Source organism: Amblyomma mixtum, chromosome 2 (assembly GCF_055824585.1).
Source record: "Amblyomma mixtum isolate Tamu chromosome 2, ASM5582458v1, whole genome shotgun sequence".
NCBI classification, from domain to species: domain Eukaryota; kingdom Metazoa; phylum Arthropoda; class Arachnida; order Ixodida; family Ixodidae; genus Amblyomma; species Amblyomma mixtum.
In genome coordinates, this window is record NC_143013.1 from 228,376,769 (window position 1) to 228,448,347 (window position 71,579).

At 47.6% G+C, this 71,579-nt stretch overlaps 2 protein-coding genes across 2 annotated transcripts; both read right to left on the reverse strand.

The window, feature by feature from the left end:
• Positions 1-17,120: 17,120 nt before the first annotated feature.
• LOC149362836 (techylectin-5A-like) lies at positions 17,121-32,501 on the reverse strand. Its single transcript, XM_089568391.1, has 6 exons — positions 32,402-32,501; positions 31,868-32,079; positions 29,159-29,301; positions 25,949-26,054; positions 19,428-19,595; positions 17,121-17,422 (listed from the first exon to the last, which is right to left on the reverse strand). Exons 2-6 carry the CDS (start codon positions 31,995-31,997, stop codon positions 17,121-17,123), a joined length of 849 nt encoding a protein of 282 aa, XP_089424517.1. The 5' UTR covers positions 31,998-32,079; positions 32,402-32,501.
• A 30,265-nt stretch (positions 32,502-62,766) lies between these two features.
• Positions 62,767-68,889, reverse strand: LOC149362837 (techylectin-5A-like). Its single transcript, XM_089569827.1, has 6 exons — positions 68,802-68,889; positions 68,249-68,730; positions 66,779-66,921; positions 65,894-65,999; positions 64,204-64,371; positions 62,767-63,058 (listed from the first exon to the last, which is right to left on the reverse strand). Exons 2-6 carry the CDS (start codon positions 68,397-68,399, stop codon positions 62,775-62,777), a joined length of 852 nt encoding a protein of 283 aa, XP_089425953.1. The 5' UTR covers positions 68,400-68,730; positions 68,802-68,889; the 3' UTR covers positions 62,767-62,774.
• Positions 68,890-71,579: the final 2,690 nt, after the last annotated feature.

Here is a 71,579-nt window from a genome sequence, read left to right on the forward strand (position 1 = left end):
AAAGGCGTATGTAACAGAAAGTTCTCTAAGAGCTGTGACAAATGAATCCACGGATTCACCTCGTAGCTGAGCACGCTGGAGGAACCGTTGTCACTCTACGACGGTATCAGTCGTGGCAGCGAAATAATCTGCCAGCTTTGCCATGGCGATCACAAACTCATCCTGTTTGGTTGTTGTCTTATCGGCCGCTTCCTTGTTTTGCTGTTCTCCTGCTGAAGCTGATGACTTTTCTCAGCAATGCGTAGAAAATGCGCTGAACTTCCACGCCCAGACAGTGCAGCAATAGCACTTTCCAGCGTTTTTCCACGAGGCCAGCACATAATTTTCGAACATCATTCGCCACTGATTCCATGGAATGGCTGGCCTTCCCGGGCTGGCAGGAATTCCGGTGGCTGAAGCACGGTCATCTTCTAGCTTATTTGCGTCTACTCCTCTTGACCCTCGTCGCCATCTGTTGTGTCACTGGCTCGCACACGCAGACAGACAAGTAAGCACGATGCCAGTAGCCAAACGAAGAAGATCCTTTAATATATTAGTCGCGGCAATACATACACAGCCAAGGCCACCCGTGGCACCCTCCAGGATAGATTAATATAAAATATTTCCTGCTGCATATGAACCTCACTAATAATGCAGCCCTTCTGATTTGATCTTTATATTGAACCTCTTGCTAATATTCCGCTTGAAGTGCCTAATTAAGGGCCCCTAAAAATGATTATGCTTCTTTCTATTTTAGAAGTATCTACACTCAACGTACGGCACACGACACACAGAATTGAAGCGATATTGAAGAAGCCTTAGTCCTCCAGTGGTCGTAGCAGTTGGGCGGATGACTGTGACACACGATGTGTTTTATGCTTCAACTTAACCAAGAGTCACCAATTATTTCCATTTTAGTGCGCTAATAGCTTTTGAGTGGTTCTTGATTTACGCTGGTGTTATTGCGGTGCGCATGAAATAGTGCACTGGAATACATGCTAAAGGAAAGAAGGGTATGGACCGTATTGTTGCCTTTTGAGTCTTTCCTGCAGAGTGCATCGTCAGGTTATTGTAAGCCTACTAGTTGCAGTCACAACGAAGAAGAGCCTGTAACTCTGCGGCATGATTATATCTGCGAGGCTGTTTGATGGGGCCCCGCTGCAATGAAAAATGCAGCTTGGAAGCATTTTCCAGGAAGAGCGTGAAGAAAAATAAGTCCGGCTGCATAAGCTCCAACGTTTTGGATATATTTTGGCGTCACCAGCATGGATGCTGTACCCAACATGTCGCTATTTTATCATCCAACCCGCCTGCGGTCCCACAGCCAGTATGGCCGCTTCCCCAATATTCCACCGTCCCACTGGGCATCATCCCGTCTTCTCCAGCTCCCACTATTTTTTATACGGCAACAGTCCCCAAGATGGTTACCAACATTTCCATCGCTGCCTTTTGTTTTGCACAAGGGAATGACGAGTCAAGTACATCGTTTGACACATTTAGAGCGAGAGCTGGTCCTGGCACTGGAGCACCCTTTGCGTGTCCGATCCAGCCGGCGGTGGTCGCCCCATCAAGATGAGTCTACTTTGCACTGGAAGTCTGCCTTACCGCAGATGGTGCAGCCACAATATTTTTCTTTAACCTCATATTGCGCTGCATCACCTTAGCACACGAAGATCATCAATTACTGTAGCCTTGTTTGGGCAACGACGTCAAAGGCGAACATACACCGGCTATTTTTAATGCAAAAGAAAGCAATCCGTCACATTGCAGGCTTACCGTATGATGGCCATACAACAGAGTTTTTCACAACATATAATATAATCCCTGCAGTACATTTTAAACTTAAGTATGAAGCATAAAATCTGGTTGACAAAATCCAATACATGCTTTCTCTCGCTGTGCAATCTCAGACAATCCTTGGATGTTCCTTACAACATAAGACACAGAAACATTTGGCTAGTCCCCTTTTCGCGCACAAATAACGGTTTTAGTAGATTGGAACATCGCTTGCCAGTATCATTGAACACACTTCAAGACACAGATATGGACATAAGAACAGCGTCAGGACCCGCACTCGCTAAATATTTTACGAATCTAACAGTATGAAGCAATAGATTAAGGACTGGCATTTCCATATTGTAATTAAAGAAACATTTCTGTATAAATACATTTGTCTATGTCTCAGATTTCATTTTTGAAGTATGTACATGTTGTATCAATTTTTGTGTATAGAGTTTGTGTGTGTGTGTGTGTGTGTGTGCGTGCGCGTGCGTGCGTACGTGCGCGTGCGTGTGTGTGTGTGTGTGTGTGCGTGCGTGTGCGTGCGTGCATGCGTGCGTGCATGCGTGCGTGCATGCGTGCGTGCGTGCGTGCGTGCGTGCGCGTGCGCGCGTGAGCGTGCGCGTGTGCGTGTGCGTGTGCGTGCGTGTGTGTGTGTGTGTGTGTGTGCTGACTAGGTATAATGCGTTCTGGTGTATGCGCATAAAATATTATTTGATCGTATATTGTGCTGTAGTGCAAGAACTTCTGCAGAAACTAATCTAAACATTGTGTGTAATTTTTTGTGTAGTTTGAAACCGCTGTACGCTGCCATCAAAGGGGCAAGGGCCTTGGTCAAGCTGCTTAACTAGCAGCTTTTAGTCCTTACCCTCACATTTTTTCTTTACGAGGAATGTGGAATAAAGTGAATGTGAATCATGCAAACAATGCTTTGCCGCGAGGTTGCGCAACGATTAAAAAAGGTTTCGCGTTTGGTTAGCAGGCTGTGATCAGCATAGCTCAACTCGAGCGTCACGGAGTTAACTCTAAAACCTTCCCAGCAAGTATAAGCCTTGGTGAGCGTTTACTGGGTGAGCAGGGCCATGCAGTTACCCCCCAAAATCCTTGCTGTGTGCGCGTGTGTACAAACATGTGCTCAGTTTCTGGAAATTATCAGATGGTGGAACCGCCTATGAGCGAAGCATTGAGCTGTCTGCAGTGCTAGAACTGTTAAGAAATGTTTGGGGCAGTACGCCGGAATTCCGCAAGTAGCGTTACAGCCCGCGAACCTGCAAATGACACAGGACTCCGCATTGCGAGACACAGTATAGAGCTGTGGGGTGAGCACTACGTTCGGACAGGGTGGAGCTGCAGTGTGTAGATGTTAGTATGCAGTATAGGCATGGTATAGAGGCGTCGCACTGGAAGGCTTCAACTTAATTTAGACCATCTAGGGTTTGTTAACGTGCACTAGCATCGCACAACACAAGGGCGCACTACAATTTCGCCGGCTTTCAAATGCGGCCGCCGAGGCTGGCGAAATTTTGGATGTATGAAGCTTTGTACAGAAATGTGGAATGGGAAAAGAGAGTGGCCTCTCGACGCATGTGCATGAGGTGCGGTGAACAGTAGAATTTCCCATTGTTCTTAAACCGAGAGCTTTACTAGCCTATGCGCCGATTTCGCCTTGTCTGCACGAATGACCTTGAACAGGACTGACTCCCTGCAGCTACGTTACGTACGCTCCGCCGTGGCCGCGGCCGGTGCTCTCTGCCTATCAAGCGCCTCGCTTTGGACGATGCAGGTCAGCCAGAGCTGACGTCCTTGAGATTGGGTACTCACAGACGTCGGGACGAATCTGATCATCCAGTCAACATTCCGAACCGTGCGAAGGATTTAGCACTCGACTGGGAGCGCAAACGCGCTAAACGGCAGCCGGAACCGATGAAAAGCGGGTGCTTCGAAAGCAAAGGAAAGTCTCATAACAGGCCTTCTGGGACAGGGGACACCTCAGGCGCACGTTGTCACCCACACTTCGCGCACGTTTACGTGGTAAGTTCCCAGACACCCTTAGAGCGTGTGGGGGTAGCGGTCTCGGACTCGAAGGAGATGCCCTCGACTCAGCGTGGCAAGCTCAGCGGAGACCAGCCACCAAGTGACAAGTGGTTTTTGGGCGTTCGGCGCCCGGCTTTCGCTGGTCGCAAGCGCAAGCCAGAGAATGGGTCGGAGCCAAAGGTTCACAAAACAAAACAAAGTTTATACAGCAATGAGACGATACAGAGGATTACACAATCACTAGTACAATACATACAAAGTGATTAATGACACAATGCAACTCGTGTAAAGTTAAACTCGAGAGAGAATACAATACTCAAAGGAAATATTGCACCTAAAGTGCACTAACACACGAGAGAGAGGTAAACAAACAAAACACAATTTGTTCACCGGGCACTGCTGCAGTCCGACGACCAGAGTTCCACGACGATGCCGTCCCGCAGACTGGCGAACGTTGCCTCGTTGGTCCGATACTGGCCGAGTGGTGTTTTCCCGGGATTCGAACGGGCGCGCTTCGATGAAGCTTAAACGGCGGTCCGGACTGATTGATAGTTGTCAGCGTCCTTCTTTTATAGGCTCGCTCTCACGTCTGTTTGTTCTACGCGTCAAAGTAGGCGCGCACATACACGCAGTATCTCCCGTGTAGTTTCCCTTCCTTTCTCTCGCCGGCCGCGCGTCCTCATTGGTTAAAGTCAGGAGTCGTTCCGCGAAGGTTCCAGCGTGTTCTAGCGTGGCGCCGTCGTGGCGGCGTAGCCGACGTCCGAGTGCAGAGGAGGGGGACGTGACTTAGTGCACGCAAGGCTACGCCCTTTTCCTCCGGTCAGCAGAAGAACCGACTCGCATGTTCGAGAATAATCGGCGTGGATGACTCATTCCTTCGGCGCACGCCGTGGCGGTGGAGAGAGAGGCACGCTCGGCGGGGGCTTTCCCTCTCTCCCGTTGGGCTCGCGCCGGCGAGACGCCGTGCGCGCGGCGATTTTTCTTTGTTTGTTTTTAAAATGCGCCGAATTTTGTGACACTGCCCATTCCTTTAAGAATATTGTGTAACAATATTCACAAAACACAAAATTCGCGCGCCCATGCATGCGCTCACAAAGTCAATGGCGAATGCCAAAGTACACACATCAATACCTTGATGCTTTCACATACATTACCCAGTGCAATAGACAGGTTGCATCTCAAAACTTCACAATACTTCAAAACACGCCGCATTTCGGCGGTACAATTCGCGCGCACATGCATGCGCTCACAAATTCAATGGCGAAGGCCAAAATACATACATCAATACAATGATGTTTCCACATACGTAACTCAATGCCATGTTCACAATACACAAAAACCCGCCGCGATTGGGCAGTGCATTAACACAAGGCTACAAACATGGAGCACGCGAATACAAGGCACACTTTCGCCTATACTTCCAAGTTTGGCCTGCCCAGTGGGTTCGGAGCAGGACTGTTTCTCTGAAGCTTTCAGTCGCGCTTTTAGTTCTCTTACGCACGCGACTCTGACTTTTCTTTCTGTCGCAAGCTCTGCTCCTCTTTCACCTTGTGTTGAGGCTTCTCTTCCTAACGCGGTTTCGGCTCCGCTTCCTGCTCGTACTCCTGTCTGGTTTCGCGCCCAGACTTCGAGCCCTTCTTTTCCTGTGGTTAGCGTGTCGGTTGCGAACAAATTTAACGCCAGCGCGCTCATGACGGCTCCGCTCTTCGTGTTCTCCCCGGCGCGGGCTCTTCTGTTTTCTTTTGCGCCTCCAGACGGAGTCCTTACTGAACGCTGGGCTCGTTCCTCTGAACTTCTTTCTGACTTTGCTGCGATGTTCGTGGAGCTCGCTTGCATTCGGTGCAGCTGTCTTCATCTTGGTTCTGCCTCTGTTCATTTTCTTCCTGAATTTTCTCCAGGGCTCCTGCTTTTCGGCTTCACCTGCTTTGGTGGTGTCCGACTGATTTCTCTTTCTTTTGTCCTTCTTCCAAGCTCTTCTAGGGGTCAAGCCCGGTTCACTGTCAATGGCGTCATCCGAGTTGTTCTCTCTCGGAGAAGCCACTGGTTCAGCACTCTTTTGTTCTTCGAGGACTGCGCTTTCATCTCCTTGGAAGTCCTTTTCCCTTTTCTTGCTCTTTCGGTGCCTTTCTCGTGAGGGGCACTCTAAACATGGCTCGGGACTCCTTGAAGAATCGTTCTCCTCACTGTTCAGTGCTCCTTCCCCAATTCCTTCCGTAAGGTGCTTACTTCCAGTGCAGTCGTAAGCAAACCATTCCCCAGTCTGCTCCTCTCCTTCCACTACACATTCTCCTTCCTCAGAGGCAAGCATTTGCTCTCTTGCCTCAGATGCACAAATTTCCTCGCCTTCTTCGTCGGCGAAGCTCTCCTCGCTGCTCGAGGGTTCACTCGGAACGGTTTCCGGGTCTTCACTGAGTGCGCTCTCCTCAGTTATGACTATGTCGGAGCATTCATTCTCTTTGACATTTGACCGCACTTCCTCACGGTCCCTACTGCCACTCTCAGGTGTGCAGCACTGCAATTTCTCGCTGGAGCTCCAACTTTCTTCCTCACCTTCAGGCGAGAGCCCTAAGGTGCCCTCTGAGTGAAGCGTCAGGTTGGCCTTTTTCTCAGTGTCTACTACCTCGGTAGCAGCTACGCATTAAGTTTCCTGAGGAAGCGACACTCCGGTCTGTTCTTCACTCTCTGTGGTTGCAGCTGCAGGCACAGACTGTTCCACAACCTCACTCTCACTAGTTGAGCTAGTTACAACCTCCTCCGTGGTTGTCAACAAATTAGACTCGTTAGTCTTCCACCCGGCCTCTCCGGGGTTAAGCTCCACTGGATCCGTGACGTTCCTCAAACGCCGCATTTCAGCAAGCTTCCTCTGAAGGATTGCCATTTCTATTTCAAACGCTCTTTCGGCCGCTTCTTCGCGCCTTTTCCTTTCTCTCTCTTCTTCTTCACGTTTCCTTTGCCTCTCTTTCTCAGCGGCTTCTCTAGCGCGCTGTCTTTCTATGTCTCTTTCTTTCTCAGCTCTGTCTCTTTCTTGGTCCACCCATTCTCGCAGTTCGGCTCCGGTCATCCCCATCTGGAGACCGACCTCTATTAGCTCCTTTAGCTCCTTGAAGCTCATATCTGGAGACCGAACTCTACATTCAAGGCACTGGATACCTCTAAACGGTGAACATCACTAACCGCTTCGGCGCGGCACCTCACAATATCGCTCTGCTGCTAACCCTCGTTTAAGTCCTCTTCGTAAACTCCTTCCGACTCTTTCTCCGTTCTCTGCGCTTACAAACACCAAACGTCCTGCCGCGGACGCCAGAATATATTGTCACCCACACTTCGCGCACGTTTACGTGGTAAGTTCCCAGACACCCTTAGAGCGTGTGCGGGTAGCGGTCTCGGACTCGAAGGAGATGCCATCGACTCAGCGTGGCAAGCTCAGCGGAGACCAGCCACCAAGTGACAAGAGGTTTTTGGGCGTTCGGTGCCCGGCTTTCGCTGGTCGCAAGCCAGAGAATGGGTCGGAGCCAAAGGTTCACAAAACAAAACAAAGTTTATACAGCAATGAGACGATACAGAGGATTACACAATCACTAGTACAAATACATACAAAGTGATTAATAACACAATGCAACTCATGCAAAGCTAAACCGAGAGAGAATACAATACTCAAAGGAAATATTGCACCTAAAGTGCACTAACAAACGAGAGAGAGGTAAACAAACAAAACACAATTTGTTCACCGGGCACTGCGGCAGTCCGACGACCAGAGTTCCACGACGATGCCGTCCCGCAGACTGGCGAACGTTGCCTCGTTGGTCCGATGCTGGCCGAGTGGTGTTTTCCCGGGAGTCGAACGGGCGCGCTTCGATGAAGCTTAAACGGCGGTCCGGACTGACTGATAGCTGTCAGCGTCCTTCTTTTATAGGCTCGCTCTCACGTCTGTTTGTTCTACGCGCCAAAGTAGGCGCGCATATACACGCAGTATCTCCCGTGTAGTTTCCCTTCCTTTCTCTCGCCGGCCGCGCGTCCTCATTGGTTAAAGTCAGGAGTCGTTTCGCGAAGGTTCCAGCGTGTTCTAGCGTGGCGCCGTCGTGGCGGCGTAGCCGACGTCCGAGTGCAGAGGAGGGGGACGTGACTTAGTGCACGCAAGGCTACGCCCTTTTCCTCAGGTCAGCAGAAGAACCGACTCGCATGTTCGAGAGTAATCGGCGTGGATGACTCATTCCTTCGGCGCACGCCGTGGCGGTGGAGAGAGAGGCACGCTCTCGGCGAGGGCTTTCCCTCTCTCCCGTTGGGCTCGCGCCGGCGACACGCCGTGCGCGCGGCGGTTTTTCTTTGTTTGTTTTTAAAATGCGCCGAATTTTGTGACACACGTCAAGCTACGTGGCGGTAGTGACAGATGTGCGCTGCATGCGTAGGCATTGACAACGTTGTGCGAGAACCGCGGCACTGAAGCTCGTCTACCGAGCCGGAGTGCCAGGGTTTGAACCCGACCGAGGCGGCCGCACTTCGATGGAGGCGGAACGCAAAAGGCGCCCGTGTGCTCTGTGATATCAGTGCATGTCAAAGATCCCCAGGTGGTCGATATTATTACAACCTCCACTACGGCACCTCTTTCTCTCTTTCTTCTTTCACTCCCCCCTTCCTCTCTTCCCTTACTGCGCGGTTCAGGTGACCACCGAGATATGTGAGACAGATACTGTGCCATTTACTTTCCCCAATAAACCAAACCAGTTACCAAACTATAGGCCGCCAGAGTGCGTGGTGTCCATAGGCTTTGGTGTTGACGTTCTAGACTCCGATTATTTTGACGAAAGGAAGGGCGGTGGTGGTGAAAACATTTATTTCGAAGGGACAGGAGGTATATTTCGATCAGCCCGTAAGAGACCGTACATTAAAGCACTAGGTGGAGGTCCCTAGTTTAAGACTCCAGTGGCGGTGGCTGCCGCCCGGGCGCGCTCGACTAACGCTTGTTGGGCCTGTTGAGCAGGGCACATATGTGCGATAACTTGGCCGACGGTGGTGGTGGTGGAAAACATTTATTTACACATGCACTACTGGAGGTATTGCATGAGCTGACCCAGAGGGGGCCAGCCCTTACAAGTACTAGGTGGAGGTCCCTAGTTCGGGACCCCAGTGGCGTCGGCCGCCGCCCGGGCTTGCGCGACCAAGGCCCGTTGGGCCTGCAGGTCAGAGCAGCCGAGCAGGGTCGCCTCCCAGTCCTCCCGGGTTGGGTTGGGGTGAGGGGGGATAGCCGGGTTGGAGGGGCAGGCCCACACCATGTGGTAAATGTCCGAAGACTTCTCCGCACAGTGCGGACAACTGCCCGAGAAAGAAGGGTCGAAGTGTTTGAGAGCTGCTGGGCACAGCAAAGTATTGGCTAAAGGCGAAGCAAAAGCCGCTCCTCCGCCTTTGAGAGACCTTTACGCGGGCGGGGTTTATATAAAGACCGACGCGCCGCACCGATCGTCGCTTACGAACTGCCGCCCCACTGCAGGCAGGGACACACGGAGCGTTGAGCATCGCTGCGCCGCTCTACCCAAGCTCCGCCCATAACCGGTGTCGCACTTCGCCGCCGTGCAGCGTGCCTAAGCGCTGCTTGGGATGGTGTAAAAATATCACAAGAAAAGACAAGATCGCCTTGTTATCAGAAAGTCTGCTCGAGCAGCGACAAACCATGCCTGCTCATGTTGCGAGCTTTCGGTAACGGCAGCGCTCGCGGGCAGTCCGGGCGACGAGCTCTGCTGCTGCCTGGCTGCCGTGGTCGTCGCTAGGCCTATCGCCTCTATCGCATCGAAGCCGCAGCGGCCGGCTCATCGGAAATCGCCTGAGCTATGTTGAAAGGCCTGCTCTACACATCGCTGTGCTGTCATCCGCGTCATGTCACAATAAAGTAACGGTATGGTCAATTTCCGCGACGCCATCAGCAGCGACGCGAGCGGGCGCCAGCCGAGCCGGACCCTAACGTCGAGCCAGCGGCAGCTGCGAGGCGGTTGTGGCAAGAAGTTTGCTCGTATCACAGTCGTTACCTTTACCAGCAGCTCAGTATTGGTCAGCGATCCTCAAAAATGACACATTTTTCACATTTCTTATCCCAGGGTTTATTATTTAAGTCAAGAACACACTTTAGCTCGTTTTTATGACGCCGGCAGACGGGATCCACGCCGGCCGGCCGGCCGGCATGCTCGGCGTACTACGTTCGCACAAGAAAATACAGAACAGCCGTGATACCAGAGAGGATACTTCCTAGATTCGAGCAACGACAATATACCTGTGCAAAAGAGGATCTTTCGGCAACGACACCGCCGACGGCAACGCCGGGCGACGAACTGCGCGCTGGTCCCGGCTTCGCTAGTCGTCGCTAGGCCTAGCTGGTTTCGCACCGAAGCCACAGCTGACGGCGCTTCGGAAGTCGCCTTTGCTATAATGAAAAGGCTTAATATTTGCATCGCTTTACTGCGAACTCGTCCCATAATAAAAGATATGTTCGATAGAATGTTAACAAACAATACTCGCGCGTTTTTCCGTCGCCGGCATCAAAGCTGGCAGAACGGCCCGGCGGCGTGTTTTTTTTTTCAGCGCAAGCCCAGCCAGGCCACTGCTCATTGGCTCGCTCTACTGTTCACGTCACTTCCGCTTTAATTAGTACGAAGCACTAAAAGTAAATGGCTGTTCTAAAGAAGTATCTATACAAACATTTCATATGCATACAAAATATAATGAATCTTTGAGAAACTAAATTTCAAAGCTTAGTTTGGTCACGTGACTAGTGGTGGCGGGCGGCATGCAGACGACGCCCAAGAGTGTGATCACGTGACATGACGTCACTTTTGTCAACAGTCAAAATGGCCGCTTGAAAGGTCGTTGCGGCTGGTCGCGGCAGTCACGGTGTCTTCGGGCAGTTGTAAGCAAGTGATTCCAAGACCAATGCAAGGCGCCTAGTTGGATGCAGGATACTTGCCTCTGAATGGTTAAAGTGCGCCGATTCCAAGGTGCTATGTAAGCCGCGCGGTTGGATGCTAGATATGCGTATTGCATTGGTTTTCGAACCGACGTAGGACCTATGCGGTGGCGATGTCACGAAGCGTTTGCGGCCGTGTTGCAAGCGTTTCTAATTCCTGTGAGGATCACCACGGACAGCGACGATTAACAGCTGCTCACCTTAGAGAAAGGAGGCTGCTCATGGTGAATTTCCTGTGCGTGCATAAGCTACACAGCACAGTGACAGTGGACGAGAAGTGAAAGTGATTGCGGTAGGAGCTAGTGCTTCTCCGCCGAGGCAGAGAAATACGCACGTGCGAAGGCTCACTACGCACGCAGTGTTTTCCGAATGCTGAAATGAACTTGGCGTTGAGCAGCTAATCGTACTGGTTGCAGTGATTGCGACCGAAGCGAGCGTTGTTATACGACGTTGTTTCTGTTACGTATCTATCACCGATTTTGATCGCGCTTCCTGTGGATACTGTGCTTCGAAACTGCTGTGTGCGACGTGACGCGATCTTGGCTGCGCAGCCGTCGAACTGTTTTCTTCCGCGACAACCACAGCGTCGCCATTCTTCGGCGTGTTGCTGCTTCATACAGTACATTGTGTGACTCGGGTTACGATGTGCGAAAACATGGTGTGTAGTGCAGTGGTCTCTTGTGGAGCGTCGTTTTTTTTTATTTCCTGCCTGCTATGTGGACCTATGTCTGCAAAAATATTTGCGTTTAGAATTGGCGACATCACAAACTTCTCTGCATGATGGTGGGCTGAGCCAGAGTAGTAGTTCTCGGTTTAGGTTGTGACAACATGGTGCACTCCGTTTAAAAAGTGCTATAGCATTGTGGGCTGCGGAAAGGTTATAATGTAAGCTTGCGACTCTGTTCTTTATTGTTAAGCAGCTTAATTTATTTTGTGCATTGAGTAATCTGAGCCATGATGTGAGTCGCCGAGCACTGACAATGCTTTTGACACCAGAAAAAGAAGTGCTTTGGCATCCAGAAAGTGTGTGAGCAGGAGGAGTTGCTGGGCCTGGCAGTTCATGGGTTAACACAAAACTCTCTGCACACAGTGCGACAAGCAGTATGATGGCAATTACAGTGTGTAACAAAAGCATATGATTCAGGCTGTGCTTGACTTATCTACTCAAATTCAAGAAGTCTTAACAGTCTTTGCACTCTGCACAATTATGCGACAAAGGGCTGCATTCATTTTCACTCTGTCCACTGTGTTATGAGCGAGTTTCCATGTTATCGAGGTGTGAGTGCATTGAAAAAGTTTTACCCCCAGAAATACTGTCCATAATTTGAATCCATAATAATGGGGTCTGTATTAACGAGGCATGACCTTATAAATGAAATTATAGTTATTTTTAGTCCTGATGATGACACAAGTTATTCAGCTGTGTTATTTGCCTAGACGACTTATGAAGTAAATTTGCCATTGCAAATTATGAAAGCTGATTAAAAGAATGTTGTATGGCACAGCAGTTTGGTGGTTGTAGAATAACAGTTGGCTTTACCTGACACCACTTTGAAACAGCGGATAGGAGAACAAGGCCTGTGGAGCTAGTGAAACTGCAAGGAACAAAGACAACAGGAAAGAACACCACCACCGCCGCACCCAGTAGAAATTCTTGTTCTGTCATTCTCGCCCTTAGTAGCTCGTCGACATGCTGTCTTTCCAGCAGTTCACCCGACAGCACACTTAAGCCCTGTGAAACCTGGAGAATGCAACAGCAGGACAGGACACAGTGTGTACATATATCTTCTGCATGTCTCATCATAGCTTGGCCCCTGTATGTGTCTTGCCAGTCATCATTCAGCACCTATGACCCTATTTGTGCCGTTGGCATGTGCACCGAATTGTAAACATATTTTATACTCTTGTGGTGCTATAATGTTTTGGCCGATTAAGTTGTTTCATCCAAATTGGCAAGGCTTTAGAAAGCGTTCCTGCGATAGCCAACTTGCTCTCATTCTCCCTGAACGGCAACATCCCCCTTAACGCTTTTTTTCTGGGCTTTGAAAGAGCGTGTGATAAAATCCCTCATTTATATAAATAAGGTGTATTTTCTCATGCTATAACTTGGATCCAATTGCTCTAAACTGATTCCAAGCTTTAACAGCCAGCCGTCGACAGAATTCCCATACTAATTCTTACGCGTCCTGCTTTTTTCCTGCAATCTCGGGCGTCCCCAAGGCATTGCCCTTGGGCCCGAGGTTTTATTAAATACAATATGACCTTCCTTTCAGTGTTTCCTAACATGCCTTCATTGACAACAATGGAGTCTGCCCTCTGCAATCAATAACAGTATTTCAATTCTCAGAACAATATTTCGGATGATCTCGACTAGCCTGTTTGCTAATGTTATTAAGAATGCACCAACGTTTTTTACTTTCAGGATAAATACATCTTGCCTACTTATAAGGCCTTACTGAGAAAGACATATTCACTGCATACTGAAAAAAAAAAATTGGTTTTTGAGGAACGGAAATGACGTAGTAAATGTCACATATCTCAGTGGATACTCGAACTCGCTGACAATGTAACATGGTCTCACCTAACAATCCTTCCTTATACAACTACCCACAGCCCAGGATATTTACACCATAGCATGTCCTTAGTGTCACCGTCTTCCATGTTGCTTGCATTCAAATCTCCTGTGCAGCATCAGCAGAATATTGTTATGCCACATGGCACAAATCTAATTTTTCTCAGATCCTGGGATGAATTCAGAACTGAGCTGCTTGTTTTATTCTCTCAGACTATTGTAGAAGCTCCAGCGTCACAGCACTAAAGATGAATCTTCTAATTTCTTTGTCTCATGCAGAAACTGCGGGGTTATTTTTGCTCTTTACTGTCACATAACCAACTAATCTTTTCCTGCTCATGGTTCCTTCTGCACTAGCTGCACAAGCACTGTCCCTCCCTTAGCTTATGCCATTGCATTTCAAGATTCAATTTTGTTTTTGCCACGAAAGGCTAGAATGGTCTTCCATCTCGCAAGGCTACGCTTACTAACCTATTGTCCTTCGAACTGGTCACTGTAGAAATCCATGCAGTTAATGACAATGTAAGTTCAATATTTTTGAGGAATCCCCCAGTGTGGAGAACGTTTGCAATAAGGAAGTAATTGTTCGTTATCACCCACCCAACCGTAGCCATACGGCTACAAAAGAAAGCTACTCAGGTTCCACAGAAACTTTGTAGTTAGAGGAAAAGTTACCCTAGTCTAGGGTTCGAACCCGGGAATACTGCCTCACCGGGGCAGTTGCCCTACCAAGTGCGCGAACTGTATGGCTAGCATATGATGGGGTGAGCTCGAAATGGGAGCGGTGTTAGTCAAATATTTTAGGCGACTCCCTCAAAGTTGAAATGATTTCTAATAAGGTAGTCATTACTCATTGGCATCCACCCAAGCACGGCCATACGGCTACAAAAAGAGCTACAAAGCTTTTCTTTGCAGCTGCATGGCTGCGCTTGGATACTAATGAGTAATTATTCCCTTATTAGTACATTGCGAACTCATCAAGCTCCTACTTGCCTCACCATGTCAAAGTTCACCGCTCAGGTATTGCTACTTAGGACCGTTGAGGTATAATAAATATCAAAATAAATTGATCTAATAAAGTGCCTACTGACTCGTTCACTTGGGCAAACCAATAAAATGCTCTATTATGCATAATGTGGTCATCGAGAACTTTCCTCTATTTCAAGCAATATCACGGCGTATATATATGTCGTTTGCACAGCCGCTTTTAGAAATGCTATCCTTTACTATGATTCATGTAATGCCCCTCTGCTAAAGTTTTAGCCAGAGGCTGGCAGTGTTCCAAATAAATAAATATATGCGCACAGTAGTTGCATTCAGGCTAACTTGCACACTGTGCACACGAATCCTCTATCGGGCCGAACACACTGAGTGGAACAAGCCAGGCTGCAGTACAAGCTGCTAACAACCGTCATAATTACAAAATCACATTTTTCAAATAGCAAGGTTATATATTTTAAATTATTAGTGAGCGATTCAAAATAGCACACAGCAGTGGTTTTGCATTTTTGATAGAAAAAAAAATACTGGCGAAGGGAAGGCGCAAAAAGGACGATCAGGAGAGAAGAGACAGGATGGGACGAGCGTTTCCCTAGCAGTGCACAGTAGTTGTCACTGTAATATGTAAACAGGCTTCCTCCCTGCTGACAGTCATTGCAAAAGAGATGCGTATAACAACGCTCGCTTCGGTCGCGATCACTGTAACCAGTACGATTAGCTGCACAACGCCAAGTTCATTTCAGCATTCGGAAAACACTGCGTGCGTAGTGAGTCTTCGCACGTGCGTATTTCTCTGCCTCGGCGGAGAAGCACTAGCTCCGACCGCAACCACTTTCACTTCTCGGACACTGTCACTGTGCTGTGTAGCTTATGCACGCACAGGAAATTCACCATGAGCAGCCTCCTTTCTCTAAGGTGAGCAGCTGTTGATCGTCGCTGTCCGTGGTGATCCTCACAGGAATTAGAAACGCTTGCAACACGGCCGCAAACGCTTCGTGACATCGCCACCGCATAGGTCCTACGTCGGTTTGAAAACCAATGCAATACGCATATCTAGCATCCAACCGCGCGGCTTACATAGCACCTTGGAATCGGCGCACTTTAACCATTCAGGGGCAAGTATCCTGGATCCAACTAGGTGGCTTGCACTGGTCTTGGAATCACTTGCTTACAACTGCCCGAAGACACCGCGACCAGCCGCGACGACCTTTAAAGCGGCCATTTTGACTGTTGACAAAAGTGACGTCATGTCACGTGATTGCAGTCTAGTCACGTGACCAAACTAAACGTTCAAATCTAGTTTCTCAAAGATTCATTATATTTTACATGCATATGAAACGTTTCCGTAGATAGTTCTTTAGAACAGCCATTTACTTTTAATTCTTGCGTACTAATCGGAGCGGAAGTGACGTGCACAGTTCAGCGAGCCAATGAGCAGTGGCCTGGCTGGGCTTGCGCTGAAAAATAAACACGCGGCCCGGCGTGGCTCGGCCCCGAGCGCTCTGAGCAGCGCTCTACGTCATCATGACGCTGCCGCTCTCCGCGCTCGTATTGGCTCCCGCTTCCCGTCGTTGCGTTTGCCGCGCGCGGCCAACACCACCTAGAAGACTGCGGCTCGTCGTTGACATCCAGCAGGTTGGACGCAGGTGACGAGCTGCGATCGTTCGTTGCGATGACGGTCGTAACGACGCGCCGCAGCGAATCGCATGCACTTTTCGCACATGTGTCCCCGTCTTAAGTCGTGGCAACCGACGAGGGTCACGTCCCAGTCCTTCCGCGTTGGGTTGGACTTTTTAGGCCTGCGCGCGGCGCTGCAGCAATAGGCCGGAGCGTTCATTCGGTGAGCAACCTCTAGCCATCACCGATTAAACTGCCACCTGTCAAGGTGGCAGGGTGGGTGCACTGCCTCTCCAGTGTCCCGACCACACTCAATGTTACAGATGTCAAGTCGCGTCTAGTTGCCCGATGCAACACTGCTTTCTCCCACTAACCAGGTTCAACAGCAGTTAAACCGCAGCTAATTTTGGTCGTATTATGTGGTCGGTTGGTTTATGGGGTTTAAGGTCCCAAAAGCGACTCAGGCTATGAGAGAAGCCGTAGTGAAGGGCTCCGGAAATTTCGACCACCTGGGGTGCACTGGCATCGCAAAGTTCACGGGCCTGTAGAATATCGCCTCCGTCGAAATTCGAGGTCCTATTAAATTCGTTTGGCAGGAGAAGCCGTACGGTTGGCCCATGACAGTTATCGTCTGGAGCGCCTTGCGTAATGTATAAGAACAATCATTTCCAAGTATGACTATTATGCCTAGGTACTCAAGCCAGTCGAAATTTCTATGTTCAAGAAGACAGCAATAATTCAACCAGGTGGGTTATGTCAAAGTTGCGAGAGTTTTGAAGGTAGTTTCTATAAGCAGTCAGTAAACATGTCAGGATGTGAAAGAAACTTTTAATTATTTATTTACAATAGTGACACTCTAAATCGAAGACCACAGCAGGTGAGCTAACAAAAGGAGAAATATATCACGTTTTGAAATATGCAGGCATTCTTTTTCCATCAAAAACTAAAGGGAACGTAAGAGCGATTGAACATGGTAGATTAGAAATATTAAAACACATATCAAAATAATCAATATCGAGCCGGCACGTTCCCCATCACGAGTGAAAACATGTATAAAACATGGACAAATCAGAAAAAACACCGCTCACAAATCAAAAGTTATGACAGTGAAGTGGTGCGTTTAAATATAACAGCATTACTAAGTGTATATTTCCGTCTGTGGTGTTAGCGAAAATAATATGTCTATAGAAATTATTTAGATGGTTCAAGGGTTTTGACCATTGTATGCGATCCAGCAGGACGGATCATCATGTGGACGCTGGGGTAGGAGTAGTGGCTGAGTGGGTGGGGATCCGCTCGAGAACTCCACTCGATACCATCAGCGTAACTGTCGTGTTTGCCATTCAGGTTCAGGCCGTTCAAGTTGGACGAATGGCAGTTGCTGTACCACCACGCTCCGCGGAATATCACGGCGCAGTTCTCCAGCGAATTGTCATTGTCCCGGTCGAAAGTGCTGAAACCGCACATGTTGCTGCTCCTCAGCCCGTCCCAGCCTGCGTGTAACACGGTATATTATAGCTAACAGGAAAGCATTCCTGCCACGGCATCAAGAAGCATCTTATATATGTTAGCACATGATTTAAGTACTAAAGCGCCTCTCAAGCCACGCTAGGACTCTATAGCATTTCTTCCGCCTAGGCACACACTTCAAGAAAGAGTCCACCCTCTCCGTCGAAACATTCAGAACCAAAAAGTGCAAGCTGTGGAATACAGTTCAATAAAGAAATTACAGGCATAAAAATACGGCTCAATCTAAATAAAGTGATGGGAAAAAGACTGAAAATTAACAAAAGTGTACGAAATGACAATGGGCTCATTAAAGAAATTACAGGCATCAAAATATGGCCCAATGTAAAGAACGTCATGGGAAAGGGACCGAAGATTACCGAAAATGATACGAAATTCGAATTCGTGCATGCACCTTGCTCCTACTGTAAAAAAACATTCCGCGCGAATGTGAACGTTGGGTAGGCACTATTGAATAGTCACTGGCCGGCCTTCGAAGTCTGCCACATCGGTGCGAATCGTCCTTGCTTCACCGATGCTGTAACAATAACCTGTGCACCACCGCGACAACTATGCTACTGGTTGCAGACACAGATAGCAGATAATGGGAACCAACGCACACCCACGGAGCCATCTCGAATATCGTGCTATCAAAACAGTCACACGCTTCATTGCCATGGCGCGGCCGCCTAAAGGCGCGTCTCCATGGGCCCATCCGAGGCGCACGAGCGCAGCGCCTAGGCGTAGCAGCGTACGCTGGAGCCGGTCTGCGCATGCGCGAGGCGCAGGCGCTAGCTGGCGCTGGCGCGTGGCCAATATCTGTCCAAGTCAGATACTCGCGCAGCGCTCGCGCTGGCTCCGGAAGTGGCTCGCTGGTTTCCGGTCGGTGTAACCAATCAGAAAACGCAGTTCGCCCGGCATCCTGTACGGCCCTTCGCGCCGTTTTCTTCACTGAGCTGAGGCGAGCGCCATTATACGAGCGACGGGAGGCGACAGGCCATTAAGTTGCATATCTTTTTCGACGCTTGTCGCGGCGCGGCGCTGGGCGCGTAGGCGCTCCGCTCCTGTGCCTCGGATGTGTCCATGGAGATGAGCCTTAATGCTGGACCGGCGGCCGTGGCATGCCGCCTCTGTATCTTCTTACAGTTTACCATTCAATGCCTTATGCTTTAGATTTACCATCCTCTGTCATCAAAACATGGCTGAGTTCGAAGCAGCCAAATGTCTGTCTGAATTAAAGGTAAGTTTGAATGAAGTGACTTCGAAGGTTTAACACTCGCTTTCATAAATATGGGCTTTGAGCCACTTATTTACCGATGTCGAAAAACACCCTGGCTACTGCAGGATGCCTTGAGGACGATATCGTTCCTCGACAAAGAAAAACACGCAACAGAAGTGGGCAAATAATTCTTCCTCAGCCGCAGCAACTGCACAAGCAGAAACCAACAGCCAGCAGCAGCAGCAAGCATCATACAGCAGGAAGTAGCAGCAGCAAGCATTTTACAGCAGAAACAGCAGGAGCCGCGGTGAGAATCATGCCGCAATAATCAGAAGCAAGCAGCAGCAAGCAGACAGCAGAAGTAGCCGCAGCTGCAGCAAGCATCATGCAGCAATCAGCAGAAACAGGCATCAAGCAACAGCAAGCATCATGCAGAAATCAGCAGAAACAGGCATCATGCAACAGCAAGCAGTCTGCAGCGGCCACAGCAAGCAACAACAAGAAGCAGCATTCAGCACCGCCAGCAGCAAGCAGCAGCGAGCAGCACCGACCCACGTCGAGAGAATTTCACTCTCGTAGCAATTAATTTCTACTTGCATTATTATAGCCACCATGCAGACATCAACACAAAACATGGACATGGGCTTATACATTACCCTGATTACTGAATAATATAGTAACGTTCTTTTTAGAGCTTCATGGAAGTTTGTTCTTCCAGCTCTCTCCTTTTTCCCCTGTCAGGACATTTTTGCCAATTGACTGGTTGTACGTACCAGGTGGACCAAGGAATTCTCCCAGCTCCAGTCTGAACAGCTCCTCTTCACTGCCAACGCGGAAGCTCTCGTAGTCAAGAGAGGCTGTCTCACCCGTGCCGTTCCTGAGGACCACTTTGAGTTCCATGCCACCCGGAACCGACGTCAGAGCGTGCAACGCCTCGTTTCCTGTCCGCGCACAACGAACATGGTGATTCAATATCTAGGTCAGTGCACTACAACGCAACATGCTCGCGAGCAAGAATTTTAGCGTTATAACCTAAGCACAACGAAAGTAGATGAGCATAATTCACTAGCTCAGATTCACAAATAAAATAACAATGGTATGAATTCAGTAGGTGCTCACACCGTGGAGTCGTCTTTGACGCTATCCATAATGAAAACAACGTCCGTAAGAGCTCTCCACTTAAAAAGTCTGTTCTCTTCAGTTCCGATCTGCGCCTCCCTTTTATAGGGATCTAACAGACAAATGTACCAGCCAGCTTTAGCCATGGCTGGAAACTATACTGAGACATAGTATCTGAAAGCAACGTCTACCATATTGTTCACCGATGTGTGTATTAATTCGGAGGAATTTTAATGCGAAAGCGTTTAATGGCTCATGCTCGCTGCGTCATTCCATACTCGCGGTCTCCATCCGCACGCTGGAATCGTGCCAACTGTGGCCTCTCCTCAGGGCAGCGGCGCAACCTCCTCCGTAGTTTCCTTTCCTCAAATTCATTTTCTTCATTACGAGGGGGAGGGGGGGGGGGGGGGCTCTCTTTCTGTTTCTTCTTTCACTCCCACTTCCTCCCTTCTTCTACAAACGAATGACGGGTGTGCACCGAGATATGCGAGACGTTTACTGCATAATTTCCTTTCAACAAATACAATTTTCATTTTCTTCACTACGGCCCCTCTTTGTCTTTCTTCTTTCACTCCCAGTTCCTCCCTTCCTGTACTGTGCGGTTCGCGTGTCCACCACGGCGGTTTCTAGGCAACGGCTCATAAGGACGCATCAACAACACAACAGCGCGATTCAGGTGTCCACTGACCAAGGGAGCCAGTTTGCGCACTTCGTTTCCTTGAAATGATCGGAGTGTAAAATGTCAACGCCAACGCCAATGAACATGAACGCCGAGCGGGTGACGGCGACGGCGACGCCGCAAAGCGGGCGCCAAAGAGCTGCGCTCTAAAACACTATAATAAAATTTCGCAGTGGCTTAGCTGTGGTTAAGCTTGGATATACAAGCGAAAAGGTTCAGTTACGCTTGGTTTGACGTCATGGCTGTCGCAGTTCGCGCACAATGCACTGGGAGCACCACGATAACGGCGGAGGCGTTCGGCCATCCACACACTGCCTGTACGGAGGCGAAGGGGCTGCGCGTGTAGTGAATACGGTGCTGTCTTAGTAGGTTGCTTTAGAGACACGTACTGTGGTATCTATTCCTTTCCGGTGTACACCAAGATATGAGAGACAGGCATTTCCTTTCCTTAAAATAAATTTTTATTGCATTTAATTTTCCTTAAGGCCCTTACCGCGCGGTTCGAGTATCCACCGAGATATCAGAGACAGGCGTCGTTTCCTTTCCTTAAAACCAATTTTCATTTTTCTTCCCTTACGGCGTGGTTCGGTTGTCCGCCGATGTGTGTGTGTTTCCTGGCGCACTGCTTGACTTTTATTTGTTTTTTTTTATTTGTAATATTTTATTTTCCATTTCTTTTTTTATTTTTGTTTCTGTGATTATTTTTATTCTTTTTTTTAATACGGAGTCGGCGGCCACCAGCGATACGCATGACTTCACTCGGTTTCGCGCATGCGCAGAATATGTCTTTTGCAGCATACCCGGCGTACGACCCTCGTAGTGAAGCTTTTCGCTCAAAAAAAACGAACGCACTCGCCAAAGACCAGGAAGGAAGGAAAAACTTTATTTTACTCTAGTCCTTTTTCCTGCGGTTTCGGAGCATCTTCAGAGACGTTTTCTCCTTGATTTTACCCCCAGGAGTCTTCTCTGTCGAAGTCGTCCGCCTCTAATCAGTGGTCGGTTGCCCTCAGTCCAGGGCTCCGCTGGCCACTGCCGCCCGTTGAGCTCGCTGTACCAGACCTTCTTGGTCTTCACAGCGGTCGCTGGACAGCAGAGTCTCCCACTGCTCCGCACTCGGGTTTTGTATTTTGGGGACCACGTCTATCTTTTGGCAGGCCCATGTGATGTGATAGAGAGTAGGTTTTCCGTCGCACCAGGGACATTTGTCCGCGTATATGGTAGGGTGCATTTTGTTTAGTATATGTAGGTTTGGGAAAGAGCCTGTTTGTAATTGTCTCCAAGTGACAGCTTCCTCTCTGCTGAGAGATTTGTGCGGTGGGGGATACCGCAATCTTCTGCCTCTGTAGTTTTGTAGTATGGCCGAGTAATCCCTGGGTGCTGGCGCGAGTTCCGCGGGCTCATCGGATGCTCGGAAAATAATGTATCCTCGAGCTATCCTGTCGGCCTCTTGGTTCCCTGCCACCCCCGTGTGCCCCGGTACCCACACAATTTTGTGTGGGATCTTGTCGCTTTGTTCTTCCTGGTTTTTAATTCTGTCGCTCGCTGCGAGGAGTATACGGAGCGCGTGACGACCTATCCTGCCATTCATGTAATTTCGGCAGGCTGTTTGAGAGTCGGTGAGTATTGTTAGCGACCGCCCGGTTCTATAGCCCTCCGCCACCGCTAGAGCAACGGCTACTTCCTCGGACTCTGCAGCTGTGCAGCCTCGGAGAGACGCGCTGGTCATTTCGCGTAAAGACGAATCGACCACCGCCGCCACAGCGATTTTGGTGTCTCCTCCTCTGCAAGACGCGTCTGCATACACGGTCGTGGCTTGAGGAGCGTATGTTCTTTCGATGAAGTCGGCCCTCGCTTCTCTTCTGCCTCGATGGAGGTTGGGATCCATGTTTTTTGGTATTGGCGCTACCTTGAGGGTCTTGCGAAGCTCGTCGGGGATCGTTGCCGTCCTCGTCATTTCTCGCATCTGCTCGCGGTATCCGAGCCTCTGCAGGAGCGCTCTTCCAGTCGTTGTCTGCAACAGCCAAAGACCAAAAAAAATTGGCTGTGGCTTAGCTAAGATTAAGCCTGGATATCTCGAAGCGAAAAGCAGCGGCAAGGCGGAGGAGGAGCCGCGTGTGTAGTGAATACGGTGCTTTAGCGACATGTACTGTGGCTTGCATTCCTCTCGGGTGTACACCAAGACATGAGAGACAGGCATTTGCTTTCCTTAAAAGCAATTTTCATTTCATTTTATTTTCCTTAAGGCCCTTACGGCGTGGTTCGGGTATCCACCGAGATATGAGTGGTTCCTCACGCACTGCTTTTCTTTATTTTTTTATTTGTGCAGCATGTGACGTCACTCCTTTCGGGTGTACACCAAGATATGAGAGACAGGTATTTCCTTTCTTTAAAATCCAATTTTCATTTCATTTCATTTTCCTCAAGGTCCTTACGGCGCGGTTCAAGGTATCCACCGAGATATGAGAGAGACAGGCGTCGTTTCCTTTCCTTAAAACCAATTTTCTTTCCATTTTCCTTCCCTTACGGCGCGGTTCGGCTGTCCAACGTGACGTCACGCAGGGCCGCTTATCTGTGTTACGGTGCGGCCCCTGCCATATTAAGAGTGATGAGCGTTGTTCGCGCGCTATCCTTCGTGCGCGTTGTTTGTGCGCGGTTTTCAACCCGGCGTGCTGGATCCACTAGAACTTTCTTGGACACTTTTTGTTTTTGGACACTTACGTTCCCTGTGAGTGTGTGTGCATAGGGCGACGTCAGTTGCCGCAATGTATCTCTGTTTTTGTAGAGGGACGGATGTCCCCTTTTGATCGAGAGTCCAAATAAACTTATCTTATCGGTTTGTCCAGCAGCGTCCGCTTCGGCGGACGCGGTTGTTGCTGCGACGCGCGTCTTTTCTTTTCTTTTATGTATTTCCTCTGATCTTTAAACTCTCCTCTATCTGCACGCGGCAGCCAATAGGCAGGCCTGTGCAATTTCCTTTTCATCCTTCTCCCAGTCACAACAGCAAAAACACCAAGCCTTGGCGCTCCTCGACCACAGTGTTTTAATACATGGTGGAGAAACCGCGCAAAGTTGTCTCAGGTGTTTACTGTTGGTTTAATATTTGGAATTCCGGAAAGTAGCGACGCTCAGTGGTGCCACGAATGTTACGGGGCAATAAGAATGCACTGGGCGATGGAGGCAAAATTAAAAGTAATACTTTGTGACCTGGCCGCGCTTTCCTAGTCGCTGGACGGCGTTTCGCGGCTGGCATCTCGCATCTGGTGTGTTGTCTTTCCATGCACCTGACACCCTTCGGCACGAAATTTTCTGTCCGAGAAATTCAAGATGGCGGCCTTGTACTAAATCGATATAGGCACCCAATCGGTGATTTATTTGTGACGTCATTAGTATATCAAAATGGTGATAGCTGACGTCACTGATTTTGTGACATCATAATTAAGTAGTCATGTGACTACGTTTGTTCACTTTGAACTCGGTAATTATTGAGGCATAATAAAACGAATTACATATTTGGAATCCTCTCTATGATTAGAACAGGATATGCACCAAAATTAACTAATGACGGTAATATTTAGTTGCGGTTAGGCTTATATTTAATTGCTTATAATTAACTAATAGATAACGCAATGATCTAACTAATGGATAATCATAACGGACTCGAAGAGTAGGAGGACATTTAGACACGAATATTGTCTAATTAGGCTAACATTTTTTTTATGGTTAGGTTAAACAAGGCAGCCATATCGTCAGCACTCGGCAGCTCACAATTTCATACCTCATGGTGATCGGCCACCTGCCGCCTTGAGGTAAGGAAAAATGGCCCTCCAAAGGATCGAAAAAGTTTTAGGACCAAATTGGTAAAAAATATCCGACTACAAGGCTACCGTAGGCGCCCGCTCGCCGCAAGGTATGAAAAGTAGCCTGAACAAGTGGCAATGCATCGCATGGACGATAGATGACGCTACTGAACAGCTAATACTCGCTATTTCAGCGTCTCCCAGACGGTCGCGGCATTTCTTTCTCCGGCTCGACGGAAGATACTTGCGACCAATGACAGGAACTATGCTTAGCATTTCCGCCTGCGTATGATTGCGGGAATTCGGCGCGCCCGCCAATTCTCTTCCTGAACGCGGTCAGATCGAAAGTGTCACTTTCAATTTTGCCGCCAGCGGCCACAATTGCTTTCTCCCCTCACAAACGGGCATATATCAAACGAAATGAAGGCATTCCAGATTTCGGAGTGCCCCTGTCGCGGCGCTTAACCGCGTTTTCACGTGCCATTTTTTTCCTATATTTAGGTTTTTTTTTCTACGGTAAAAAAGTCAATGTACGTTGAGTATTCTGCTATTTTCCTTCTGTATATTTTTAATATTTGGATATAGTTAGCTGTGGCGCTTGGCCTACAGCAGTAGCCTTAGCATGAGCCCAACTATAGAAGAAGCGTTATTCTCCTTATACCTCTTATTAAATGCACCACCACATTCAGGCTTTCTAGCGCGTAAGCCTACGTATGCCACAAGGTTCCTTTGACTCACAAATAGGTAGACCCAGACCTGCCGTAAATAGAAATACTTTTAGTCAAACAAACTACTATACTCAAACCTCCAGACTTCAAATTCTTAATAAGGCAGTATATACTCATTGACATCCACCCGAGCGCAGCCATACGGCTACAAAGGAAAGCTATATTGCTTTCTCAGAAACTTCATAGTTAAAGAAAAATTCGTCCTGGTTCCGGGTTCGAACCCGGGACCACCACTTCACTGGAGCAGTTGCTCTACCAATTGAGCTAACCGGGACGGCAAGCTTATGGTAGCGCTAGAGTGAATGGATCAATAACGCGGGTTCGATCCCGGCCGCGGCGGCTAGAATTTCTTTGGAGGAGAAATTCTAGAGGCCCGTGTACTGTGCGATGTCAGTGCACGTTAAAGAACCCCAGGTGGTCGAAATTTCCGGAGCCCTCCACTACGGCGTCTCTCATAGCCTCAGTCGCTTTGGGACGTTAAACCCCATAAACCAAACCAAACCAATAACTCGAAGTGGTGTTGTTGTTGTGACTGAGACAAGGATGAAAGTGCATGGGCCTGCCGACTGGCTCGAGTCGAGCCACCACCGCTGGCACGTGCAGATAGAGGAGAGTTAAAAGATAAAGGAAAGAGTGAAAGAGATGACGCGCGTCGCAACAACCGCGTCCGCCGAAGCGAAGACGCTGCCGGAACTACAGAACTTTTGGTCAAATGTTTTAGGGGAATAGCCTAAAATGGAGTAGATTTGTACCAAAGAAGTAATTACTCAATGAGTAATTACTCGTAGTTTTCTACTCCACCTCGGGGGATGCCCCTAAAACATTTGACTTCATATTCTTGTTTAACTGCTGGATTAACTTTATCGTAGTTAAGTGTTTGTAAATTTTTTGTCTATGGCGCTATGCCGCTTCGATTGACAATTGATCCACATGTACTAAAGCGCGTAACATGGGTATACACAATTTCTTACCAATCCAGTACTCCTTGGATGGGTCACCGAAGCCAGTGGCGTACTCCGTCCAGTTTCTGTAGAAGTAATAGGCTCGATTGCGGAACTGACCGCGCCTTTGGATCACCTGCGCAAGCAAGAAGTGGTGATAATACTGCCGAATTACAAAGGTTACAGCTCTGCACTTTCAGCATCAGTACGAAAGTACTTGCGACCCGAAAACTCAGTTTTCTGGCTTAAAGACGAGCACAGAAATCACATATATGGACCACATTTTAGTGCGAGAGCAATTATAGTGCGCATTCCCTGCATTAGCCCTGGTCCGTCCGTCCGTCCGTCCGTCCGTCCGTCCGTCCGTCCGTCCGTCCGTCCGTCCGTCCGTCCGTCCGTCCGTCCGTCTGTCTGTCTGTCTGTCAGTCCGTCTGTGTCTGTCTGTCCGTCTGTCCGTCTGTCCGTCCGTCCGTCCGTCCGTCCGTCCGTCCGTCCGTCCGTCCGTCCGTCCGTCCGTCCGTCCGTCCGTCCGTCCGTCTGTCTGTCTGTCTGTTTGTCTGTCTGTCTGAAGCATGATCTGTGCCAGGCTGCCTACCTGCCCACATTGTTGTGGGAATTTTGGATATCAAATCTCGCAGGTTATCTCCGCATGCAAGGCTATCTTCTGGGATGTTGCCGTCAGCACTTGAAGTCTTCGGTTGTAGTGACGGGTTCGGGCGTCAAGGGTGTTTTCAATGGTAGAAGCTTCAACGGCAAACTCGCGACGGTGTTTGGAGGATCTCGGATCAAACCGGCGAACAGTTGCTATTTTATGGCACGCATCAGAAAGTTGAGCTTCTTTTCCTCAGTCATGTCAGGGTTGGAGCGCCTGAAAAGGCGGTTCATTTCGTCCACATACGCAGTTACGGTCTCGTTTGGGTGTTGAATTCGTGACTGCAGCAGGACCTCCGCTCTTTCCATCGGTACGGCGCAATTGAATGTACCCACTAGCTGCTTCTAGAAGGTCGCCCAGGCCGTGAGGAAAGATTCGTGGTTTTCAAACGACCTTCTGGCAGTGCCGTCCAATGCAAAATATACATTTCGAACCTTAGCTCTGTTGTCCCAGGCGTTCAGCGCTGCCACCCGGTCGTACATACATGTCCAGCCAGTCTTCCACATCGTCGTGTGGTTGTCCACGGGAAGTCGGTGGCTCACGGCGCTGGCGAAGCACGACGGGCGTTGGCTGTGAGCCAGGTTTCATCGTGAGGGGCATAGCTGGATAGCAGGTCAGCAGCTCCATCAGATGTCACGTTGTGGTGACTGCAGTCGGCGAACAGGAAAACAGCGGGAATGGCTTCTAAACGAAACTCTTTATTTGGGCTGACTTGCACCCGCAAAGAACATAATCACTCGGTGGCGGCGTAGCAACAAGCGTGTTCGGCGGTCGTCGAACAGAATGCCGGCCTCTCTCGGTCAGGCTCTTTTTAAAGCTGATGGCGAACTTTCGAGGTAAAGCTTAGAAAGTTACTACAACACTCTGTAACAACGTAGAATCGGCTCCGCCTGGATGCGATCAATCGAGAAAAATCTGGGCGTGTCTTGCATCACAACGCGATAAAGCGGCGTGCTGGCAGCTTTGAAGAATGAACAAAGACTGCAAACATTCGCGGGAGTATATACCAGTGCTTCAGGTAAGCTGGTCACTAAATTCTAAAAGTAGGGTTTCTGACGTAACGAGAAGCTTTTTGCGGCATAGTAATACCAAAGTTTGCGTATGTAAAAAACCTGATGAATGATGTTAACCAGTAAAGTTATTAACTAATTCTAAAAATTGACTTTTTTATTATTACCGATAGGAGCATGGTTGCGATTAACTATTGTTAACCGGCTTTTAGTAGCAGTCACATAAGTTTTTAGAATTTAGAAAACGCGATTACTCTCGCCGCTGTGGCTCAACCAATTTTGGCTATATCGTACCAAACTGCATGTACTTCCGAGAAATATGCAGGCAAATGCAGTGCACCTGAGCAGTCTAAATCGCCTAATTACCTATGGCGAAGGCGTTAAACATCAGAACATTGCCATCGCCTAAAATAAAATTCACTCCGATAAAGGACCGTGAGAATTTAAATGAAACTGATTTTTAAATGAGGCACTTTTGGTCAGCGCTTTATGACTTTGACTGGATTTAAAATGTCAAATAAAACATATCTGACTTTCTAGCGCACAGTAAACATGCATTAGCGCCTGTGTGCTTTGCACTTCTTCCAATCTGTTTGAACCTTTTACAATATAGTTGCCATGAACAACGTTTAGTGTTACCATATTTCCAGCATTGTTATTATACAGTGCCGTCAGTTCCCGCCATTCCTATGTCCATTGAAATCTGTCGTGGCCCGTGTACTCGTGATGTGAGTACACGTTAAAGAACCCCAAGCAGTCAAACTTCCGGAGCCAGTCACTACGGCATCCCTCATAGCCTCAGTTGCTTTGGACCTTAAACCCAATAAAAGCAAACCCAAGCCTATTCCCATTCAGCAATTAAGATTCCACAAGTGCTCGCGCTGTTATGACGTTCAAAGAAATGTCACACGTTGTTGCTAGACACCTTTTGTAGATGCCGTTCGGTCGACGTTATAGAGTGCTAAGAATATCTCAACAGAGTTCACTTCAATCACTCTGGAATATTGTCGGCACATTGCCGATAGGGCGTCGTTACACCAATTGTTGCTAAGCCTATGATAGGAAGTAGAGAGACTTTCGATGAACACGAGCGTTTTCAATGACAGCGGCCAATTTTCGGAAGAATATCGACAGGTTTTTGCTGGGCCAACTGTCTTCATATATAAAAGTCAATCATATGAAATCTAAAGGCTTCATATGAATAGGATCTTTCTGAATGACGGTGGCGACTTCTCGGATAGTTGTCAATTAGTTGTTACTCAGATGTATATAGATTGCTTATAGATAGATATTGAATAGTTTGGTAATTGGTTCTATAGCATTAGTCAATATACATCCTGCTGAACGTCACTGAAAGTTTTGTAATGCAACAAACTACAGAGTGCCTGCTTTCACCAAACAGCTTCTTTCTTGCGCGTTACGAACACGACGGCAGTTCTGGTGAAGAAAGCCAGGTAATTAGTGGCTAATTACTATACTCCAAACAACGTTCTTCAGTACAGCATGGCAAGTTCAGCACTTCTGCAACAATAATGAGGATACCAAGTCCTCTCCGCGTAGCTATGTGGATTTACTTACCGTCCACCCTCCCCCGTCCGTTTCCATGTCGCAGTACACAGCCTGTCCCGCCATGGCATCCGCCCTCGGAAAGATAGTGTAGACTCCGCTGGTCGTCTGGCCCGCGTGCAGGTGGTCTGTGCAATGCTTCGGCTGCAGGTTGTCTGCGGATATTGTCCTCGTATCCACAGTCTGATTCGATCTTGCATCACGATCTTTATTTCATATCAGTTTCAAATCAGTTTCTTTAATGTTTGTATAAACTGCGCGAGCACATCGGAGGCATACGCATCTAATATGGCCTAGAATATCTCCTGAGTTACGGGAAATTCAAAAGGTGTATCTTCTTTGTTTCCATCAGCATCAATACATGATGGTTTGGTTTGGTTTATGGGGTTTAACGTCCCAAAGCGACTAAGGCTATGAGAGACGCCATAGTGGAGGGCTCCGGAAATTTCGACCACCTGGGGTTCTTTTACACGTGCACTGACATCGCACAGTACACGGGTTTCTAGTATTTCTCCTCCAAAGAAATTCAGCCGCCGCGGCCGGGATCGAACCCGCGTCTTTCGGGCCAGCAGCCGAGCACCATAACCACTGAGCTACCGCGGCGGCGGTGCATAAATACATGAATATGCACTCGGTTGCTCCACATGAGCGCTTCCTTCAGCTGTCACTAAAAGCCTCCGCCGTCTTAAAATTTTCTTGCAGAGAAATTTATCACTGAGAAGTACTTGTGGTTAGGTTTGTCGGTGCGTATTTAGGAATGACTTAGGAGCGGAAAAATATGATCGCGCTGACACATGTACAGCGCCAGTCCAGTTTGCGCTCCTATGTCTTTCCTGTGTTTATTAATGTTGTTACAGAGCAGAAGGCGGTCGCAGCGCGTAGAACCACCGAAGAACTGACAACACGAGGCACAGGCACTAGCCACACAAGGAGCACAAGGCACCGGCCACCACGATAAATTCGGCCAGCGAGCACTCGCACAGCACACAAAAACTTCCTCAGTGTCGTCACCACTAGGTGCGTTTGTAGCACTATCATCGCTAACTGTTTATTAAAAGAACCCTGAAGCATTTTTACTTGGAATACTTAAATAAACAGATCAGTAGAGGACTTCTTTTTGAGTTTTCAAGCTAAGTTAAAAGCTCTTCGTGTACCTTACAATTTAAAAAGAATTCTTAAAAAGTGCTGCTCGCAGTAGCTCGCAACCGATTAGGGCTACACCTCACCGCGCACCCCTACCCTGATGACATCAGCGGCCAGTATGGTCTAGCCTTGTCATCAAGATGGCGACGGTGAGATGGGGCACGGACGGGTGCAATGCTAAGCTGTTTTCTTTTTTTCTCTGGCACGTTGGCGTGCATGAGTTGTGGAGGCCGAGGAGGAGCGTCATTTTCAATCGCTGATAGCTTTCTTCGTAATGATCGGCGCCAGCTTAAACATGTTTGCGGTGCGCCGACGAGTGGTAGAATACCGGTCCTTCGTGCTTTTCCTGTCCACAATATATAGAATTTCATGGTCCATTTAAGATAAGCAAATTTGCTATGACCACCCACAGCTGCAATACTCTTTCTGATCCTCATTGTCAATCCGTGTTGCATGGTCACAAAGCGCCCCGGATATGCCTACCAACGTGCCTGCTGGGGCCGTTATTTTCCTACCCATTATACGAAATCTGCGCAATCATAGACCGCTTGCGCATCTGCAGCTCTAGGGAGCAAGAGAGAACGACTTAATCTGAGGGACTGCTAGTAAGGTCTAAGATGTTGTTGGTCAAGGCTGTGGGGATGCCTTCGTCCCCTGCGTTCGCTTTCCCGTATTGCACACCCCACTGTTGTTAGCTCCCCCCGAAAAGCACTCCTCTCGGTTCGGTTACTTTTAACTAACAGGGGAGGGCGCTCGCGTCGCAGCGACACCAGCGCCACGGATGGCGTTTTGCTGCGCGCGCGCGAAGGAAAAATGGGCTCTCTTCTCCCTGGGCCCGGGAAGCGTGTTGGACGTTCACGCGCAAAGCTCCGCTCTTCGCCGCGGGCGTCCTCTTGGGGAAACGTGTTCCCCTCAGCTCGTCCCGTCCGGCCTCGGAGATATTCCCTTTGCCCTAGCGTGGGCGAACGTTCGCTCGTAGCCGTGCTGGTGAGTCGGACATCCTCGATTCCTCAGTGTATTTTGTTGCTAGCTGGCGTTATTGTTGTTATAGCAATAAATGCCTTGTTTGTGTCAGCCAGTGTGTCGTTCCTTTGTTCCCTCAGAGCAAGGCCCGCCGTGGTCGGCGTGCGCTCGGTAGCGCTCGCGACCACGGGGTGGGGTCCGCGCGGTTTTGAACTGTGTCAGCCGCGGTTAAACGGGGAGAACGGATTTATCTCCCCAGTTGAAAACCCCAGAAGGCGTGTTGCACAAATGGAGAGGTCGTGTAGAGACAAACAGCTCAGGATTGTAGGTGGTGTGTGAAGAAACAGGAGCAATTAAGCTGTGTTAACATCATCAAAGGCACTTTGTGTACGAAATTACTCTCTGAAGCTTAACGTTAGCACCAATTTTCGATACAAACAGTTTACAGTAATATGCAACACTGATCCCACACCTGAATATTGATCTGTTTTTTTTATAAATACAACAGACAATATACCACTGCCACCCGATCCTACGCCGTCCTGTTACTGAAGCGCTTCACCGCTACGCCCCGCTGCCATGCCGCCCAGGCAGCGACTCGAACAGCAGGCTTACCCTTGATGTCTGAGAGGACCGCCATGAGGCCCTTGATGTGCACTTCCGCCTGGGCGATGGAGGGACGCACTGTGCCAGCAGCCGTCGCACTCATTGCGAACGCAGCGACGAGGACGACGAGCAGCTCCATGCTGGCTAAACGCCAAGCGAATCTTCCAGACAGCTGGTCAGCTCTATAGGCTTCCAATAGCCAAACTCTCAGCGGGCAGCTTCTGTACAACACAAGAGTAGACAGCACTTAAACCAACGCCCATAATAGTGACACTCCAAACCTGTTACAGACATCAAACATTAGCTTATGCTAGCAGGGCATGTAATGACCCAAGCAACATAGGGGCACCGCGATCGCTGCAAATGTTTCTTGCTACCGATTTGGCTGTATAAATATGCTCTTTTGCGGTTCTGGTGTTTTGCTACTGTTTTATATTGGTACAACAGCAATAAATGTTGTCATAGCTGTCGGAGTAACAGCCCGAGAAACACATAAATGAAGAAATTTCCTAATAACCAACTGTGAGAAGCGAAGAGCCTTACCAGTTACGAAAAGCAAGGCCTCCAACGAAAGCGACAGAGCTCCACGTGGGTTTCAAGGAGCGCGCTGCGCCGAGGCCATCCTTTCAAACGCTAATCTTGGCTTCAAATGCTGGACGCCTCTTAGAAGAGTGTTCGCGACATGCGACTTAATGCACTCCATCCCACCCCAGGCGCAGCAAAATATCTGCCGAGGAAATGAAGTAAGTGGAGAGGAGATGCAGTGTCCTTGATGAACAAGTACGCTGACAGGCGTCGGGCGGTGCCAGCCGCTTCCAAGGCGTCATCGACTGCATGAGCGGAAACCCCTCAAGAGCCTGCGCATTGTCCTCGCCCTCTAACTTAATCTCGTCTCCCTGGCTGCCCCACCCCCGCCGCCGATTTGCTAGGAATCACATTTTTTTCTGAAATATTTCATTCAGTGCGTGATGCTGCTTTTTATTTCACCACTGCTATCAATAAAACTACACTTAAAGAAACATTATTAGTTAGTTCAAAGGACTTTTTTTTATTTTCATTGTCTCACTGCCTAACAAGCCTTACTTGCTTCAGCTGCCCTGCCCCATTCTTTTTCTATTTTTCTTGGAAGACACAAGGTAGGTCCTATTTTTCCCATGTAGTTCGAGCCATATTTTTGGCCCGTTTCTTCAAAAACTACATCTCCTAGCTGATTACCGTTTATTTTTCAAAGCGGTAGCTCTACTCGATGAAAAAGTATAGTTCTAGTCCGTGTGCTTGTATGACCTTCAAATGACATTGTGATCAATTTCAACAACAGCCATTTCATTGACTTCATCTATAATAAGGGAGTAATTACACATTGACATCCACCCGAGCGCAGCCATAAGGTTGCAAAGAAAAGCTATACAGCTGTCTCAGAAACTTCGTAGTTAAAGAAAAATTCGTCCTGGTCCGAGGTTCGAACCCGGGACCACCGCTTCACTGGAGCAGTCGCTCTACCAATTGAGCTAACCGGGACGGCAAGCTTATGGTAGCAGGCCATAAGCTTGCCGTCCCGGTTAGCTCAATTGTTAGAGCGACTGCCCGGTGAAGCGGTGGTCCCGGGTTTGAACCTCGGACCAGGACGAATTTTTCTTTAAAGGTGCACTGAAGAGGAATCTGAACTTGTCTTTTTGCCGCGGGAACTCGATCTACACGTTCCTAGCATTCTTAGAAGCTGCGACTTATTGCCCTGTATGACCGATTTCCCAAATTAAATCGAATTAACGGCCAGCTCCCGCCTTTTTTTTTTAATTCTGCCTCGTACGGTGGGCGGAGTCGACCAACGCGTGGAGTGCCTTTCACCCAGTCCCGTGGCGTCTTGCCGCTCTGCCATCGGCGGAGTAATACGTAGTAGTCCGTAGTAGCAAATAGTCCGCGCGTATTTATATTTCTGCGGGCTTATTTTGCGGCTATATTATCTGCGAATGAAACTATTTAATCATGGAAACCTAAAAAAAACTAAATAAAGCGAAAGCAAAGCCTCCACGGAGCTGGCTGAAAGGAACTTCACGCGTTGGTCGACTCCGCCCATCGTACGAGGCAGAATTAAAAAAAAAGGGCGGGAGCCGGACGTTAATTCGATTCAATTAGGGAAATCGGCCATACAGGGCAATAAGTTGCAGTTTCTAAGAATGCTAGGAACGTGCTAGGAACGTGTAGATCGAGTTCCCGCGGCAAAAAGACAAGTCCAGAATCCTCTTCAGTGCACCTTTAACTACGAAGTTTCTGAGAAAGCTGTATAGAGAGAGAGAGAGAGAGACAGAGAGAGAGAGGGAAAGGCAGGGATGTTAACCAGAAACGATTCCGGTTGGCTATCCTGCACAGGGGAAGGGAATGAGGGGAATTAAAGAGGAAAGAGAGAAGTAACGGGAAATAATCACAGTCTGTATATAGCTTTCCTTTGTAGCCGTATGGTTGCGCTCGGGTGGGTGTCAATGAGTAATTACTCCCTTATTACAAATCTACTCCACCTTGGGGGTTTCCCCTAAACATTTGACCATTGCCTGTATCTGACACCGTCCTCAACAGCGAACGTGTGATATGGATGCAGTTTTGGACAGTACGGCCTTAGATTCCGTACACCTGGTACGGTCCTAATAAAGCAGATTGCACAAGTTGCAGGCGAGAAGATAAAATCTTCGCAAATACCTTGTAATCCACGTTGAATAAGGATATCGGACGATACCCTTCAACACCTTGCAAGTGATCTGCATTTGTGCTTTTGGGAATTAGCATGGTGTGTACATTATAGAATGCGGGAGGTAGAAAGCCCGCGTCATAAGCAGCACTGAAAACTTCCAACAAGTCAGGTGCTAGGCAAAGTATACCTATCACCGCTTTTAACGAGAACAGAAAACTGGGCAAGTTGGAACGGATTCATCTTAAAGCAGCGCGATACACAGGACGAGAGAAAGAAACAAGAAACAACACGAGACAACCGCTTTTGTTTACCTGCCGTTCTCTCAAGCTGTGGATTGCATGTCGTCATCTTGACAAGCTTCTATCCGTGCGCAATGTATCCAGAACTTACCTCTATCGCAGTGCCCTCTTAATGTGCGTTAAGCGGTCTAAAATTTTATAATGCGCTTCCACCAAAGTCTCCAATCACCAATTTGAGCAGAGTATATATATACGACATTGACCGATGGCGTCGCGGTAAATCTTAAACACCTGAATTTTGGCCTAACCGGACTGCCATTTTTGATACATGGATCTGGTATTAAGTTTCGCGAATGGTAATAACAATGAAGTCTACTTGTATATAGTTTCGATAATGACCGAAAGACCGCTTCCTAGTGCACGTGGTATATGGAAGGTGCGCGGGAGAAAGCACTAACGACGCACCCCAATCCATCGACGCTGGCAGCCAGCCGTGCAAGTTGGAGAACATCCTGTGGCCCCGTCCGTTTGGCGATACAAGCGGTCGTTGTTGCCGACCTCGCCACTCTTCGCTCTCTGTTTAAAAAAGCGCAATATCCGACGCGTCATGCTTGCAAGAAGTCAACGCTATACTTTTCAGAAAGTCGTAAAGGTAGGACTCCCAGGGATCCGGGGCTGCCCACTGCCAAGGAACGACTTCCGTCATCAAAGAATCCCTCTAGAATCGCATCGATAGAAGACTACAAGCCTTCTCACGACGGACTTCTGGTCCGCGGTGAATACTCGCCAGAGTAATGAGAACCGGTTAGTCATTCAGAGATACTTTTAATTCAAATGCATTTCTAGCTGTGGGCGCATCCGCAGCGCCTTTGAAATCGCCACGCTGCCTAGGTGCTCCAACATTAGCTTCGTTCATCGATGGCCGAGATCCGAGACGGACATCCACGGATCCCCCGCACGCAGCCTTGATACGACCCTGTAAATGCTCTAAGTTAACACTGCCGTCTGCTCTCTCCCGATTGGCCCCGTCTCGTTGTTCTGTGACAGGAGGCAAAAAGGGAAGCAGAATTAGCTTGTACTGACGCTACTGGTAACTGTCCGGTTAGTTTCTTTCCTATGTTCTGTTTTTATATATTACTTTTCGGGCGACAATGCAGCCCGTTAAGAAAGATGACACTTTATCAAGGAAGACGCGCGGGGCAGTTCAGTGTGGGGCAAGAATGAATGTTTAAAGGAGAGGAAGACGGAAGAAGGCATAGCTATAGAAAAGAGAGACACCGTCTTTGCAATGCAAGGACATTACGCGCCTCAGAAACACATTGTCAGCTTATATAATTAGAAGTCTAAGAAATTGGCGGCGACTTAGCCTTGATTAAGCCTGCCAGGTTGCGAAAGCGCAGCGCCTCCAACTTGAAGGAACGCAGTGCGCCACGTCTACAGGTCACGCGTGGCTACCGACCGCCGCGGCGCGATGACTCGACTTGGTAGTCCAACTCTCACCCTGGTATGACGTCAGAGGTCATTCTAAAGGTCAAACTTAGCTACCAGCCGCCGCTACGCGAAAGGCCGTTCATGAGCGTAGTATTGCTTTCGCAATAAAAACTGCACACAATGTTTTTACGCACATGAATTTATAGTCTGCAGAGCCTACGACTCAAGGTGGGTCTTCTGTGCTTGCAAATAAAAAAAAGACCCAAACCTAAGCAACGGTAGCTATCGTATAATAAATAGCAAACGGATATTAGAGAGAAGAAGCCATTATATATATTTGACGTACCAGAAACCAACGGCGGTCATCAGTGACTATATAAAACGAAAACTACGCAAGCAGAACTGAAAAAACCCGCCCACTTTCCGTTTCAGTAGAACTAGAAGGAAGCGATTCGAGACTTACGCCTACTTCCGTGAGCCACATATCACGCTCGAGGTTCCCGCTTTCACAGCTCGGCCGGAAAAGCCCAGCCTTAGCGATTATCGTGACGTGTGCGCACTCCGGTGCTGCAGTCTTAATCAGGCATTGCATTGTACCCGAGGACTAGCACGTTGGCTATGCGGGCTAGAAAACTAGTTCCTCTTTCAATTAAATTAAATTTTATTTCGCATTTTTCACGGAAATACAAAAATGCGAGGGGAAGCAACAAAAAGATGCTGATTAACAGCTTGAGGAAGGTTGCTGACCCTGCATTTCTCAGGTCGAAGGGCAGTAATATGCAGTTTTTGAAAGAAGCAATTATAGTTTTTTTTTAAAGCAGAAGAAAGCCTTTATACATACGTTGTAGACACTCTCATTCGACATAATAAAACTTACCATTATTCACAGGCGTACAAATCGACATATTGCAAGCCATAAGGCGCAACTAATAACACAAATTGGTGTGCAGTAGTTCATATGTTACACACTTGAATACTACCCATGAACTGGACATGTCATGTTACCATAATACACATCATAAAAAAACGCACTACGTTCACTGGGCTGGAATCTCACAGCAGAGAGGAAAAAAGAACAGTTACATCAGACTCCATACAAAGAAATGGAAGAGAAACAAATAAAGCCCACATTAGATGCACGACACGGAAATCATCGATACAACCGCAAAAAATTGTCATTTGAGCCGGAAGCTAGTTAAATTACTAGGCTGAGTTGCAAAATCTGAGCTAAAAATAAGATACTTTCTTCCACTCTTTTCTTTGCATGTTGTTTATATCTAGATTAGCAGCCTCTTAATTATTTAACAGTTCCAGAAAACGGTTTCCTACCCTGTTGGCCGGTTGGTACGTTCTACAAATTGGCGGCGTCCAACTCTCTCTCTGCTTGATGTCGTGTAGAAGTTACGAAGCTTCTGTCTACTCCCACAGTTTGAACAGGACTTCTCAGAATTTTTCCAGCTCTGTTAGTATTTTAGCAAAAGGCTGTGTATGTACATATGCTTGACAGGAAGAATGTCAAGATATGGAAATAGATCGGTTTTTCAAGCGTCGTACGAAACATCTGTGATGTCGCTGATAGCTCTCTTTTGTATAGTAATTTCCGAAAATGTTTGGGATGTTGTGCCCCATACAAGGCTGCAATAATTGAGATGAGTAGAGAATAGAGCGTTATACAGTAAAACCTTAATCCTTCGAGGAATCGTGTAGCGAAGTCGAGATAGTATCGCAAGTCTTCGCGAGGCTTTTACTTACACGGTCTACATGCGCATCCCAGGTAAAAAGTAAATTAAAAATTACTCCCAAGGTTTTTATATCTTTGACAAGGCCTAGCCTACCATTTCCAAGGTATAAGTTCATGCTAAAATTTACAGGCTTTATTCATGGTGCGAATAAAATGACCTTTGTTTTTTATGTGTTTATTTTTAGCAAGTTCGTCGTACTCCAGTTAGACAAAAAAGCGAGCATAGTATTGGCTAAGCGCCCAAGACCCATGACATTATCTGACTCTAGAAACATACTTGTGTAGAAATATAATTGTGCGCGGTTATGCAGGGAAAACGATGTTACCCATTTCCGCCTTAGTCTACAGCCTCTAGAGCTTCTTTATCCTCTTCGCAAAACGTGTATTTTAGTCCGATCACTCTATAAACGCTTCTCTTTCCAGCAGTTCACCACCGCCTGTGTCTTGGCCACACCCCCGTAGTGGGTATGTGCCATTTTATTTGAGGCCAACCAACCAACCAACAATAATCCTGCACGCGGTGCGGTGAGCCGCACGCATTGCCAGCCGGAGGTCACGAAAATAGTGACCACACCATCCCAGTCGGTATTTTTTTTCCAACATGATTTGAACCCCTGATCGAAGAAAAAAGCAGATTGAAGCTTTCGCCGCAAGCGCCTCCTTCCGCCAACCCACTCACAGACCGCACTCCACTGTGCACGATCTACGCCCACCGGGTACAGCGAGTGACCACAGCACAGCGCCCCCGATGCAGTGATGGAACGGGCTCTGGCTGTAAATCTGAAGGAGGATCGCAGCACCCCTGCAAAAAACGGCATCACATGGCGCATATCACGCCACTTGGGCGAACCCTCTAAGCGCGAACTCTTGAGAGTACTCAACCACGTGTGGTTGTCCAGGAAACAACCAGCCCCAGTAAAGTTACAAAATTATGCGTCAGAATGAAACCTGAAAAAGATAGACCATATTCGAAGCATCACCGGTCGATATGGCGCACTGATGAACTTAAGTTTATGGTTTATGATGGTTTAACGTCCCAAAGCGACTCAGGCTATGAGTGACGCCGTATTGAAGGGCTCCGCAATAATTTCGACCACCTGGGGATCTTTAACGTGCACTGACATCGAACAGTACACAGGCCTCTGGAATTTCGCTCCCATCGAAATTTGACCGCTGCGGCCAAACTCCTTGGTCACCACCTAATGCGTGAATGTACCATTTACCAACCGGCACTCCTACCATAATAACTGCGGAGCAACTAACACCCGCGTACCTTTGAATTTTATCGTCCTGAGCTACATTTTTTGTTCCTAACATTAGAAAAAAATCACAAAGCGAAATTTACGATTTTTTTAGGCTTTCATTTTTATGCCCTAAGGAGACGGGGTCTTCAATTGCTGTTCCTGTGGCAAACCTAGCGTCACTTTCTCGCACCGTTCCTGAAGGCGACTGCTTGAAATTTTCCGCGATTATCTATGATGATGATCTGAATAGGCAACCAAAGTAAACATATCAAGCTTTTTACGTGTAAGGAACGGCGCCTTGAATTCGCTTCGCGTCAGCAAGCAGTTTGGAATAAGAAAGCATACACATCTGACAGCGCAGATGGAAACCCTAGCGTAGTCTAGAAAATCCTTCAAGGGAACCCAAAGCTTCGAGGGCTAAAACAAACCCCTTCGTCAGGGTTGCGTCTAAGGGAGAGACACCGCGAAGTTCGCCCCCTGATGAAGGAGGCCAGCCGACGACGAAACGTTAGGCTTCCTCTAAAAAGTCCCTGGACTTTTTTGCGGACACTATTTATGCTTTAGAAGCGCTATCGTGTCCAACATTCTTGGACAAAATTTTGAATATTTTAATATTGTAATGTACCATCATGGAAACATTGCAGGTAATTGACCATTATTCTGATGCATATCAAAATTTTTTCTTTAAAGCTTGTCTATCACTTTCACCTAGTAGCTCAGACTGTATCAGAAAACAAATAGGTAGCGTTTTTGGCGATAGCAAAAACGTTAATAGCAAAAAAGTGCTAGCCCGCCGACGGGAGATTTGCGAATGTATTTATTGTTATAGTGGAAGCTTGCAATCTGTGAAAAAAATTTGTTCATAAACTAGTTCCGGTTGAATAATGTTTCCGTCCAGAATTGCAGGGTATGTAAGTATGCTAATGTCTTTCAGTATAGCCACTCGTTTTCTCTGCATATCCAGCTTGCAAGCTCCATTTATCCGCTGAACAGGAAAGCTTGTCCACTGTTTCCCCGTGTGCAAAGCTTTGTGCCAATAAAATTGCCAGCGGTTTAGCTCTGGTTAAGCCTGGAGGATTGAGAAAGCAACCAGGAGAGAGAGAGAGAGGCGATGGAGAGCGCGAGGCCGCGGTGGCTGCGGCACGCTAGCTGTGCGCCACTACTGCGCATGCGCAACTGGCTAGCGCGGCGCCGGCACATCTGAGTCACCGGCGCAGCGACGGCGGCGGCGCGCCAGCTGTGAGCCGTGTGACGTCACTGCTCCCCGCGCATGCGCAGAATGGCCTTTCCTCAGCTCCGGGAAATGGCTCGGCGACTCTCGTAGTGTTGCTTTCGCAACAAAATGGGCTTTTGCTCGAGGCTCCGTGTCTTTCTTTGGATTTCAGAGTTGCACTGGAAACACTTCTGATGTTTCAAGCTTCTTTTACGCAAAGACCAGTTTAATTTCCTCGAGGAAAATGAACGCGGACTGGAAAAGTAATGCTATTGGCTTCAATCTGAATGTGCTCACGTAGTCTGAGTTCAAAACCTCGAGTCTGACACCCCCTCGGTAGTTTATGGACCTCGACTAGTTGGTAACTCAAATACAAATAGAGAAAGGCAGAGCAAGACAACGGACGTAGCGCACTGCCAACTAATGAGTATTGCTGAGTTCGGCCGAAATGTGGAGGAGCATCTCAAGAACAACAAAAATAAAAGCAATCTCAAAATGAGGAGGTGATGGCAATGCAGCAATCTCCTTCTTACTCTACCTTCAGCGCTTTACTGTAATCCCTCTTTGTTTCCGCCCAATTTGTTTTAGGGAAAACTAGACTGAATTCATAACTACACGTGCCGCTTATGCTGTACGCCGCTACCTGTATGCATTCTGAATGGCCTCCAGCAAATTTACCTGAACCTTTTCTTACTCAAAGTGGAGTTTCATTGGTGCACTTCAATTAGACACGGATCATATTAGCACTGAAGGTAAATGTGGCAGGTTTTGCGTCGTTCGCCGCCAACAAAAGTAATGACACCTTAAGTTATGGCGAGCATGACATGCGGCTTGAAAGCATGTGGATGCTCAGCAGCTTCCTCCCTGTCATATAAGATGGGCGCCAGAAGCAGCGAACGGAGCAACTCTGTTACCGTAGCGTCGACTGCGCAAGGACCTGGAGCAGACAACTGGGACGCTCAGAAAAAAAAGCTAGCAGAGGTATAGTGCTTCTTAAACGAGCGAAAGCTCTGTTAAGCCTGGTTATGCAAGGTTTGGCGCCGGAGTGAGTCCGGCACGCGCCTCTTTCATTTTGAGACTGAGCGGTCGAGCGCCAGCGAAGTATTTGGTACACCCCCGTCAGTCACGTGGTGCAGCAGCGCCGACGCTCCGAGCGACCACAGCTGCGGCGCCTCTCGACAGTGAGTCCCGTGGTATGACGTCACTTCCCACATCTCCGCTCGGCCGGCTCAATGTCAAACGCGCCCCAAACTTGAACTTAGGCGTTGTAGTGCCAAGAGTACAGCTTTCGCTCTAAAGCGCCGATGCCTAGGCGACGCTGACGAATAGATGCCGGAGTCGGGCATAACGAATTGCAGTCAAAACGGTAAGCTGATGGGCGGTAGCGGTACCGGCTTCGGCGGACCTGTGTACCTCCTCCGGTCCATGTCACACAAAACGTATTGGAGGAGAGATGAAGGGCATAGCTCGGTTTGGTAGGCAAAACATTCCGCTTCTGGAGGCGTGATGCAGTGGATTAGGCTTGAAATTTTCTCGATGCAATCGAGTTGTTGCTGAGTGGTGTCGATTGAAAAAGGCCGGTCGCATGTATTCCTTCCGGTATCCAAAGGCAAAAGTCGACGGAGGAAGGGTTTTTATCCACGCAAACGGCGAAAGACACTCCTCCAAGTGGTGACAGCATGTACGGCATGCACTTGACTTTACGCCGATAGCCAATAATACTTGTGGGCACAAGTATAATTGGGGAAAAAATAAGCAAGGGTTTTGCCCTATCGCTCGTTCGAACGAACCGCGCTGGAATTCTGGCTGGCTGAATCATGAAAGGTGCTATCTTTCGAAACAGTCGAAAAACTTCTTAAGCATTTAATTTGTTCAAGAGAAGCATATGGTGTTCATTTTGTCCCAAGGTGGGTTCACAAGGGTGTGCCAGCAGCATAGTAGCCGTTATAAAAATGAGATTTGAAATTCTGTTGACGCAATGTTAAACATGTGTTGAGCCAACCGCAATTCAATGGAAATTCAACGTGTGTTGAGTTTACACAACACTCAGTCAAAAGAATTTCTGTGCCCAAAAACGCAACACAAATATGGTGCATAACTTCTGTTGAATTTCTGTTGTTTTTCTTTGAGTACCCACCATAAAAATGTTCCAAAGCAAGTGCTTTGCAACCATCGTGGCACTGTGTACGACTTTATTAGCTGTTCTGACAGGAGAATGTAATGCTATGTTAGAAATCAGCTGCTACACTTAATTCATGCACAAAGAACACGGTGCGAAATACGGAGACAAAAGGAAACGCACGACGAGTGGCGCTGTCGCGAGGAACTGGTACTGTATCACATTATATATATTGAGAACGCATGCAGCACCTGTAAAAATTCTCGTAAACCGCTCAAATAGATGGAAAACTTTATTATGCAATCGAGTTTGGACCGTGCAAGGTCTCAGGGCCACCGCACAGCCCTCACATTACGCGCATGTGTCCTGGCCGCGTAGGGCCGTGGCACTGGCACCCAGGCTCACACAGCGAAGTTGCGTGTCCGGATCCTGCGACGCAAAGAGGGCCTCCCATTCCTCCCATGTACCGATGGCAGGCTGTCCCTGCGGGGGAGGATCGGCAGGGCAGCCGAAGAGGATGTGGTCCAGAGTGACGTGCGATTCTCCGCAGAGAGTGCACTCTGGGGAAACATGGCGGAAGTAGGATAGAAACTGAGGGGTAGGAAGAGTTCGGGTCTGGAGTCGCCTCCAGAGGATTTGTTGGGAGTGGAACAGGCGGGGGTGGGGAGGGGGACAGAGTCGGCGGGCAAGACGTGTTAGTTTAATCAGTTCTGAGAACGTGTCATTTTCTTGCGTAGAAAAAAGTGCAAGTAGTGCAATATGCTCTATCAGGCATACCTACTTTGGAGGATTCGTATATGCGCTCATAGAAAAGGGCGCTTAATTGGTGCTTTATTTGTGTTGTTTATGAATGAAACAAGATCTTCAACGAACAGAACGTTGCATGTGAACTCGATTACTTCTGCTACACATAAAATAACTAAATATTAGTAGTAACAATTGAGATAGCTTTGCTGTTCAGCAGGCCACTACCTGCGCCGATCTGGACACCACTGGATATGACTCTATAAAGGTTAAGCTGAGATTAAGCTAATTTGTGAACTCTTAGTTCATGCTACAGCCTGGTGTGTAATAAACTTCTCTTGTATTTTTGGAGGGACTGTGGTCCCTTATCGTCTAACCATGGGGTCCAATAAAATTCTCTTGAGTGCGTAATAAACTTCTCTTAACTGTGTGAAATGTTGTGCCATGATGTTTATCTGATGATATATATATATATATATATGCGTGTGTGTGTGTGTGTGTAAGTACAGAACACTACACGACTGGGGTTGTCATCGTCACTTTAACGAGAAATTGCAGCCACAAAAGTGAATACACCGCCGAATATGGCATCGGTGGTCGGTCCATCTTCAGCACTATGAATGTATCACTGAAATTTCTTCCTTTTCGTGTTGTGGTAATTCAACACATGCTCAACAGAACCTCGTGCGCCATTTTTCGACGTGCTCTAAACACTGCATCACCCAAAAACTCTCCACCTTTTCAACATGCTTTTAACAATGTGTGTTGACACGGGTTGCTGGAATTTGAACACAAAGTCAACATGCATTTTTGTATTAAGTTAAAGCGGCTGTACTTGAGCTAGCTCAAGTACAGCCGCTTTAATACTTTCAGTGAACTCATCGACCAGCGGGTGTCAAGCAGAGCTCACAAGCAGGCTCTACAGCTCCATCTTTTAAAGACGCTCCCTCCATGGTCGTACTGTCAGCTCACAGACAATCGCCCCACTGTTTTTCGTCGATATCAGCCGCTTACCTGCCTGAACAGTGCATAATGTACACCGATGCATCACATGCTGCAGAGCGGGGAGTACCTGCTGTGTATAGTCCCTCCCATCCACATCTCAACTCTCGAGCGACATACACTGCACATACGTGCACCCACCTGGCACAGGAAATTCAGGCCATTTACAGTGGCAGTGATTCCCTTCCGCTCGCTCCTACATTCAATGCAGTTCATCTTTACACCAACTCCCTCGCCGCCCTTGAACAGCTTAAGGTTGTTCGACGCACATTCCAGATCACGCAATCAATTCATCTGCTATGCGCATACGCTGTATTCGCGGCTTTAGCCACGATCCACATAACACTCATGCGGGTGCTATGACTCACCTTGACACATAGGCGACCCGCCACATCCCCCTCTTCCCCCAGATCCGTTCCTGTCCCATGACTCGGATTCACAAGTTGTGCGCCTGCGAACACGCCCTCAATTTCCTTCGTGTTCGCACCCTCTACCTCGTAGTCTTACTCGGCAGGATGTGGTATACATGGGCCTGATTCGGGCAGCGACGGCTTTGACCGTCATGCGTCATCGGTGGCGTGACAAAGATCTCCCAGCAACTGACAGGTGCCCTCACTATTGTACCGGACATAAGTGATGTGCGGCACCTTTTGTGTACGTACCCATTGACGGCTCCTATTAGAAAATGGCTCCTCATGGAGGTCGGCTTGCGATGGAACCGCGAATGTGACTATGTGAAGTGGACTATGAACAATCAGTTCACCGACAACATCCGCGACTACCTCAACGAAACTCGCCTTCACTCCTGGTTTTGCGTTTTGTCTCATGCATTCAATTCCTCCTTTCTCAGCTTTACAAAAAAAAGCAGAGCCGCATACCAACATGGAACTGCAAAATTCGGCGTTAACGGCTGCAGCGGCGCAGTGGAAAAGCAGTTTTTCTTCGCTAATTTATGCACTATTGGGCATTGCGGTATAAAACGTGTCTTAGCCTTCTATTTTCCCCACATTTCCTATGCGATACGCATCGCATTCGTTTTTCAGCACTGTAGTATTTGTCAGGCAGTACGTGAGCTTAACAAGACAAACTTGAAATTTCCCAGCCTGAGAGAAAAAAAAACAATGCTTTGTTGTGCTTAATAAGCTGGTTCCCCAACAAGCACGGCGCGCGTGCATCGTATGTCTGCTACCTTCGCTGATGAGCGCGCACATTTTGCAGGATTGGACAGCCACTTTTATGAAGGTTTTTAGAAAGCAGCACCTGTCGCCGAGGTCTGAAGTTGTATCGTTTCTAACATATCCGGAATATGACGCGAATACCATGTAAGCACTGGCACCTACGCAAATTCCTTCTTTGTTAAAACAATTGGTGAGTGGGATCAGTTAACCGAAACACAAGTGTGCTGGGACTGCTGTTGTGAAGAAAATGTATTTTTTTCTCTCTTGAAACCCCTCCTAAGTCCCATTAACAGAAAAGCCGGCGGCGTTTGATAGTGAGTGTACTAGATAAGATAATATCCCAGCCATGCCAAGAAAATCACGGCAATGTCCTCAAGCCGCTGTTAGACTCAGCAACCCAAGCAGCCCCAACTGGCTGAACGCAATTTGGCGCCAGTATTCCCGACTACACTGGTATCAAAACTGTGAGCAACCGTTTGTCGTACAACGGTCCGGGTGGTGGTATAGATTCCTTTTTCCATAGATTACATGTGCTAGTCAAGTTGGAGGCTAGTTTGTGACCGGTATTCGAAGCGACGACATATGCGCCTTCAAATGTACGCTTTCTTCCCTTAAGATGTAATATAGGTGTGCGCTGAGACAGTTACAGGGCATTTCCACTCAAAAACTAATTTTCGTATCAAAATTGTGACTTAACCGTTAGTTATGCGCCATTTCGGGCGGTGTAATACAATTTCTCGCTGCATATCGCATACGTCTCAGACAGGTTGGAGGCTAGCTCTCGAGTGGGGTTCGAACCCAGCATCCGAATGTTGCACTAGGGCTTTTGTTTGTTTTGGTTTGGTTTATGGGGCTTAACGTCCCAAAGCGACTAAGGCTATGAGAGACGCCGTAGTGGAGGGCTCCGGAAATTTCGACCACCTGGGGTTTTTTAACGTGCACTGACATCGCACAGTACACGAGTCTCTGGAATTTCTCCTCCAAAGAAATTTAACCGTCGCGGCCGGGATCGAAACCGCGTATTTCGGGCCAGCAGCCGAGCACCATAACCACTGAGCCACCGCGGCGGCTCGGGCTTTTGTGGATTCAGCGTTTGTGGAATCAGTCAGCGTTCTAAGGCGCATCTTTGTTTCATTTCTCCGTGCGCAACCAGCGTCGTGGTCGAACCCTCACGGTGAGAGACTAATGCTTCCGCCTCCACAGCAGGTAAGCGGTCGTAAGTGCCCTCTGAATTTTTTTTTTCGGGTTGCCCACAAACCAAACCATCACCACTTTGCGCGCCTGCACCGCGTGATGTCACATCGTTCGCGAACCTGTGGAAGTCTATTTGGAACAAGAAAATAGGTGATGTAATATGCTCAGTCTTTTACCTTCGTTTTTTTTCCCCCCGCTGTTTTTCACTGCAACTACCTTTAGGTTTCGTTACCTCCTTAACCCTGCCATCAGTTAGGTTGAGGGAGCATTACTTCATTCTGCACAGCGGCGCACTCGGCGAATTCGCCATCCGCTTCGTATGCGGAAACTGCGACTTTAGAACCCCATTGCCGCCAGATACCCACAGGTTCTCAGATGGGTAAAAGCTTTCCCCTTGCCTCGCGCTCGGATTGTCTGTGATGAATGTTTCGAAAATTGGTTTCTGAGCCCGCCTTATGTAAACTGACTTTAAGAGCCTGAGGTATAAATATTTAGCTCGATCTGAGCTTCATTCGTTTTTTCCGTTATCTTGCTTTCTGTTGGAGCTGCCCATTTGGATTCTGTATTTCACCATTCAGGCGGTGCTTTCTGCTTTAGCTTAAGTAACCTAGTGGGGAGGTTTTTGTTTCATTTTGTCCGCGCACTTCTGTGCAGCCGTACAAGACGCTCGAAAATTCACTATCTTCTTCTCAAGACTAGTTGTAAGCATGAAATTCACTACAGGATAGACTCAGTGTGTCCTGGGACGGCTCGTAGGTGGTGGCGACCGCCGCATTCGAGTCTTGAGGAAGCTTCGCGGTGGCGTACGAGAAAAGGCGGATGGATTGAACAGGTAGCGGCGTCACACACGGAGCGGCGGATTGGAAAAATGCCTAAAACAGCGCGAAAGACGGGAAAAAAGAGACAAAAAAAGTGGTGTTTTTTTTTTTCAGAAGCCACAGACGATGATAGCGATTCATGCGACACAGTATAGGTTACAATTAGTGTTCCCCCTCAGCATGGCGGGTGGTGTGATCCAGTCCCATTAGTCATCACGAGACACACCGTACGCCCTCCATTCTCCCAATCCAATCCTGCACTCACAGTGCGCCTCGCCGTACCCCGTCTTCCTCCGCTATTTTAAGTACGAACCTTTACTAACATGCCCAGTTGACCACACTTCGAAAAATGGTTTGGTTTGGTTATTGGGGGTTTAAAGTCCCAAAGCGACTCAGGCTATGAGGGACGCCGTGGTGAAGGACTCCGGAAATTTCGATCACCTGGGGTTCTTCAACGTGCACTGACATCGCACTGTGCACGGGCCTCTAGAATTTCGCCTCCATCGAAATTCGACCGCCGTGGCCGCGATCAAAGCCGCGTCTTTCGGGCCACCCACCGAGCGCCATAACCACTTTGGCACCCGGGGGTAATGATGAAAACATCACGTAGATTGTGAACGTAATGTCGCAACATGACTCAAACGTCATTATACATGTGAGAATCTGAAGAAAAACTGCACTCAAAAGTAAATGGGACGAGACGGGAACTGAGCCCGTTCCACCTGGATCCCAAGTTAGAAACGTGACCCTCATGCCACCACGGCAGGTTCGTTCGACTTGTCTAAAGTGATGCCTTGTGTGTCTTGTCATACTATGTCCGTGTCTGCGAAGTCATATGCAAAAAGGGTCTCATGCCTCTGAAAGGAGCGATTAACGCTACCCTGTCATACACTTAAGGTAGAGCTTAAGTTGAGCCAGAATTTTTGTCGACCCTTATATTTATGCAAATTTTCTTGGCTTTCATCTTTGCACTCTTTATAATTTGTGGTATTTGAGTTTAACGTTAGCCCGTGCTTCCCCAGTCTTTTTCTTTGGGATTCGTTGAAACGCGCATCAGTGAAAGTGTGTAGATTGTAAATGCATTTTTCACGCACCCTAAAAATTTCAACGGGAATTAAGAGCCTGTAATTTAAACAGCTCTGACTGACGGCGGTTCTGTGAGGGAATATTTTAAAAATGTAATAAATGCTTTTCGCATCACATGGCGCTTGGAGAGCACATCAGTACAACGGCGAATTGCCAATCTATTAAGGCATGCCGTAGTGAAGGTCTCGGGATTAATTTCGACCACTTGAGATTTCTGGCACTAAAACCTCAGTGAAGGAGTGAAGAGTGGGACGTGCAAGCGTCAAGGTGATCCGTGAAAAAATAAAGCGAATTTTGATCATGCAAGCGCCAGGCGGCCTATGCAGCGTAAAAGACATGCCGAAATCAACATGCTTAGGGTCGTATCAATGTGTACCTATTAGAATATTTGATTTCTGCTTATTTTATTTTAGTTTATTTTGTTCCGGCCGAGTGCCCTCACAACTGAGCTACCGCGGCCAGTGCTCGTTGCTTGTAGCGTTGCAAGGCGAGACAGTTCCGCATTTGAGACAGGCAACGCCTTTCCTCAGTACTTGGCGGCCGCGGAAAATTGGAACTGTTACCTTCTCGACACAGAAAAGTACTTTGGCCTGCAGGTCCTTCAGCGTCTTATTCAAGCTGCGCATAGACACCAGTGTACCGCAGGCACACGTGACTTTAGTGCTGGAGCTACTTTCGCTTCAGTACAATTATTCATGATCTACCAACACCGCTGTCATAGACATTAGATTGTAGTGAGCGGCTCTGTGGGTGCAGGTTTAACACATGATTAATATATTATAGAAGAACAACAAAAGCAATAGTGAATACCCAAATGCAATTACGGAATATGGACTGTGGGAACTCTAAAACCTAACGGGAAGAACTTTGCCGCAACAATTACAGAACACAAATGCTTTAAAAAGAAAATTAGGAGAAGAGCAGAGATTGTAAAGTTCCCTGGAAAAGTGCTCGAAAAAATTGTAGATTCGCGCCTTAACTGGGACCTGCCAACAGGGGAATTTAGCCTCCACATATGTCTGTCTCCCTAAACGGCACTGTAGCAATGACAGCCTAATGGCCCTTACCAGAGATGCGAAACATAGCAAAGCAGAGCGTTCTATAACCATTGTTGTGTTCCTTCATGTGAAGGGTGCTTTTCAAAACATCACACATGAGGGGATTCATTCAGCCTTGCAGACAATTTGTATTGGTGAGTAAACGTACAACTGCCTCTGTGACTATCTTCATGAGAGATCGATTTACATGTCAACAATTCAAGGCGACACAGCCCTGCTTCATGTATCTCGTGGAATTCCTCAGGTGGTGGGCGGTCAGGCCCTACCCTGTTTAATATCTCTCTTGTTGGTTTGAACAAATGCTTCATACCTACTGTTGAAATAACCCTCTACGCCGCTATCATCTGTGTATGGTGCTACAGACACAATAGGCGCTTTGTGTATGCAAGATTGCAGAGGCAATAGGCTGGAGCCCTTGTACAATATGTCATTAGCAAGAAATTTCTTGGTGTGACCCTCGACAAGTCGTCCTGGTGGTCACCTCATGTCCGACAGCTAAATATCAAGCTCCGCTCACATGCCTTTATCTTACGTATGCTCTCGAGCACCAGAAGAGGCTCCTCTACAGATTCATTACTCCTACTGTATAGAATGCCTTGTGAGAGCCTTTTGCGCTATAGCTCCTCTGCTCTTCAATTTACCTCCCATGAAAACTTACAATGATTGAAGTCGTACAAGCTGAAGCTTTGAGAGTGTCTCTCCGCCTTTCGAGGAACACCTCCACTGTGGGTACTCTGGAGGAGGCTAGACATCTCTCCACCAGTGCTGCTGACAGATGACATGATTCGTGCCGAGATTAAGTTTGTGGCGCGTGAACCAAGCCATCTGTTGGCAGCGTACAGCATAACTGAAGTCTCCGATCTTCTCCCGTCACAGTTTCAGAGCGCATCTCACGTCATCTTCACCATCCTGTGAGTTGGCTGCATGAGAAATCAGAACAGCTATTCCTGGCATTACGAGCAAGGCCGATACCCTCGGAACAGCATTTAAATGTTGCGCCCTTCAGTGCATTCTGGATGCTCCAGTGCGCAGTGCCATGTCTGAATTAATGGCTCTGCCACGCCCGTCTCATCAGCAGTCGGCGTGTGGATACCGTCAATGCGCACCACAATCTCGGCGAGACTCAGTCACCAAACATCGACTGCTGCTGCCAATCTGGCTGCTCTACGGGCAGCTTTTGCTTTTATTCTGCTACAACCCCTTGCACTGCGTTATATTCTTATATTCTACTCCTACTTTTGCTATAATGATTATATTCTGCAGCACCCCCTACAAACTGGGTTATGTTTACAGACTCTCGCGTTGCGCTGTGATCGTTGAAGTAATCACGAATTTAGCGCCAGCCCATCGTCGACTTCAATAGGCTAGATACCAAGGCTTCTGAGCTACTTTCCGTGTTTTGGTGCTGCGGTTACCAGCTCACTGATTCCGCGCAAGCAACACAACGCTAACGCAACAGCGAAAGCGGCGCATGCTGCTTCATCCAGAATGATTCCCATTTTCTTCTCGCGATGGGATGGAGCCAGACTTGTGGCTGTTGAATGCTGGCGTTCGCAAAGCTTTCTTTGGTGTGATCCGGAGCGTCAATTCCAACCCCTACATCGCATTTACCCCACTCCCCTGTGACTGTCGCATCCAACGCTGTTAGATAGGCGTGGTCGTAAATGTCTGCACCAGGTTCGCTTGGACGCTCCTTATAAAAACTACTTCATAACAATGGTGTATTCAGCAATTCGCTGCGCCAGACATGTGGTGTGCGCGAAGACCTCGAACACGCGGTCTGCTGCAGCCCCAATTTTAATACACATTGCAAGACATCACAAGGCACTTGAACTCTCCTCCAAGATAGCGCCCTGTGCCTGCAATATGCCCTTGGACCTTAGTGTGATGCGGCTTCTGCTACGCGTGGGACAAAAGCATTATCATTTTCCTGAATGATACACCCACTTTGAAAGTCCGGTGGGTGTGTGAGTGCGCGCGTGTGTGTATATGACCTAATTCTGGTTCACCTTTTTTTTCACCCTCATCTGCAGAAAAATGTCAGGCTAAGAACTAGGCCCGCCTCTTCTGTAACCATTAAAAAGTCTCTCTCTCTCTCTGTCGCTCTTTCTCTCATATTGTTTACGCTCTAGAGGCAGCCACCTCGATTTACCGACTCAGACGAGTGTTCAAGTACTTATTTCTCGATAATAAAGGCAGTGCAGGGCTGATTTTTTTGGCTTCTTTTGCTCCTCTTGGAAATTACGTTCACTGGTTAAGTTGCAAACGATGTGTGCTCCGATGACTATTGTAACGATTTGGAACAGTTTACGTGTTACCTACTGTTTGAGATACTTGCGTTCATATATCAATCATGTGTTACTTCACTGGGTAGCATCATTAAGCTACTTTTGTTCGGTATTTTTCATATTGAACTACTTGATTGTGTGTCCGCAGTAGCGGAGGAGACGCGATCACGTAAGGCATATTTAGTGGCTTTTGACTCCTGCTGCAAGGAATTTCTATAAGGGGATTTTTGTGAATAAAAGAAAGTATGAGTAGAGGAAAGAAGGAAAAAAGGCAGTAAAGGAAGAAAAAAGGAAGAAAAAGAAGAAAAGGTTTTGGAGTGATGGTTAGGAATTTTAATAATCTTCGAGCAGTATGGTGCAGGGACGCCTGGAGAACTTCCTTTCATAGAGCAAGTATGCGAACTGCATTTCCAGCAAAGCCACCTCAATGATACGCGATCTTACTTTGCAGCATTTTCCATGAAGGCTGTGGCAGCGAAATATCAGTAGCAGAAAAACTTATGGAGCGAAAGCTCTATTCCTGATATACAAACTCAGAGAACGGCTGGTTCCGTCAATTTCACCTTCAAGCTCATCCAAGCTACGGCCCCCGCTCGGATCGAGCGGCGCACGCACGAAGGAGCAAGAAAATTGTGCGGCAAATTGAGCGCATTTGACGTCTGCAGCAGGGAACAGTGCCTCTCAGTAGATTTCACTGGCGCCCGCGCAGCGGGCTCACGGAAATCGGCGCACCGGCGCCAAGCGGCGCGGACAACAGAGAGCTCAGCGACAGATGCAGCGACAGTCTACCTACGAAGAATAAAACAAAATCTCTGTAAATCAATGGTCTCGCCCTTCTACAAACCAAGCAAAACCGAGCTATCGCTCGACAAACTTTGTTTAACCGCGTTCAGCCACTGGTAATTTTTTTTTATTCTTGGGTTATCTACGCCCCAATGGTGAAGCCCTCTCATTAGCAGCTGCAGTCAACCCTTATAAAAGTGGTCTATGACAGTCTATAGACTGCTTACAGACTCCATTACCTTCCTGTAGATATTTTGTTTTGTCTATTCGCAGTCTATAGCCTGGGCGTGTATCTCTATATTGCCTGTAGGCAGTTTACGGGCATTATAGACAAAAGTCTACGGACCGTCTAGAGACTATGCAGAGACTTTTGTAAGGAAGGCTTGCCCGGTCGATCAGGCTACGCATGCAGGTAGTCCACGCCTGTGCTAGAATGAGCGGCTTCGAATTAGTAGTGGGAGGGGTTGGATGCGGGAGGCTGCGGGGGGTTTTGAGAAAAACGAGAGAGAAAAAAAGAAAGAAAGAAAGAGAGAAAGAAGGAAAGAAAGAAAGAGAGAAAGAAAGAAAGAAAGAAAGAAAGGAAGAAAGAGAGAAAGAAAGAAAGGAAGAAAGGCAGAAAGAGGATGAAAGGAAGGAAGAAAGAAAGGAAGAAGGAAAGACAGAAAGAAAGAAGCAAGGAAAGAGAGAAAGAAAGAAAGAAAGAAAGGAAGAAAGAGAGAGAGAGAGAAAGAAAGAAATAAAGGAAGAAGGAAAGAAAGAAAGAAAGAAAGAAAGAAGGAAAGAAAGGAAAAAGGAAAGAAAGAAAGAGAGAGAGAGAGAGAAAGAAATAAAGGAAGAAGGAAAGAAAGAAAGAAAGAAAGAAGGAAAGAAACAAAAAAGGAAAGAAAGAAAGAGAGAAAGAAAGAGAGAAAGAAAGGAAGAAAGAAAGAAAGAAAGAAAGAAAGGAAGAAAGAAAGAAAGAAAGAAAGAAAGAAAGAAAGAAAGAAAGAAAGGAAGAAAGAAAGAAAGAAAAGTGATACGGTTTTAACGTAGTTAATAGGGTTGCCGTTGGTAGCTACTATGTGCCAAATTGGCTACTTTTCAACGCTTTCTGGCGATGAAAATTTAAGGTAGGCGCCCTGGCTATTTTCAGGCGACTTTGAACTTTTATTTGGTGCATTTACTACAGCCATTTTTTTTTAACTCGTAGCGACGTAGCCGGCAGGGTCGACGCGCTCCCCAAAAAATTGGCGGGGACTTAGCTTTGGTTAAGCCTGGTAGGTTGCGAAAGCGAGCACAGCGCCTCTATCGGAAGGAACGTGGCACGCCGCGTCTAAAGAAGGAACGCAGTGCGCCGCGTCTACAGGTCACGCGTGGCTACCGGCCTCCGTTGCGCGATGACTCGACTTGGTAGCCCATCTCTCAACCTTTTATGACGTCACGCTATGACGTCACTAGGCATGGCACGGCGTCATAGGTCATTCTAAATGCTACGCGTGGCTACCGGCCGCCGCTGCGCGACGACTCTTGGTAGCCCCTCTCTCACCCTGGTATGACGTCAGAGGTCATTCTAAAGGTCGAACGTGGCTACCGGCCGCCGCTACACGAAAGGCCGTTTATGAACGTAGTATTGCTTTCGCAATAAAAAATATTTCACTAGGCCACGGAGCCGCGACAGAGCGCTGCGTCCAGTTCTTGGGGCAAATGGCGATACAACTGCTGCAGCGGCTTCCAAATGCCTTGCGCTTCGGAGGCTGCATGCCATCAATCCTGCTGATAAAGATAGCTCGAAGAGCCTGAAGGCATGCTGAAGCTGGCGCTGCATTTTTTTTCGCGGGGGGGGGGGGGGGGGCCTCGTCCACCGAGCTGGAGTCAGAAATGCGGCAACTACAAACAATAAGCTTCAACTAATCCACACATCATGTTTGAGTTCATGGAACGCAGTGGCCGGATTGTGTAAAGACACTTGCAGGGAATGCCCTTTTCCTCCACACCTGACGCCATAAGGCAAAAATTTTCTAACTTTCAGTTTCCAAGTCTGATACTGAGCGCGTGTTCTCGATTATTAACTAGTAAAAAAAGGCGCGCAGCTAAGCGAAGTTCGACTGCGTAATGGTGATTACGCGAATGAAGTTCGATCTACGGCTTCAAGGCTAAAACAGCTTCGATGTCCGACTGGGTTGTTGGCTAGAATGTGACAAAATTACTCTCGCAATACCACACTACCTACACACACAGATCATTTCATAATTGATCTCGTTGCAACGTACCTCCCTATCGAAAAATCTCATATGAATTCATATGTGTCTCGTATGATTCCATATGTGTTACATACGAGCTATATGTGTCAGATATGTGTCTCGTATGAACTCGTATGCAGCCCATATGAGTTCTATGTGTCAGTATATGTGCCTCATATGAACTCGTATGCAGCCCATATGAGTTATATGTGTCAGTATATGTGCCTCATATGAACTCGTATGCAGCCCATATGAGTTATATGTGTCAGTATATGTGCCTCATATGAACACATATAGGCTTCATACGAGTTCATATGTGCCACATATGTGCCTCGTATGGACTCATATGGACATCATATGAGCCATATGTGTCGACAAATGCGCCTCGTATCAGCACATATGCTTCATACGAGTTCATATCTGTCACGTACGAGCTCATACGCGTCACAAATGTCACAGATGAACACATGTGCTGCATATATAGTAGTTCACGCGCTACGGAAATGTGACTTGTATGCACTTATTACATATGTGGCATACCTCAACTGACACGCGACACTCGTGCGTACACAAGAGCTCCGATATGCGTCGTATCAGCTTACATCAATCTCGTGCGAAACCGATAGCCGCTGATGAGTGCCTCTTATAGAGTGGGCCTTGTTGTTTGAAAAACGGGGAAAAGAAGGGATGAAGAAGCGATCAACAAGTGCCCAACCAACGCATAAAAAAAAACTCCTGGCCTGTTTCAAATATTTTTCTCCATGATTCTCTGCTTGTGCCCTTTTGTTGTAAACAGCGCCTATCCAAACAGTATGACGTTAGGCGTTTCCAATGTGCTTGGACAAACGTTCAGCTTGAAGGCAAATATTGCCTTCTGGGCTTAGTTGAGCTGTTGAGCGAATAACGCCAGGTATTTTCATGCAAGAGCTCCGACTGTAGTTAACAATAGGTGCGCAACGAGAGTACTACGATGAATGGTGCAGGCGCTGTGAAAATTAAAATACATACAAATATCAGATCTTTCAGTGCTTATCACAGAGCTCATCAAGATTCACAATATCAGTGGAAGTGCAATCGGCTGTAGTTCAGCTCCTTAAACCTGACAAATAAACATTTGACCTCGCACCTAACCGACGAATTCTATAGTAGTGGGAAGCATAGCGTAAGTCTTATCATCCTAATATAACGCAGTAGTTTTCCGTGTCAGCCGTGGTGTAGATTCTGCTTCCGGCAGCCGAGCTGAACGGATCGCAGGGTCATGGGCTCCAGCGGAGCAGCGATAGCGGCTTTTGACGGCCGCGGAAACAGGATCGATGACTGCGGTGATAAGGATTACCAGATTATTTTGCCGACACTGCCAACAGGACGTGTTGTTTTCAACACCGTTTTTCTTCACGGCGACGTGCGAGCGAGGCCGTTCCGGGTCGAGGATTTCCGAGACGCCCTGGCCGAGACCGGTATGCTCCCCGACGTGGTCGCGTTGGGGGCGTACCAAATCAACCACGTGTGGGCGGTTACCCTGCGGAACACGGAGGCAGCAAAGAAGTTGCTCGCCTTCAACGAGCTGCAAGTTAAGAAACGCCGCTGCCTCATTATCGACCCGGAAGACCAGCAGGTAAAGCTGCGGCTACACTGGATGCTTCAAGGTGTGGCCGACGACGACATTCGGACGGCATTCGCGGCGTTTGGCAAAGTGACCGACGTTACGCGTGAGCGGTGGCGGATACAAGGCGTCAATGACAAGAGCTCAACGACAAGAACGGTCCTACTGAAGTTGAAGCCCGGCTTGAAAGTGGATGACCTGCCACACCAGGTACGTGTCGCCGGAGAGTTGGCTCTTGTCGTAGCGCCTGGGCGTCCAATGCAGTGCTTGCGCTGCCATGGTACAGGCCACGTGCGGCGTGAATGCAAGGTTCCCCGCTGTACGAAATGCCGGCGGTACGGCCACGCGGATAATGAGTGTGTCCGCACTTACGCGGTGGCTACGGGCGGGGCGTCGAAAGACGACTCTGCGGAACTCCTGATGGATGTAGTCGAGGCTGAAGAATCTGCGAAAGGCATAGAGGAACCCGAAACGCAAGCAGGATCGACGGGCTCTTTGATGCCGGACGCAAGCCGATGCCGGACGCAGCCAGCCGATGCCGGACGCAGCGATGCCGGACGCAAGCCTGAGGGGGCAGAACCTACTAGAAAGGAGACGGAGGCGTCGAGCGGTGAAGTAAGCGTGCCAGCGCTCCAAGAAACCGAGCCAGCGACTCTGACCGAGGAGAACCTTGACCAGGGCGGCGCCCGCACGACCGGCGTCCCTGCCCCAGCGAAGCGGCCACACGCCCAGACCGGAACCGAAGACGACAAGGCGGAAGCCCCCAGCGTCGAAGAGCCGCCGGCAAAAACGACCCAAGGAAGGCGGTCGTCCATCCGGACACGATCAAGTGTGTCGACGGAGAGGAGAGCCCTTGACAAGCCGCCCCCGCTGCCAGGCCTGGCACCAGCACCGGATGGCTCCGGTGTCAACGATGTCGTCTAGCCAAGCGCTAGACGTGAAGGGTAAGCACCATGTTCCCGGCCTCTTTATTCTGCATTAAAATGGCTCATGCGTTCCCCATGAAAGTCGGTACACTTAATGTCAGGGGACTGGCAAGTAAGAAGAAACAGAGCCAGGTGTACCGCCTTTTAACTGAGCACGACATTGACGTCCTGGCAGTGCAGGAAACGAAAATTGACGGGGAAGAGGAGACCGGGAGCATGGTGAGACGTTTCACGTCTAGGTTTTTTGCAGTTGTCGCCCACGCTGTAGGAACGTCTGCGGGTTGTGTCATCTTTGTAAAGAATGTACCGGGACTTGAGGTTCAGGCATATACGGCGTGTCCTTCGGGTCGATTTGTTTTGGTTGACCTCCTGTACGACAAAACATATTGGCGCATCATTTGTGTGTACGCCCCAAATGCGGTGGATGAGAGGACAGCGTTTTTTCAACGCGTACAAAAGCACTTCAGTTGTGAGAAATGCCTGATCGTAATGGGTGACTTCAATTGCGTCCTGAGGGGCTGTGACAAAACCAGTGCAAGGGCATTTAGGGACAGAAGCACTGAAGTACTCTCAGAAATTATAGACACGTGCAACCTCGATGATGTGGCCGAATGTTTAGAAGGCGAGTGTTGTGTGAGACTCACCCATTTTCAGCGGTCAAGCCATGCACGGCTAGATCGCATTTATGTGTCACCGAACGTTATTTCAAAATGCAGTAGCTACAATGTAGTACCGGTATCATTTTCGGATCATTGTTTAGTGAAGTGTGGGATAGGGACAAAGAAACGAGGAAATCAGTTTTCTTGGGAGATGTGGAAATTAAATAATAAGCTCATTACAGACGACATCTTTAGCAGGAAAGTAAACGAAGCAATCAGTAAATTAAAGCCGAGCGGGGAACTGAAAGTATGGCAGCAGTGGGAACTTTGCAAACAACAAATAAAAATAGCAGCAATCGAAAGGTCAAGTTGCATACGACAAGAGGAGAAGCGTGAGGAGGACAATTTAAGATCTTTACTAGCTAGACTTCTCGAAAGAGAAAGCGAAGAGCCTGGTAAATGGATGGATGACATTAGGAAAATAAAAAATAAGATTGAACTCTTTGACGAAGAACGCTATCGTGGCGCACTGGTGCGGGCTAGGGCGCAAGATATAGCTGATGGGGAGACACCTTCAAAACGAGCGCTAGGAATGGAAAAAACGCATGCTCAACGAAATCACATTGAACAGATTGAATGGGGCGGGGCGTTATCTGGAGAAAGCGGGCATATCCAGCAGGCATTTCTTGAATATTATCAGGCGCTGTTTGCAAAGCAAGAAGTGGATGTGAGCGCATTCAAGGAAAAGTTTCTTGGCGCTTTGCCGCGATTAGATGACGAACAGAAAGAAAGGCTGCAGCTGTCGATAACTGCGTCGGAGGTCGAGCAAGCGATAGAAAATTTGAACCTGGGAAAATCTCCTGGACCTGATGGGTTAAGCGCCGCTTTTTACAAAGCATATAAACGCGAAATAGTGCCAGTACTGACAGCAGTTTTTAACGAAGCCTACAAAGAAAATGAATTGACCCCGTCTTATGGTAAATCCCATACAGTGCTAATCCCTAAATCCGATGACGCAGAAAAGTTAAAGCAGGTCACAGCATATCGTCCTATCGCCCTCACAAACGTGGATTATAAAGTTTTCATGAAGATTTTAGCCTGTAGACTACAGTCAGTAATTCAGGATATAGTCGGTCCCCACCAGACGTGTGGGATCAAGGGACGCTCTATTGTTTCCAATATTCATAAAGCGAGGTGTGTGCTGGAATGTTGTGATTACACAAATAGCTGTGTAGCCATCCTTCAGCTAGATCTTGAGAAGGCATTCGATTGTGTTTCGCACGATATCCTGTTCTGCATACTCGACCATGTGAATTTAGGGTCCATTATTTGTGAGGGAGTGACCTTGGCGTACCGGAGCTGCACGACAAGATTAATTGTCAATAAGAGTTTGGGGGCCCCCATTAGCCTGCAGCGTTCGGTGCGCCAGGGTTGTCCCCTCAGCCCTCTTCTATTCTGCATTTACATTGAAGCGTTGTGTTTGAATATCATGGAAAGTGAAAAAATTCGAGGATTCCAGCTACAGGCAGCAGAAGTTAAGCTGCTGGATTATGCGGATTATGTCGCGGTGTTCACAGTGAACCGGGAAGGTATAACCGAGGCCGTGGCATGCGTAAAAGAATTCACCAAGATCACCGGTAGTAAAGTGAATTGGTCAAAGTCCCTGGGGCTTTGGCACGGAGAATGGCCAACGAAGCCCGGCAATTTTGCAAACGTGTCCTGGGTGACGACCCCAGTAAAGTACTTAGGCGTTCCACTGGACGGTTATCGCGATAGCGATTCGTACTGGAAAGCACAGACGCAAGCCACGCGTGAAAAGGTGGAAAGGTGGAAAGGTGGAAAGGGCGACACCTTTAAATTTTCGCAAGGGCCACAGTGTGCAATCTGTTTTTTATGTCTAGGCTGTGGTACGTGATGCAAGTGTTGCATTGTGCAAGGATGAACGTACAGAGACTGCACCGGATCTTTGCCGTTTTTGTGTGGGCTGCGGACTGGGAACGCTGTAGCCGGACCAATTTGTTTAGGCGGGTGAAGGATGGCGGCCTGAGTCTGGGACACTTATTTCTGCGGCAGATTGTAAGCAGATTTTGTTTTGTGCGCGATGTAAGCGATCCGTTTTTGCGCACTGTGTGCCAATTAAGGCTCGGAAATGCACTGCCGGACTTTGTTGTCACAACCGAAAGTTTCTCGGGACGTATTTTTGGTTACTTTAGAGACGTTGTCGCGAGTGTTCGATTCCTGTCTGTTCGATTTTCGTATGAATATTTATCTTTTGTTAGCAGGAAGAAGTTGTATAAAGATTTGTGCGATGTAGTTCTTCCACAACCTATGTACAGGGCCTTATACAATGGAGGCCAGGGACGCGACGTACTTAAGCGTGTGAAGGCGATGCAGGTGCCGCCAAGTGCAAAAACTTTTTTCTTTAAATTACATACCGGAACACTACCAGTAAAGGAATTCTTGGAAAGGAAGCAGTTATTTCTACCTTGGGGATCACATTGTTTAATTTGTAAACAACCAGAAACAATAGACCACGTTTTTTTGCACTGTTGGGAGGGGGTATACTTTTGGGACATCTTGCAACGGACTTTAAAAAAGGAATTTCCGCTCGACGCTCATGGTATTCGGTACTTGCCTGTAGAGAGTGAGGATGGGACACCATTCGACCTCATTATGCTAATGGGCCTCCATTGTATTTGGCGCTCCAGAATGGCAGGATATCATTGCGATCCTGATGCACGGCCAGCACGGATCTATTTTCGGGAGTGCATGCATAAGTATATTGAAGTTCAGAAACTTGCTCCTGAAGCTCCCGAGTGGCTCGAAAGAGTCGAGCCTTTGGTGACGCTTAAGGAGTTTTAATATGATGAAGCCACGCACCCCCGGGCGGATAGTGTTGTTAATTATTGCTCATTGCGCTCTGTAAGTGTATTTGTGTACTGTGGTTCCTGCCGAAGTCAGGCAATAAATAAAAAAAAAAGTCAGCCGTGGTGTAGTGGTTAGTGTAGTGAGCTGTAGATCTCTAGGTCAGTGGTTCGAATCCAGACCCAGCCGTAGTTTTTTTCGCGTCCGAATTTTTTTTTTACTTTCTTTAGTTCACTAACTTCAATGGAAGCTATTTTATTGTTAATTGCCTTATAATTCCACCCCAGCCCTTCCCTTTCCTTTCCTTTCCCAATAATTGTAAACCAGACACATATGACACATATCACACATATGACACATATCACACATATGACACATATCACACGTATGACACATATTCCATAATCTCGTATGAACCAGACACATATGACACATATATATGATATTTTTCGATAGGGTGTGCATTGAAGAACAAGAAAAGGTTAAAATTTTGAGCTCTTTATCCTGTTCAATGCATTGATTTAAATCCTAGTATTTATTTCTGTTTTATAACCGTTGTATTCACAATATCGCTTCTGTTCCATTTCGCTACAAATTTGGCGTTAAGATTGAATGGTATGGCTACTTTTGGCTACTCTGAGATTAAGTTTTGGCTCCCTTTAAAATGTTCCCAATGGTACCCATGGTAGCTGAGCCGAGTAGACATGCGAAAACGTGTTTAGTCTGATCTGTTTCGAGCCGCCGCGGGTTCGAAACTCACTCTCGGCGACATTTATTTTATTTCTGCATGGGCTGTTGTTATGGTAGGTTTCACCACGGTCGCCCTCACGGTCACCTTCCCTTTGGTTAAAGCTGGCGCGACGCTCCTCCGAATTTACCCGAGCTTTCTCCCATTGGCTGCAGCTTCCACAGCGCTCATCCGAACTCACCCGACCTTTTCCGAGTTGCTGCGATGCTTCAAACAAGATTCATGGTTTTGTTGGGATCGTGTAAAGAGTGCTTTAACACTGAAAGAGAAGAGAGAAACAAAATGAAACATTTTTTTCCCTTTCGAGAGTACACATAAACTGTGCAAATAGCAATGCCTATGGAAGCAATCTTCGTTTGAGGGAACAGAACTAAAAACGTGAGTTCTTTATATTCAGCTGTCACGTAAAAATATGAACAAGACTATTTACATGCAATACAACTTCTTATTTGTTGCCTACAAACAAAAGTACAAGAAAATGAATAATCTAAAGAAAAAATGTATCCCAAAAGCCTACGCGCAAGTCAAAGAGGAATAGCTAACACCGGAAATATGGTTATCAGCTGATTACTACATACATCCCTGCTTGGAGCGTGAGGGCGTAAGGAAAAAAAAATTAAAAATGAATTCTTGCATTGTGGCTATAGTGCATGTGTCCACTGGCACACATTGCATGTGCGGTGTAGTAGTGTCTAGTGCAGTCGAACTATTTGAGCATGCCAGGAGTAATAAATGAAGGGTGCGATGACCAGGACTTCGTCCATTCAAAAAGCCTTGTTCTTGCGCGGCATCTAGTCGGTGATAATTAGGTGAGCTAAGACTCTCTGCAGTGGAGTTACCGACAGTGCTGGGTAATTCTTGTGGGGTGTTTTTTTTTTTCGTAATCTTCTTTCAAGTAAAGCTCAAAGTAACTCAAGTGCACTTTCTTTTTTTATTAATGCGATCCGTGCGCAGTGGTGCTAGCGGTGCTTGTGGCATGAAAGTACACCGGACAGAATGGCGCGGTATAGACGGCCGCTATAGGCGGCTGCTGTGACTGCGCACCGTCCTTTAATCGCTGCTTTTTCCACACAAGAGTCTCATTTCTTCGAACAATTCGCAAATTAAACACAGAGTCCACGGCTCCGGAAACCATTTACTTCGCTGCTCTATGCGATCCAATTGGCCGGATCATCATGTGGACGCTGGGATAGGAGTAATGGTGCATGTCCGACTCGGTTCCTCGCACGCTCCATTCGATCCCGTCGCCGTAGCTGTCGTGCTGGCCATTCAGGTTGAGGCCGTTCAGGTTGGTCGCGTGGCAGTGGTTGTACCACCAGGCTCCTAGATACCTGACGGCGCAATTTTCCGGTGATTTGTCATTGTCTCGGTCGAAAGTAGTGAAGGCGCAGTCGTTGCTGTAACTCAGTGCGTCCCAGCCTGCGTAGGATACAGTATATTAAAGCGGAAACACGTCCGCAATGCCAAGAATGAACCCTCTATAGACCTTTCCAAAAAGGGCTCCCTGTGCGCTGCCATATTGTTCCCTGGACTGCAGTGGGCACCGTCCGCTAGCACGGTGGAAGCGGCGATACGCCTCCTCTCTGGACTGCTAGAAACCGGTTCTGCCGCCGGAAACAATATGGCGGCGCCCAGGTTGGAAAGGTGTATATTTATTCTAAGGTCGCTTTCAGCATTTAGAAAGCTTTCAGAGCGACATCCGCCAAAACAGCCTCTACACTAGGACAAAAATTAAAAATCTAGTGCTTTGGACCTGCCCTTATTTCCGTGCTATCTGGCAGAAACACCTGAACGGTGCAGACCGCCCCAGGCCGTCCACAGGATGTAGAAGAATGGACTTTTGGGCCGCACCACTGGGCGTTATTGGACTTCCTTCAAAAGTCCATTGTGAATCTATATCTGTAAATAATACTTTATGCCAGCAGGTACACTGTCGCAATAAAAAAAAAGTGCCTCTGGGGTCCGCCTGAGATGCTTGATTATATGCATGAAAAATATTAATAAACGGTCCCGAATCACTGCTTCGTCGATCACAAGTTGCCCCATGAAAACGCTAGGACAACTCACTAAGGACGCTCGTGCAGTATCGCTATCTGAATTTTCATCTTCTGCGTTGGCTTCTTATCGGAAATTGCCGCCTGGTAACAAGAGTCACAACAAAAGTTCTGGTTTGCCCCACTATGCAGGCAGCCTATTGACCAACCTGTATAACGCCTGCTTTTCCCATTAATCCTGGCAGATAATCGTCATGTAGCATTGCTGTTCACCCCGGAATCTGACGTTTCTAACACACAGCGGGAAAATGAAAGCCGACAGTACAAGCGTTCTTTTCTTACTAGATATAGTTATTACATAAGCATGAGAATTTTTAAAGAAGCCTAGAAGAGGGGCAAAGTGCTTTTGCGTTTCTAGCTGGACGCAACCTTCCTCCACTGAGTAATCACCCGCGTTCTATTCTTTCTTGCTTGTAGTTAGTTCTTTCGCTAAAAGCCTCTCATAATGTTCCTCCACCATTGCTTCCATTTAACAAAATTTCTTTGAAGCGACTGATTTTGTGTACATACCATCCGTACCAACGAACTTTCCCAACCGTAGCCTGAACAACTCCTCTTCGTTGCCGACCCAGAAGCTATCGTAGCCGATAGCGATGGTATCACCCGTGTCGTTGCTGAGGATGACCCTCAGCTCCATGTCGTCAGGTCCCGACGTGAGAGCGTGCAATGCCCTGTTGCCTGCACGCCGCGAAAGCGACGAATTATTTCCCAGATCACCCTTTCAGAAGGCTGATATTACTGGCTGCCTGACGTCACAGTGTTACAAAGTTTGCAGAAGGAAGGCTTGCAAGCAGATGGGACCAGTTCTCGACAGACAGGAAATTGGCACTAAATCACGATCGCCATTGAGCACATAAGCGTGCCTTTCATCACATCAGGAACAAAAGCAAGACAGAGAGAGCTGCATTTAGAAAGAATGGCAGAGAGGTAGGCCTGCGAGATCGTTATCTGTCCGGCTGCTCTGGATTGAGAAAGGGAAGAAAAGAATTAGTGTTGTGACAAGAGGAAGAGCGTCCGCCTGTGTACGCTACTATTTTACCCTGCATTTCTGCGCGCATTCCGGTGAGAGAAAAATCCCCATTTTATCATTTTTTTTTGTTTCATTGCACTAGCGCAGTTAAGCTTTCAAGTCTATGAACGCCGATGTGCTATCACCTATATTTTACGAAGAAATCTTGTAGTTAGCAGTATCTCAGAGAGAAAACCATTCGTCAGACGATCAACCTTGCGGCAGCCTGAAATATGTCTTGAAAGATCTCATCAGTTTTTAATGAGAACGCAATTAGGTCATGGTCTTATAAAAAAAATGCCGTCTTCTGTGTCACGAGACTGCCTGATTGGTAGAGAAAGGTCCTGTGGCCATGTGGCGAGATCACAACCTTTTCACCATGGCACGTGGCAACCTGCAAAGCGGGCTGTGAGCACCTGCATCCTGTAGCACGTAGCAATGAAATTAATTGAAATAAATTTGATACAGTTACCACCTGCCCACCGTGGCGTGCGCATGGGCCGCATGGGAGCTCGGGAAGAACAACCTTGTTCTCACAAACCCCACCGGTGTCTGCATTTGAAACAGCCATCTGTCGGAGCAGTGGCGCATCGCTTAAGCGCACACTAGGGCACTCCCCGCGATGTACTAATCTAATTGAGAGGGTCGTGACATCAGCAATGTCACGTGATCAGCAGTAGGTCAACCATAGGGCGCCGCCAAATTGCAAATTCTGAAATTAGTAAGTTTGCCTACCCCTGAAAATTTCAAACGACCCCAAAAATTTTATAAATTTGTCCACCATAAAAAATGAATTAAGGTTAATTAGTGTGGATTGGTGGGCGGATTAAAATGGATTAGTGTGCCTGATTAGTATAATTCAGTGTGATAATTCGATCGAAGCTACTGGAACATTCTGGAAGGTGATGACTCATGCATACCATCTAGGGGCAATGGAATAGGCTCAAATCAGAGTTTTGGCGGCAATGTCGCAACAACATCAGTCACTAATTGCAGACACCATAGGAGGCAACCTAAACTACAGGAATTTGTTCTTTAAGAACGTGTTCATGAAGGCCCTCAAGGTTTCAGTCATTTGTGCCTGGCTATGTCTATTTCTAATTATTCACAGCCGAGAAAACATTCCGCTTCGAATGACACTAGATATCCAACTAATGCAAGCGAATGAAATTGGTGTCTGGAGTTAAGCACCAATCCAGTACACCTTGGCTGGGTCACCGAATCCCGAGGCGTACTCCGTCCAGTTTCTGTAGAAGTAGAAGACGCCGTTGTCGAACTGCCCGCGCCTCTGAATGACCTGCGTGACACGGGTGCACAGGGAATGTAACACTGCCACCTGACTATAGCGTTGCCCTTGCGACATAAGCACAACCAGTAGCCCATAGTGCGAGCAGAACTGTTTCAACCTCTCACAAGCGCCACCTGCTCCAGTGAATTTACTGCTACGGAATACTGCGCCCACCAAGCGAGTGATATGTGTGTCTTTGACGGTGGCTGGGAAACTGTAAAACAAACTAGCTTACTCCATGGGCATTAAAAAAACAAAAACTGAAAACATGAGACTAACTTTCATGTCCCGCGTTGTCCTAACCTAACCTAACACAACTACACCCAACCCAACGCGTTCTAACCTAACCTACACGTCCCTAGACAAAGTGCCTAAGTTAGAATGGTAGGGCATGGCCTACCAGTACGCCATCGCTTCAATTTCCATTCGCTGTAATCCACAGCTCGCCAAGTGCAAGGCTAATTGATGGGTGAGACATAGGAGAGGGCTTTCTCCTCCAGTTAACGTAATTAAGCTGGTGTGATGATGATGATAGTAGGCATGCCGTTGCTGACGTCGAAGAAAAATGCGAAGCCCTGCTTAAGCCGGATTCACATTATATCTATCATGCCATGAGCACACTGACAGAAATCTTAGAAATACTAGACAAGCTCTCACCGAGTTCTATATATACCCTGCCCGCTCTTATGAAGAAGGGCACGACCCGCCGACCAGCGCAGGAATTCTGGTATAAACGCGAGTGATGTTTGCGACAGGAGTGCTCCTGCCAGTGATGCGGATTAGCTTACCGTCCATCCTCCGCCGTCCTCATCCATATCGCAGTACACAGTCTGCCCCGTGAGGTCACCCGGCCAGATGAAAATGGTGTAAATTCCGCTGGTCGTCTGACCCGCGTGAAAAAGCTCGGTGCAGTGCCTGGGCCGTATGTTGTCTGCAAATGGTGTTCTCGCATTCAAAACCAGATTTCACCTTGCTTGAAATCCATGTTTTCTTACCGAGCTGTAAATCGGCCTCTGTAAGGTGTGCACAACTTTTGACTTTTAGCGCATCGGAGGCGCATGAACACAGCTGCCTGGAAACTGTGCTCTCTTCCTCAGCGTGCAAGGTGTACCAAAACTGCGTTCTCTTGATTTCTCTGAGCAGAAATGATTTTATGGGCATGGTTGGTATGCAGCCACCACCCACAACTCATGCTGTGACTCTTTTCCCTCCCTCTTGCACCGTGTTGCATATATGGTGATGATGCGCGGTGCACCTGCCTGCCTATGTCTGTTTCGTCAGATACACCCTCATTCTTACCAGTTGTATGAAATGGACACAAATCCATCTCAATAGCTTTCAGTTTACCTCTGGCGAGGGAAAGAAAAGCATCTCTTAAGGCACCTTTTAAGCATCCCTAAGGTATGAGATGCTATCGATCACAGTGTGTTGGTTCGTGAGTAGCTAATTGTGTCATATTGATATAGAAGCACGGAGGTGAACTGCTGAGCGGTATTCGCTTTATAAAACCCCCAATTCTTCATTTCGAATTTTCGCTGTTGAGTTGGCCTTTTACACGCTATAGTTACGCCCAGATATTCCATCAATGCGTAAGAATCTCTTCATGATATTGACGCCCAAATGCTCTTGCAAACCCATAGTTTTCGTCAAATTCAACCTTCGTACTCATTTGTCTAAATAAATCAATAGCCCTGTCAATGAAATCCTGACACTCCAGTACTTTAATCAGCTCGCTTAAATCCCAGCACTTTTAAACAAGGCTAAACTTCCAACTCTAACCGACAGAAACAGAACTTTGCGCCTTAAATATTTATGTCACTTAATCAAAGGTGATTACAAAGTAGACATTTCGCACATAATTTCCTTTTCAGCGGGATAAGCTAAACAACCGAGACACGCCCTAACAATAAGACCTTATTGAGCTCGCAATAACTGTTTTAAATGTTCCTTCTTTCCTAGGAAAATTACTGAATAGAATACGATAGATAATGACAAAGTCATACTCCCCTCGCTAAATCTATTTTGCTTCCACCTCGATGCGTGAGCTCCAGTTTAACCATTCTATGTTGTTTTTGCCATGAATTTATTATTTCATTTGATGCTTTGTGTTCAAGTTTGTATGCTTGGCATATTTCTCCCTTGTTGCCTATGAAATGTGTGTCGTAGTGTACTCCACCCTGCTAAAATCCCAGTTGGGATTGCAGCATTTATAAATAAATAAATAAAGAATTTCTCGACGCCTCGAGAAGTAGACTTACTCTTGATATCCGAGAGGGCTGTCATGAGCTTCTCTACGTGCCCTTCAGCCTGGGCAATGGCGATGTGAACTTTGGCAGCAGTCGTCACATCCATTGCGTACGAAGCCAAGAAGACGACGAGCAGCTTACTGGTGGTGAAGGGCCAGGCCATTTTTGCTGTAAGCTAGTATATAATTCTGGCTCCCTAAAATCAACTTCTTGAGGGCAGCCCCTACACAGAAACGGTATGGGCAATAGTCAAAACAATAGTTATAATAAATGAAATTCTCACCTCTAAGAGTTGATGAGTGAACTATTCTCTAGCACGTCATTCAATGACTGAAGCAGCGCAGTAGGCACCAATGTCTCTATTAAAGAACTGATGTTTCCCACTGATATAATTCAATTTTAATATTCGGTTGAGGAACTCGTGCCATGCTAGTGTTATAAAAGTTATCTTCGTGTTGTAACCTTGGGACGCGAAAAATGAAGAGTCTTTCCATCTAGATTAAAGAAACGTGAATCACAATAAACATTTTCGTAATAATGGAGAGTGGAAATGAACAAAGCTTACCAGTTACTGAGAGCAAGGCCTCAAACGAACGCGACAGCGCTACCCGTGGGATGAAACGCGTGCGCTGCGCCAGGAACGTCCTTTCCCGTACACCCCTTAGAAGCAAATGCTCGACGCTTTCTCGAGGCGTACTCACATCGTGGGAAGGCGGTGCCAACCCGAGCGCCTCTTAACAGATCCAAAGGAGAGGAAGTGGGAGATGAAAATCAAGTCTCCTGACATACAAGAGCCATCGGGTTGCGCCAGCCGCTCCGAGGCCGCAACAGGCGCGTTTTCACTAAAGGGCTTTAGTTTTCACGGCCAGTGAGCGCCACCTATGATTGCGTGAGGAAGGGAACACTCCACATGTACCCGTACGGTCTTCTCGCCATCTCTCGCGGTGTATCGTTTCCCGCTGCTGTACCCACTTGGACAGTTTAATTACGAATCACTTTTTATCCGCATTTCTTATAAATGGCTGCCAGAAATGAATACTTTTAATTGCGACTCATGTATCGCTGAGGCATTGTAATCAACTCAACGCATGTCTCGCCATTAATTTAGCATTTATTGCCTTCCCTTCTTTCCCTTCACGTTGCCCGAACCGACTGCCGGATAAAGCCTGACTAGTCTCACTGGCTTAAGCTGCCCCGCTCAAGTACAATAAATATATCATTAGACGACTGTGAAGATGTGCGCGGCCGTTTAATCGTACTTTATTGGATCATTCTTCATTTCGCCTGAAAAAAACGCAGAGGACACAGAAGAAAAAGTTCTGATGAGTTTGACAGGATTGTGGACCCAATTTAAAATCGCACAATGGCAGCGGCTGAAACCGTACAAAGAGCAAAACCAAACACACAGGCAGAGTATATAAATCACGGAGATGAACGCAACCAATCGATGGCAATTAAGAACAGTGGCAAATAATAACTGGTCTTCATGACCTTAGAAAAGCTTATCAAAGAAATGGCTATGAAATGAGGCTGTAGTGACGAAATGAGATATCTATCACTTGCAAAAGCCTACCAGCCGGCGATGAGGTGCAGAATGCACAAGATGCTAGCAAGGAAACGAAATTTGTCCGCAGTGAGTGTACAGGTAACTATACCGTTTGTTCCTCTGCTCTCCCCTGTATTTTCCCGTAACTTTCCGGGCCAACATTGCATCCCATGAAAGGGAAGGTGACTTCTGAGCATCGAAGTAGAGGTTGATCAAATGATCAGTCAGGGAGGAAGATGAAGTGTTGCGGGAACTTCACGGTGCGACATGCAATGCTGCTTGGACATAGGACCCTTATCACTGGTCCCTTCTGGATTTCATTCGTTCAGCAAATATTTCCCCATGGACGTCATTCATCCCTCCTATCCTATGCCATGAGTCTGTAACCACTGCTTTCAAAGAAAACTTGCGAGGGCATTGCTCTCTGCTTTATCAAGTTCGTTCCTTCTTGCGCTGTCTTTCTGTGCTGAAAACCAATTCTATTAAATAAAGACACCGCTGAAGATCGCTCCAGGAAGCAAAGGTCATTGTTTTAGACGGGATAGGCGAGCATGTAGAGAAAGCGGAAAACTGTTAAGAACGAAAAAAATTGTTATGACCGATATTTTATCATACTTGCGCAAGCAGATCGCAATTCAATAGTCGGCGGTTGGCGTCATATTGACGCAAATTTTAAAAAACATTGTCAGCGAAGAGCTCAGTTGTTCTAATCCAAAGCTGTGTATTTCAAAGGAAGAAGAGAGTTAGGCGTATAACCGATGGTTTGGAAATCAGAGAGTAATATGTGTCAACAACCGCAACAACGAGATGACAAAACCGAAACAATGCAAGTGGAAATGAAGGAACCCGCCAGATTCGCGTCTGAGCGGATGTGCAAGGATGCGATTTCCAATGGAAGCGAGCGTCTTGGACGTGTGTTTCAAGTTGAACAACATCTGCCGGAAGCGTTATCACACTCTCGAGTTTTGCGCTTTCAGACCTCGGCCGGAAGAGCCCAGTTACCCAGCAGTCTCCAGCTTCCTGATTCCCGTCACAAGCACACGTAGTCGGCCGTTTTAGGCTTCATTCGGCTGCGAAAGCGATTGAGTTACTTAACTGCTTAAAAAGTTACTTAAAGTGTTCATAAACGCTTTCAGTGGTCTAAAGCTGATTTAAGCAAAATTGATAAATCTGCTGTTACCATAAAAGCTCAGCTGATAAATGTCACAGTACCAGGACAGTAAATCGGTGACAGTTTGGAATAATATTGGAATGAAATCAAGCCGCTACGTCTAGAGCAGAGTTCTTTAGATATGAACAAGGAAACCATAAACTAGCAAAACAGCACAAACAAGCAGATTATGGAATAGAAAAAGCACAGCAGAAGGAACATAACTGAATTACAAGGCGTCCCGGTGACTCAAAAGTGCTGAATGAAGTGCCGAATATGACCGGTGCCTGTTGATGAGAGCCAATTTTGTTAAAATTGATGACAGCCAATTTTTTTTAGTATAGTGCAGCATCATAACACCGCCTCTTCATTCCAACTTCTGGCACCTAATTAGCATACTTATACTTTGTTTTAATTTTAATGACTATAACATCAGTACACATCTAAAACATTCGTAACTAAGCCATACACACCAGAGCGCATTAACTGGGTGCCTCTCTAACATGCCTGATCCATCGACCCTTTGCAACCTTACGCTGCGTGCCCGCCTGTCAGGTCGAGAGCCTGAGTTCACACCCTAATTCCGGCTAATTAATTTTAATACATTAGTTTTTCATTCTGAAGCACCCCCTTATAGAGAAACCTCC

Excerpts from the sequence above, each read along its gene's own strand:
- LOC149362836 (XM_089568391.1), bottom strand. The coding sequence starts at position 31,997 with ATGGAGCTGCTCGTCGTCCTCGTCGCTGCGTTCGCAATGAGTGCGACG. Across the intron at positions 26,055-29,158 it reads CGGACGGGGGAGGGTGGACG|GTGATCCAAAGGCGCGGTCA; the intron begins GTAAGTAAATCC and ends TTGCTTGCGCAG. Across the intron at positions 17,423-19,427 it reads AGAATTCCTTGGTCCACCTG|GCTGGGACGGGCTGAGGAGC; the intron begins GTACGTACAACC and ends TGTTACACGCAG.
- LOC149362837 (XM_089569827.1), bottom strand. The coding sequence starts at position 68,399 with ATGGCCTGGCCCTTCACCACCAGTAAGCTGCTCGTCGTCTTCTTGGCT. Across the intron at positions 66,922-68,248 it reads AGCCCTCTCGGATATCAAGA|ACAACATACGGCCCAGGCAC; the intron begins GTAAGTCTACTT and ends CACCATTTGCAG. Across the intron at positions 66,000-66,778 it reads AGGACGGCGGAGGATGGACG|GTCATTCAGAGGCGCGGGCA; the intron begins GTAAGCTAATCC and ends CGTGTCACGCAG.